General features: G+C 44.8%; 1 long non-coding RNA gene and 4 other non-coding genes across 5 annotated transcripts; 1 reads left to right on the forward strand and 4 right to left on the reverse strand.

The window, feature by feature from the left end:
* Positions 1-19,116: 19,116 nt before the first annotated feature.
* Positions 19,117-19,188, reverse strand: trnad-guc (transfer RNA aspartic acid (anticodon GUC)). The gene has a single exon. It is a non-coding gene; the product is annotated as a tRNA-Asp (tRNA).
* A 940-nt stretch (positions 19,189-20,128) lies between these two features.
* On the reverse strand, positions 20,129-20,200 carry trnae-cuc (transfer RNA glutamic acid (anticodon CUC)). The gene has a single exon. It is a non-coding gene; the product is annotated as a tRNA-Glu (tRNA).
* A 4,038-nt stretch (positions 20,201-24,238) lies between these two features.
* LOC144496970 (uncharacterized) lies at positions 24,239-54,153 on the forward strand. The gene is made up of 6 exons (XR_013498488.1): positions 24,239-24,455; positions 25,255-25,369; positions 33,813-34,087; positions 38,468-38,528; positions 41,906-42,021; positions 47,573-54,153. It is a non-coding gene; the product is annotated as an uncharacterized LOC144496970 (long non-coding RNA).
* On the reverse strand, positions 54,086-54,157 carry trnae-cuc (transfer RNA glutamic acid (anticodon CUC)). Its single transcript has one exon. It is a non-coding gene; the product is annotated as a tRNA-Glu (tRNA).
* Positions 54,158-57,999: 3,842 nt separating this feature from the next.
* Positions 58,000-58,073, reverse strand: trnan-guu (transfer RNA asparagine (anticodon GUU)). The gene has a single exon. It is a non-coding gene; the product is annotated as a tRNA-Asn (tRNA).
* Between the last annotated feature and the right edge of the window lie 8,821 nt (positions 58,074-66,894).

A 66,894-nucleotide genomic window follows, 5' to 3' on the forward strand; every position in this document is an offset into this window, starting at 1 on the left:
CCAATGGGACGAAACGAGGTGATTTGCTCATTCTGGAAATCGGTGCTGAAACGATTGACTCCAAATACACCGTAACAATGCAGTGGTTCAAAACAATATTTATTTGTTTCCTTTTCGAAAAGGCAGCCTGCAAAACATTCGACAGGATTCGCTCCGTGTCGCGGATGTCGAACAATTGCAGCTTCTTCCAATCACTGAGCAAGGCGAGTCTTTCAGATAAGGAAAAATGTTTATCGATTGAGAGAACGTTGATGAGCGCCCAAGAACACTGTCCATATGAATGTAAAGTTTCGCATTTCTTAAAATTCCTCCTTGAACAGTATTTTTAGCCATAATGTGCAGATGCCGGTGTTGGATTGGGATGGGCACAGTAAGAAGTGTTACAACAATAGGTTGAAGTCCAACCGGTTTATTTGCAATCACGAGATTTCGGAGTGCTGCTTCTTCATCAGGTAATTTTTAGCGTTATACAGAGGCAGGAGTAAAATTTGTCATCTTAAAGTGGTGACAAACTCCACATCTGGTCGTTGAATCCTCGTCTGCTTGGAAACTTTCAGGAGAGTGTTTCTTTCTCCATGAATGTTTTCGTTGAGATGTGTGAAATATCTCCGTCACAACCTGTCACTTATTTTGAATAGAAGCTCTGACAGGGAGACATTCTAAATGGGAGCAGAAATGGACTATTCGATCCCTCGAAGGTGACATTTAATAAATTCATGGCAGTTCAGTTTTAATGCTTCGAAATCGATATGTCTCTTATTTGAAATATATTTCCCCCCTTTGCGCGAATGTTTTGGAATGATGAAATGATTATTTAAATGAGTGAGCACAGAAATTTCACCATGTCGGCATTTCCATTTTGGCGATAAGAGCTCCGATGCCAGGAACTTAGGTGGTTGCAGAGCGTGGCAGCCATTAGCATCGACTTATTTTTCAAAGGTCCTGCTATAAAATTTAATAATTATGCAACAGAACGCTGCTCGTTAAAATCAAATAAACAAGTGATAAAATAAATCGAGCTCCACCACCAGAGACTATATGTAAAATGGACACAACTTCGCTGACCGGGAATCGAACCCATGGCGCGGTGGTGAAAGCACCAAATCCTAACCATGAGACCACCAGGGAGTACATAAGACTCGGCACAGCGAATGCCAAATATATCCTTATATATATATATACATACACATATTGGAATATATATAGAAACTGGCCAAATTAGCTGGAATTGTTAATTATACTACTCTCGAAGACTGTTGCCAGTACTGCTTAGAGAATCCAGGGATTTCTTTTTGTAGTTCAGTTCAGGTCGGAGCATTCTCCGAAATTTACCTGATGTTGAACAAACCTGCGGCCTTCAACTCCACCGTTTATTTGTCCTTACAAGGATCTTTTCTTTTGGACCAAATGTTCGCTATCCAATTCTGCACTTCTCTCCCGCTCCCGCCCACACTTCGCCCCACCCCCCCCCCCCCCTTTTTTTTTACGCCACGCATTTTAATTAGTACATACTCCTGTGGAATTCACTTACGAATTTGAACATTGCCACTTTCCTGCTTGTCAAGTTAACATTATTCCTGACCTCCTGTGATAACCATGGATTCTGACCCTTTCTCGTGTAATTCCTCTTTTTGATTGGGATTAACTCCTGCTCCGCATTTTGGATCACGTGTCTGAGTATCTGCCACTGCTCATCGAATCACCTGTATCTCAGCTTTTTTACTCAGTTCACGTCAGGCAACCCCTCCCTCATACGTTTATAATTGCCCTTGTTTAATTTAAATACACTGGTTGTGGACCGATGGCGTTCACCTCATATTGAAGTCATTCGCCCCCAGGGGGTCCATGACGACAAATCCCTCATTAATCGCTCTTCATTATAGAAAACCAAATATAAAGTAGCCGGTTCCCGGGGAGTTTCCAGAACACACTGCGCTAAAGAAGCAATCCCGGATACACTCCACAAATTATTCTTCCATGTCACCCTTGCCAGTTTGGTTTCTCCTGTCACTAAGCAGATCAACACCTCCCGTGATAATTGCAGTTCCCTTTGAACATGCCCTTGAAATTTCCCCATGTAAGTTCTGACTCATTGAGAGGTCACATTCCGAGGGTCTATCGACCCTGCTATTCGTGATTTAAACTAACACCAATTCCACATAACTTTTATGTCACGACTCAGAATTGGTCTGAAACTTTCCTTGATTAACCACGCTACCCTTCCTACTTTCCCCTTTGGGCTGTTCTATTGGAATATGGAATACTCTGGAATTTTGAGCACCCAGTCCATATCATCCTGTAAACACGTGTCCGTAATAGCTTATAAATAATACAAATATGCTGCAACGTGCGTTACCAACTCATCTTTTTTGTTGCAAATGATTCGAGTAGTCAAATAAAGTACATTAAGCTTTGATTTTTTCACAATAGATCATATTCCTATTATCTATAAAATAGATCTATACAATAGATCTATTTGCTGCGCGTTGCATATTTTTATTTACGTTTCTTGCACTGCCTGTCACAGTATGACGGTCCCGATCACAATCCTGTGCCACCGCTGCCTCATATAATTCGGCTTTTTTTACACTTGCCGTTCTTGAAACACTCCACCTCCTAGTTAGCGTCATTGTCTTAGTCCTTTTTATAATTTAATTTTCAAATAAACTGTCCCTTCCTGTAGTTTTCTGTTGACACTCAAACTGACGGTTAACCTGTATTCCTAACTTTAACGTTGAATTCCCCATTTTCCAAGCAACTTAAACCTCAACCGCACTCCTCAGTTAAAAGCCCCCTCTACCTCCTTATTTATATCCCACAAGAACACTGATCTGGCATGACTCCAATGAAAGCCATCCCAAGGTGCAGCCTTAAGTTTCTCCAGTCGTGATGCCAATACGTCACGAACCAATACCCACTTCATTGAATCATAGCATTCCTACAGGCAGAAGGAGGCCATTCGGCCCATCGAACCTGCAATAACAACAATCCCAACCAAGCCCTATCCTCTTAACCCCACGAATTTACCCCACCAATATCCCAAACACTAAGGGGCAATTTTCCAAGTCCACTTAACCTAACCTGCATACCTTCTGAGTGTGGGAGAAAGCAGGAGCACGCAGAGGGAAAAAAACCGAATCTTCTCCCACACCAGACTTTCAGACACGCATTGATCTCTCTAATTCTGTCTACTTTTTTGCCAACTTGCACGTCGGGCGATACAGAGATTATAACCTTGGTTGTTCTGTTCTTTAACTTAATGCCTACCTCCTCAAACTGCCTTCACGGATTCTCCTTCCTCGATCTAACCACATTGTTAATGCCTGCAAGGACCTTTCTTTCCCTGTTCCCCAGAATATACTGTCCCCAACGACGATCATATTATCTTCTCTCCCTCAACTGGAACAGCTCCCAGGCCTAGCTGCCATGGTCAGTTTGCGCCTCCTTCTCCACAGCCCACTCTCCCTCAAAAAAGGAGAGCCTATTGGACAAGGTCTGAGGCTTCTGCAATTCTATCCTTTGGATCATTCTATCTGTCACATTTTCGGTCACACGCTCCTCTCCCTGGCAACTGTCCGAATTCAAGGTTTATCTAAGGGGCATGATTGAAACACAGCGTCCAGGTACCTCACCCCCTCCCTGAATACTTCGGCAACTGACGATGTGACATCTAACTCTTCAACTCTTAAACGCAGTTCCTCGAGCAACCAATACTTACTACTGCTGTGTTCACGAGGCTGAACAATGGGGACCAGTAGCTCCAACATCATACAGGTACAACACATCACCAGGCCCTCCATCCCTTTTTTCATTAAATTAGATTTTAATTTGGTTTCTAAAATAAAATTTCAACTGCTTTTCAGCTGTTAAATCTGAAATGTTTATCCTTATAACCGTTAATCTGAACGCAAATGAGAATAGGTAATTCAAATTATCAATTACATAAAGCCAATGAAATTCCCCTTTTCCTGTGATGTCGCAATATTTCCCTCGGAGGTCCGGCTGTCTCTGTTCCCAGAAGGTGAGGGCCGCGATCTTTATTGAATTCGCCCCTTCTCTCTCCCGGCGCTCTTTATTGAATTCTCCCCCTTCTCTCTCCCGGCGCTCTTTATTGAATTTTACCCTTTTCTCTCCATGCGCCCTTTATAGAAATCGGCCCCTTCTTTCTGCCCGGGCTCCTTGTTTATTTCTCCCCTTCACTCTTCCTGCGTTCTTTATTGTATTTTTTACTTCTCTCTCCAAGCGCTCTTCATTGAATTCTCCCCCATCTTTCTCCCCGGGCTCCTTATTTATTTCTCCCCTTCAGCCTTCCCGCGCTCTTTTTTGAAGACTCGTTGCCTTCCCCGCGTGGAAGTCTCACCTCTCTCCGCGCTCTTCACTGAAGTCGCGCCTCTCTTTCCTCGCGCATTTTTTGAGCTCTCGCCTCTCTTTCCACGTGGTATTTGTTGTCCATTTAATGGTTCAGGTACCTGTGAATATTTCGTGCGAAATTCAGCAATAATTTTATCGCAACAAATATTGATAGCATTAAACCTATTCCAACATAATTCGCATCAAATGTTTTCCAACCGGACAAATTATCACTTCATCACTTTGCGAAGAAGAATCAGGCACTCTGACAGTTGTTTCCCAGAAAATGATTACAAACACGGCAACGTTCAGGAGCCCCCTTTTCATCTGATGTGAATAGCCAACCGCAAAAAAATTCTGCTCAAAGCATCTCCGTGAACACAATTAAAAGATGGCCAAATCAAACTGAAGGTCTGTGGCGGAAAGCCCTGTCTGACTGTTTGTACTTTCAGACAATATTACATGTGACTATAAATTACAGAGCCGGCCACCTAACCGAGCATGTAGGGATTGCTTGAACCATAGATTTCTGATAAAGTCACAATTGACGTCCATTCTTGCTAAATTGTCTTCGTTCAAACCACCTGTGCCCCGATGGAATACTGTTGCTCTGTCCGTTTTTCTTCTCAACGTTAACACTGATAAATCAATCATATATTGCGCAACGCAAGGAATTTTTAAAAAGGGAATAGTAACGCAAAAGGCTGTTTGTTCATAATGATCTATGGCAACTTTCGCTTTGCTGCCACCAATGAAGATCAGCCATTTTATCAGACATCGACAGCAAACAAAATGGAAAACCTTCAGGAATGAAGTTCCGAAATCACAAGCTGTGGCGAAACTAAAGGGCTTTTTTTGGAATTTGAACCGCGGCACTCTCGCAAGTTTGGTGATTTTGAACGACAAGCGAGAATTACTTCCCTGCACAAAAGAGCCAAATCAGTAACCCAGACCATCTTTTTCAGCTGAAGGGGTAAATGCTTCTCTCCACAGATTTAGCCACACTTAATTGCTTTAGAACGTAGAACAGTACAGCACAGAACAGGCCCTTCGGCCCACGATGTTGAGCCGAGCTTTATCGGAAACCAAGATCAAGCTATCCCACTCCCTATCATCCTGGTGTGCTCCATGTGCCTATCCAATAACCGCTTAAATGTTCCTAAAGTGTCTGACTCCACTATCACTGCAGGCAGTCCATTCCACACCCCAACCACTCTCTGCGTAAAGAATCTACCTCTGATATCCTTCCTATATCTCCCACCATGAACCCTATAGTTATGCCCCCTTGTAACAGCTCCATCCACCCGAGGAAATAGTCTTCTCAACCTTTCCTCATAAGACGTGCCCTCCAAACCAGGCAGCATCCTGGTAAATCTCCTCTGCACTCTTTCCAGCGCTTCTACATCCTTCTTATAGTGAGGTGACAGAACTGCACACAATATTTCAAATGTGGTCTCACAAAGGTCCTGTACAGTTGCAGCATAACCCCACGGCTCTTAAACTCCAACCCCCTGTTAATAAAAGCTAAGACACTATCGGCCTTCTTCACAGCACTAACCACTTGAGTGGCAACCTTTAGAGATCTGTGGATATGGACCCCAAGATCTCTCTGTTCCTCCACAGTCTTCAGAACCCTGCCTTTGACCCTGTAATCCACATTTAAATTAGATCTACCAAAATGAATCACCTCACATTTATCAGGGTTAAACTCCATTTGCCATTTTTCAGCCCAGCTTTGCATCCTATCTATATCTCTTTGCAGCCTACAACAGCCCTCCACCTCATCCACTACTCCACCAATCTTGGTGTCATCAGCAAATTTACTGATCCACCCTTCAGCCCCCTCCTCTAAGTCAAGCTTTATCCAGATTATTCATTTTTATTTCAGATTTTCGGAATACGCAGTATTCTAATTTTATTTATCAAAAGACACTTTGACATTCAATAAACATATACTATAATTTGCAATCTTAATGCAATCGCGCGTTCTTTCACATTGCAAAGGTAAAAGAATAAACCGCTAGGCAAATCAACAGTTTAGGCAGCATCCGTGGACAGGCAACATATCGAAATATGGTATGTTGAAAACATATAGAAGCCAAACAGGAGGGGCAAGACCCGTGCGAAAAGTTGGGAGATTGTGCTCCAGTTACTAAGAAACAGCCTCGGATTATGACAGGGAGAGTCAAGTCCAGGATATACATGGATGGCCAAAACTAAATTCTTCCGAATATTATCTTGTCCATCGTGAGTCATCAAGGAGCACGAGAAATACTGACGTCGACTGGAAATAGCGCGGACAGTCCCCACTGGTTGTCTTACTCCTGGCAGAAAGGAACATGGTTATGGTTGTTGTCGGTCAACCATCTCAGTCGCGTGACATATTTTTGATTAGTGTCCTAGGTCCAAACATCTTCAGTTGTCACACGGATGAAATTGCGGCAGCATGAAATCAGATGTGGGAATGTGTCTGGACGCGACCATCTAGTCACTCCGCAATCGGGACTGCTGAGACTCTTCATCTTTCCCTGTAGCTGTGCAACTGACATGTTGATATGCTGGACAGTATTGACATTTCAGGAGTGAAATGGCATTAACATTTGTCAGTACGAGGCAACAATTATCTCGGGACAGGGTGGTTCTGGAACGGAGTGGCAAGTAAGAGGCAGATGGAATTTAACACCGAAAAGTGTGAAGTGATACACTTTGGAAGGAAAAATCTGACAAGGAAGTATTCAATTAACGGTATGAAACTGGGAAGTTCTGTCGAACACAGGGAATTTGGTGTGTTTGTCCATAGATCTCTGAAGGCGGAAGGGCATGTTAATCGGATGGTTAAAAATGCATCGGGGATACTTGTCTTTTTCAATCAAGGCACAGATTACATAAGCAGGGAAGTCATGTTGGGGTTCAATATAACGTTAGTGAGGCCACAGCTAGAGTACTGTGCAGTGCTGGTCGCCTCATTGTTGAAAGGTTGTGATTGCACTGGAGGGCGTTCACAGGAGTTTCACCAAGCTGCTGTCTTGGATGGAAAATAAAGTTATGAAGCTGATTTCCTTAGTTGAAGAGTCAATCACGAGGGGGCATAGGATCAACGTGAGGAGTAGGAGGTTCGGGGGGGGGGGGGGGGGGGAGTGATAGAAAATGTTTTTACCCAGCGTTGGTGACAGTCTGGAATGCACTGCCTGGGACGATGGTGGAGCTGGGTTGCATCGCTTTCTTTAAAAATTACCTGGATGAGCACTTGGACGTCATAAAATTCAAAGGTATGGGCAAAGTGCTGGTAAATGGGATTCGGTGGGAGTTTTGTTGTTTCTCGCGTGCCGGTGCAGACTCGATGGGCCGAAGTACCTCGGCTGCACGTGTGACTCTCAGATTCTATGAATGTAGATAATAAGACTTCAGTTACAATACAGGAGCTGACGTGCGAGGGAGGAGCGGGGCAGAGCAGAGCACTCCCTTACACACTTGTAAGGTTGTGGGTAATTTGTTTTCTCCACTTTAAAGCTGCATTAAGTGAGTAGTTCCCGCTTTTCTTTTACATAAAATGGCCCTTAAATAAATATCTACTGTGCATCTATATAACGTAAGCGTCTTTAGACTAAATTTATGGCAGGGAGCTCAATCCTGCGTGTTGACGGCCAGTTGCATGTGGGAATTCGTGGGCGCTCCCAGAAGTTTTGGCAAAAAGTGGGAAGGTTGGGAGGTGAAATGCACACGATTGGGGAGGCTGCTATGTTTTGCACATGATTGGCTATTTGGAGCATTCAGCGATGAATTCATACTGACAAGTGTGTAAAACACTGAAGGTCGCCGATGCAAATTACTCAGAGTTGTTGTGAGCTAGAACAGTCTGCCAGAAAACAGTAGGAAGCTCATTCCATAAATTTGGAAGGCATTTACAAAGGAACATACAAGGAAGCAAAGACTGAAAATGTTGGTTACATTCAGCAGTGCGGGATCGCATCCACGCAGAGGGAAAATTACACAACGTTTCAGTCCTGAAACTGTTACCAGTGACATAGACATCGAGAAAGTGATGGAGGGATGAAGAAAGAGAGAAAAGGGAAAGAGATGGAAAAATGCTTCTCTCACTTGTTTGCTTTGAGTGTGTATCACAGAATCACAGAATACTACTGTGCAGAAGAGACCCTTCAGCCCATCGTGCCCGCACCGACCCATAAAAGGCCCTGGCCTGTTCATCTAATCCCACTTGCTAGCACTTGGCGCATAACTTTTGAATGTTATGGCGTTCCAAGTACGCATCCAGGTAATTTTTAAAGGATGCAAGGCCTCCACCAGCATCCCAAGCAGTGCATTCTGGACGGTCACCACCCTCTGGGTAAAAAAACGTTTTTCTTCAAATCCCCCCGATACTAAACAACCCTTACTTTTAACTTGTATCCCCTCGTAACTGGCCCTTCAACTTCGGGGAACATCTGCTCCCTATCCACCCTGTCCATGCCACTCACAATCTTGAACACCTCAACCAGCTCGTCCCTCAGTCTTCTCTGCTTAAGATAAAATAACCCAAGCCGATCCAACCTCTCTTTATAACTTAAATGTTCCATCCCAGGCAACATTCTGCTGAACCTCCTCCGCCTCCCTTGCAGTGCGATCATGTCCTTCCTATAATATGGCCACAAGAAATGCACACAGTACTCCAGCTGCGGACTCACCAAAGATCTATATAATTCCATCATGTCCTCTCTGCTTTTGTAATCTATACCCCGACTGAGAAGGGCGAGTGTGCCATATGGCTTTTTCTCCACACTAGTAATCTGCCTTCCCACCTTCAGAGATTTATGGACAAACACGCCAAGGCCCCTTTGTTCTTTGGTGCTTCCCAGCATAGTACACATCCTTGTCAGATTACGCCCTCCAAAGTGTATCACCTCACACCATCTGCCACTTATCCGCCCATTTGACCAGCTCGCCTATATCTTCCTGTAACCCAAGACACTCAACCTCACTGCTAGCCACCCGGCCAATCTTTGTGTCATCGGCAAACTTGCTGATCCTACCCGCCACATAGTCATCTATGTCATTTATATAGATGACGAACAATAGGGTGCCAGCACACATCCCTATGGTACGGCACTGGTCATTGGCCTCCAGTCAGAAAAGCAGCCGTCTGTCATCACCCTCTGTCTCCTACCGCTAAGCCACCTTATCGTATAAATCCACCTTATCATATCACCCTGCATCCCATGTGCATTTGCCTCCCACGTGGGAATTTGTCAAAGTCTTTCTTAAATTTCGTAAGCACATATAGGTAAATAAGATGAAGAAATCAAAATTCATGGCATTGACGGGGAGATAGAGAGATTTTTCTCTCTATTAAATGGCAAATTCCAAAACAATTAGTGAAACAATTCCAAAACAATTAGAGCAAAAGCGATATGACGAAAATTATTTCACGGAGCGAGTGGCTGCAGTATGGTTAGCTTCTCTCCCGATCGGGGCGGCACGGTAGCACAGTGGTTAGCACTGCTGCTTCACAGCTCCAAGGACCTGGGTTTGATTCCCGGCTTGGGTCACTGTCTGTGTGGAGTTTGCACATCTCCTCGTGTTTGCGTGGGTTTCCTCCAGGTACTCTGGTTTCCTCTCACAGTCCAAAGATGTGCGGGTTAGGTTGATTGGCCATGCTAACATTGCCCCTTAGTGTCCTGAGATGCGTAGGTTAGAGGGATTAGCGGGTAAATATGTTGGGATATGGGCGTAGGGCCTGGGTGGGATTGTGGTCCGCACAGACTCGATGGGCTGAATGGCCTCTTGCTTCACTGTAGGGTTTCTATGAATTCTATTGTTTCATGGAACATGGTTACCATGTGCAAAAGCAAATGAGATAGTTGGTTGACCAGTGTTTTTATGATGTGGAGATGCCGGCGTTGGACTGGGGTAAACACAGTAAGAAGTTAACAACACCAGGTTAAAGTCCAACAGGTTTATTTGGTAGCAAAAGCCACACAAGCTTTCGGAGCTCTAAGCCCCTTCTTCAGGTGAGTGGGAATTCTGTTCACAAACAGAGCTTATAAAGACACAGACTCAATTTACATGAATAATGGTTGGAATGCGAATACTTACAACTAATCAAGTCTTTAAGAAACGAAACAATGTGAGTGGAGAGAGCATCAAGACAGGCTAAAAAGATGTGTATTGTCTCCAGACAAGACAGCCAGTGAAACGACAGCGCAGAGTCGCTGAGCAGAAATTGATAGCCAAGTTCCGCACACACGAGGACGGCCTCAACCGGGATATTGGGTTCATGTCACACTATTTGTAACTCCCACAGTTGCGTGGACCTGCAGAGTTTCACTGGCTGTCTTGTCTGGAGACAATACACATCTTTTTAGCCTGTCTTGATGCTCTCTCCACTCACATTGTTTCGTTTCTTAAAGACTTGATTAGTTGTAAGTATTCGCATTCCAACCATTATTCAAGTAAATTGAGTCTGTGTCTTTATAAGCTCTGTTTGCGAACAGAATTCCCACTCACCTGAAGAAGGGGCTGAGAGCTCCGAAAGCTTGTGTGGCTTTTGCTACCAAATAAACCTGTTGGACTTTAACCTGGTGTTGTTAAACTTCTTACTGTGTTTACCCCAATCCAACGCCGACATCTCCACATCATGACTACCATCGACACCGCAAACTGCCGGCTCCAAGTGGAGAGGATCGCCAAGAAGATCGCGCATATCGACACAGACATCAAGTTTCTACAAAGATGCAAGAAAGCAGACAAGATACCGAAAGGACGACAGATCACGAACCCACTCAGGTCAACCTATATCACAGACTACGCTGAGAGACTTTGCCGTCGCACCTCTCTCACCCTCCTCAACCACCTCATACACCAACTCTACAGCAAACGCCACAGCCTGGAAACCAAGATCGAATCCATATTCTCAACTTGCGCTCAGGACGCAGACCAGCTGCGAAACTCTGCCAAGCAGACGAGACAAAGGAACTACACCATCTACATGCACACCAAGAACAGGAAACTTGAGAAACTCGGCATCACCACCAGCAGCAACCAAGCCTCCCCCGGTATCACAGTAGAAAACAGTACCACTGCAGGGAAGTCCATTGTCAACTTGTCCGACTACACACTTCAACCAGATGAAATCGAAGTTCTCAGCCGAGGGCTCAATTTTTGCCCCACCACCAAAATAGACCCCATCAGTCTCGCAGCAGACACAGAGGAATTCATCAGGCGAATGAGGCTGAGGGAGTTCTTCCACAAACCCCAAGAGGCCAACAACGAACACAATGAGACAGCCAATGAACCGGAACCGCCGACAGAGAGATCCGCAGTGCATCCGAAGAGGAAAGAGTCGAATTGGACTCCTCCGGAAGGCCGCTGCCCTCGACTTGACATGTATGCCCAAGCCGTCAGGAGGTGCGTCAACACCAAATTCATGAGCCGCACTCACAAGACAGCCCCGAACATCACCCAAGCACAACGTAATGCCATCCACGCTCTCAAGACCAACCGCAACATTGTCATCAAACCAGCAGAGAAAGGAGGGGCCATCGTCATACTGAACAGAACGGATTACTGCAAAGAAGTGTACTGACAACTCAACAACGAGGAACACTACAGACAGTTACCTGCAGATCCGACCAAAGAACACACCCGTCAACTCAACACTCTGATCAAGACCTTTGATCCGGACCTTCAGAACACCCTCCGTGCTCTCATCCCACGTACTCCCCGCGTTGGAGATCTCTACTGCCTCCCGAAGATACACAAGGCAAACACACCCGGCCGTCCCATCGTATCGGGCAATGGGACCCTGTGCGAGAACCTCTCCGGCTATGTCGAGGGCATCCTGAAACCCATTGTACAAAGAACCCCCAGCTTTTGTCGCGACACTACGGACTTCCTACAGAAACTCGGCACACATGGAGCAGTTGAACCAGGAGCGCTCCTCGTCACAATGGATGTCTCGGCACTCTACACCAGCATCCCCCATGACGATGGCATTGCTGCAACGGCCTCAGTGCTCAGCGCCAACAACTGCCAGTTTCCAGATGCAATTTTACATCTCATCCGCTTCATCCTGGACCACAATATCTTCACCTTCAACAACCAGTTCTTCATCCAGACACACGGAACAGCCATGGGGACCAAATTCGCACCTCAATATGCCAACATCTTCATGCACAGGTTCGAACAAGACTTCTTCACTGCACAGGACTTTCAACCGATGCTATACACTAGATACATCGATGACATTTTCTTCCTTTGGACTCATGGTGAACAATCACTGAAACAACTCTATAATGACATCAACAAGTTCCATCCCACCATCAGGCTCACCATAGACTACTCTCCGGAATCGGTTGCATTCTTGGACACACGCATCTCCATTAAGGACAGTCACCTCAGCACCTCACTGTACCGCAAGCCCACGGATAACCTCACAATGCTCCACTTCTCCAGCTTCCACCCTAAACACGTTAAAGAAGCCATCCCCTACGGACAAGCCCTCCGTATACACAGGATCTGCTCAGATGAGGAGGATCGCAACAGACACCTCCAGACGCTGAAAGATGCCCTCATAAGAACAGAATATGGCGCTAGACTCATTGATCAACAGTTCCAACGCGCCACAGCGAAAAACCGCACCGACCTCCTCAGAAGACAAACACGGGACACAGTGGACAGAGTACCCTTCGTTGTCCAGTACTTCCCCGGAGTGGAGAAGCTACGGCATCTCCTCCGGAGCCTTCAACATGTCATTGATGAAGACGAACATCTCGCCAAGGCCATCCCCACACCCCCACTTCTTGCCTTCAAACAACCGCACAACCTCAAACAGACCATTGTCCGCAGCAAACTACCCAGCCTTCAGGAGAACAGTGACCATGACACCACACAACCCTGCCACAGCAACCTCTGCAAGACGTGCCGGATCATCGACACAGATGCCATCATCTCACGTGAGAACACCATCCACCAGGTACACGGTACATGCTCTTGCAATTCGGCCAACGTTGTCTACCTGATACGCTGCAAGAAAGGATGTCCCGAGGCATGGTACATTGGGGAAACTATGCAGACGCTGCGACAACGGATGAATGAACACCGCTCAACAATCACCAGGCAAGACTGTTCTCTTCCTGTTGGGGAGCACTTCAGCGGTCATGGGCATTCGGCCTCTGATATTCGGGTAAGCGTTCTCCAAGGCGGCCTTCACGACACACGACAGCGCAGAGTCGCTGAGCAGAAACTGATAGCCAAGTTCCGCACACACGAGGACGGCCTCAACCGGGATATTGGGTTCATGTCACACTATTTGTAACTCCCACAGTTGCGTGGACCTGCAGAGTTTCACTGGCTGTCTTGTCTGGAGACAATACACATCTTTTTAGCCTGTCTTGATGCTCTCTCCACTCACATTGTTTCGTTTCTTAAAGACTTGATTAGTTGTAAGTATTCGCATTCCAACCATTATTCATGTAAATTGAGTCTGTGTCTTTATAAGCTCTGTTTGCGAACAGAATTCCCACTCACCTGAAGAAGGGGCTTAGAGCTCCGAAAGCTTGTGTGGCTTTTGCTACCAAATAAACCTGTTGGACTTTAACCTGGTGTTGTTAAACTTCTTACAGTATTTTTATGACATACATTATGATACAAGATGCGAATTAGGAGCTTGAGTAAGCGAATCGATCCATCGGCCCTGCTCCACCAGTCAATATAGCTGATATTCTTGGTACTTCTAAAACACATTCTTAACTACTGATAACCTATATCTGCCTTAAAAACATTTAAATACTCTTTCCCCCTGTCTTTTGTGGAAGAGAACTCCAGATATTCATCACTATCAAGGCTGATCGTCCAACTCAATAGCTTAATCCTGCTTTCTCCCCATAACCTTTGGTCACATTCGCCCCATTTGTTATAGCTAGCCACCTCCTGAATACATTCAATCTGTTGGCATCAACTACTTCCTGTGGTAATGAATTCGACAGGCACGCCACACTTTGGGTGAAGAAATGACTCCTCATCTCCTTCCTAAATAGTCTACCCCGAACCCTCAGGCTCTGACCCCTGGTTCTGGACAGCCCAACCATCGGGAACATCCTCTCTGCATCTACCCTGTCTAGTCCTGTTGGAATTTTATAAGTTTCTATGAGGTCCACCCTCATTCGTCTGAACTCCTGCGAAAACAAACCTAACCTAATTTATCCTCATGCATCCTTCCCACGATCACCGAAATTAGCCAGGTAAACCTTCACTGCGCTCTCTCGAGAGCAAGAACATCCTTCCTCAGAAATGGAGACCAAAATTGCACACAATATTCTACGTGTGGCCTCACCAAGGCCCTGTGTAATTGCAACAACACACCCCTGCTCCCATATCCGAAATATCTCGCTATCCAGGCCAACTTACCATTTGCCTTCTCTACCGCCTGCTGCTTCAGCGACTGGCGCACACGGACATTCATGTCTCGCTACACACTATCTTCTCCCATTTTACAGCCATTCAGGTAGTAATCTGGCTTCTTGTTTTTGCTTCCAAACTGAATAACCTCACACCTTAGGTCATTTTATGTTTTGGTCAGGTCGCCTGTTACTCTTCTAATCTCTAATGGAAACAAAACATAATCTCTGCAACGTTTCGTCAGAAGACCGTTTCCCATTCCTAGTATTACTGCAGTAAAACATCATCGAACTGCTTCTGATACACTTACATCCCTCCTTAAATAAGTGGACTAACGCTGTACACAATACTCCAAATGTGGTGTCATAAATGAACTGAAGTCTAACCTACTTTCTTTTGTAATGAATCCTCCTCACAATGAACGATAGCACTCTATCAGCTTTCCTAATTGATTTAAATGTACACCAGCCTTCTGTGATTCATCCGCTAGGCCATCCAATCCCTCTGTACATTTGAGCTCTGAGAACTCTCAATATTTAGAAAAAAAGTACTTTTTATTCTTCCTGGCAAAAAGGATTACAGATTTGGCCACATAACATGCCATTTGGCATATTTTTGCCCTCTCACTTAACCTATTCATGTCCTTTCGTAGCCTCCTCGCGTCCTCTTTACAATGTACTTTCCTACCTATCTCTATGTGGTCATCTTATTTATTTTTACCTATTCTTTCAGTCCCTTCATCCAAGTTATTGATGTGAATTGTAAAAGAATGAGTCCTCAACTCTGCTCTGTGGGGCACAACAATGGTCACATCTGCCAACGAGAAAAGCCCATTTATACCAATTGTCTATTTCCTCTAATGTAGCTAGTCTTAGGAGGTCATGAGCAGCCTCCATGAACCAATGCAGACCACTTGGTGTGGGTACACCTGTAGTGCTGTTAGCACGGGTCTTCCACTATGTTCACCCAACAACAGTAAATCAACAGCGAGAGAGTTCCAAGTCAGGAGAGCATTGTGGCTTTCAGGGAATCTTGCAGATGGTGGTATTGTCATTTATCCGTGTTCTTGTTCATGGAATGCACTGCCTGAAAGTGTGCTGAGACTGCTTGAAATGAAGCTTTGAAAGAGGAACTGACAAAAGAAGTTACCATAAGACCATAAGACATAGGAGCAGAATTAGGCCACTCAGCCCATCGAGTGTGCTCTGCCATTCATGCATGGCTATTTTTGTCATCCCCATTCTCCTGCCTTTTCCCCATAACCCCTGATCCCTTTATTAATCAAGAACCTATCTATCTCTGTCTTAAAGACGCTCAATGACCTGGCTTCCACAGCCTTCTGGGACAAAGAGTTATATAGATTCATAACTTTTTGGCTGAAGAAATGTCTCCTCATCTCTGTTTTAAAGGATCGTCACTTTAGCTTGTGCCCTCTGCTTCTACTTTTTTCCCACGAGTGGAAACATCCTCTGCACATCCACTCTGTCCAGGCCTCATTGTATCCTCTCTAAGTTTCAATAAGGTCCCCCTTCATCCTTCTGAACTCCAAGGAGTGCAGACCCAAAGTCCTCAACCATTCCTCATACGACAAGCTCTGCATTCCAGGAATCATTCTTGTAAACATCCTCTGGACCCTTTCCAAGGACAGTACATCCTTCCTTAGATACGGGGCCCAAAACTGCTCACAATACTCCAAAAGGGTCTGACCAGAGCCTTATACACCTCAGAAGTACATCCCTGCTCTTGTATTCTAGCCCTCTCGACATGAATGCTAACATTTTATTCCTAACTACTGACTGAACCTGCACGCTAACCTTAAGAGAACGTTGAACACGGATTCCCAAGCCCCTTTCTAACTTCATAAACATTTACCCATTTAGAAAATAGTCTATGCCTCCATTACTCCTTCCAAAGTGCATAACCTCACACTTTTCCACATTGAATTCCATGTGCCACTTCTTTGCCCATTCTCTTAACCTGTCTCAGTCCTTTTGCAGCCCCCCTGCTTCCTCATTACTACCTGTCTCTGTACATACCTTTGTATCATCTGCAAACGTAACAATAGTGCCTTCAGTTTCTTCTTCCAAATTGTTAATGCATATTGTGAAACGTTGTGGTCCCAGCACCGACACCTGAGGCACATCACTAGTCACAAGGCTGCCATCCTGAAAAAGACCCCTTTATCCTCACTCACTGCCTCCTGCCAGTCAGACAATCCACTATCCATGCCAGGATCTTACCATTAACACCATGGGCTCTTACCTTATTTAACAGTCTCCTAAGCGGCACCTTTCCAAAGGCCTTTTGGAAATCTAAATAAATCGTGTCCACACTGGTTCTCCTTTATCTAACTTCCTTGTCACCTCCTCAAAGAACTCCAACAGATTTGTCAGACATGACCTCCCTTTGACAAAGTCATGCTGACTCAGTCCTATTTTATTATGCACTTCCAAGTACTCCGTGACCTCATCTCTAATAATGGACTCTAAAATCTTGCCATGCTGACTCAGTCCTGTTTTATCATGCACTTCCAAGCACTCCACGATCTCCCTGACTTAAGTTAGGCTAACCAACCCATAATTTCCCTCCCTCTCTTGTTAAGCAGCTATGTTACATTAGCTACTTTCCAGTCCTCTGGGACCCTCCCTGCCTCCAGTGATTCCTGAAAGATCACCGTCAATGCCTCCACAATTTCCTCACCTATCTCCTTCCGAACCCTGGGGTGTGTTCCATCCAGTTCAGGTGACGTGTTCACCTTCAGACCTTTCCGTTTCCCCAGAATCTTCTCCTTAGTGATGACCACTGCACTCACCTGTGCCTCCAGGTTCTCCTGGTGCTCTGGCTCCCACTGGTGTCTTCCACCATGAAGACTGATGCAAAGTAACGATTCAGTTCCTCTGCCATTTCTTTGTTTCCTATTATTATTTCTCCAGCCTCATTTTCCAGTGGTCCAATGTCTATTTTTGCCTCTCTCTTATGTTTTATATAATGAAAAAAATTCTTCCTATCGTCTTTTCTGTTACTAGCTGGCTTACACTCAAGTTTCATTTTCTCCCCCTTATTGCTTATTTAGTTGTCCTGTGCTCGCTTTTAATGACTTCCCAATCCTCTGGCTTCCCACTAATCCTCGCTACTTTGAATGCATTTTCTTTTGCTTTTATGCTGTCCTTGACGTCCCTCGTCTGCCATGGATGCCTCGTCCTCCCCTTAGCATGTTTCCTACTCCTTGGGATGAATTTCTGTTGTGCCTTCCGAATAACCCCCCAAAACTCCTGCCATTGCTGTTCCACTGTCTTCCCTGCTAAGCTCCCTTTCCAATCAGCTCTGGCCAGCTCCTCCCTCATGTCTTTGTAGTTACCTTTATTTAACTGTAACGCCATTACATCTGATTCCAGCTTCTCCCTCTCAAACTGCAAGGTAAATTCTATTATATTGTGGTCGCTGCTCCCTCATTGTTCTGTCACCTTAAGTTCCCGAATCAAATCTGCCACAAATCACTAAATCCAGAATTGCCTGTTCCCTGGAAGGCTCTGTCACACGCTGTTCCAAAAAAATCATCTCTTAGACATTCCAGAAATTCCTTTCCTTGGGATCCACTAACTACCTGATCTTCCCAGTCCACCTGCATATTGAAGTCCCCCATGATTATTGTAATATTGCCTTTTTTATATGCCTTTTCTATCTCCTGATTTATTTTCTGCCTCACATCCTGACTACTGCTAGGGGGCCTGCACACAACTCCCATCGGGGTCTTTTTACCTTTGCGATTCCTCAACTCGAGCCACAGAGATTCTCTGCCTTCTGATCCAATATCACTTCTTGCTATCGATTTAACTTCATTCCTTGCTGACAATGCAACCTCGCCCACTTTGCTCATCTGCCTGGCCTTTGGATAAGGACACATATCCTTGGATATTTGGATCCCAGCCCTGATCCCCTTGCAGCCACGTCTCTGTGCTGCCGACAACATCGTACCGGCCAATTTCAATGTGCGCAACAAGCGCAGCATTATGTGGAGAAGGCAATTGAATCAAACTTGAGTTGTTTATTCTGAGAGTTGGTACTGACGGACAACCAGCCTTTTTCTTCTCAGTAACAGTTCTGCGATTCAAGGGTGCGTAATCTTACTTTTTAATTTTGGAAAGAGAGGAAGCAGCATGTTTTCTGGAATCGCAATGGGGCGACGCGCATCATAAGATCGCCTTATCACTGACTGCTCTAGGTTAGCTACAATGTTGATCCATTGAAATAACATTGATCTGCCTCCATGAAGACCGTCCGTTCAAATGTAAAGATTCACATTTTTAAAAAGCTTCTGTCTTGATCAGTGTTTTTTGACGTTCCTCAACATCAGCAGGATAAAAATGTAGTAAACTCCCCGTCGGGGAATTGAACCCCGGTCTCCCGCGTGACAGGCGGGGATACTAACCACTATACTAACGAGGAAGCGATACGGCGAGTTAATGCGTTGTGCATTTGCTGCGGACACCTTCAGAGCAACAACTCAACTGTGACGAAGTGTGTTGTTCTTTTATCTCCAACACGTACAATTGAATGGAGCAAACAGCGGCTTTAACCAACGAAGCATCAGCAGTATTTTGCTTTTGTCTTATGTCTGGAAATTTGTTTTTGTTTTACTCGAAACCGCTTGAAATCCCAAAGTGCTTTTCAGCTGATCTGTGTTGTTTTTTTTATATTTTCTCTTTTGTATTTCCGGAGTTAAAGTTGAAAATTCAGCAAAAACCAAAATATCATACCCAATCAGATGTAAATATGGAGAGTTTATTTCTGCAGCTATTTCCATTTCATTAATAGTTTGATATAGATTCAGCAGTTGTCAATCTACTCTTTTTATAACTGCTGCCTCAGTTAAAATCTGAATCGGGCACAGCTCTGTCGCCCACTGGAAAATGAACCAAGTTTCCAAACCGTTTCTAAAGTCTGGAAGTTAAAGTTTTTCTATTCTGTGCCTCCGATGATAATTTTTAGAAGCTCAATTAAAGGTCTACTTTCCATGGTCCTATCACGGCTTCGAAAAATAATCAGTTTCTAAGCTGTTTTTGAAACATAGAACGACACGATCCCTACAAAATGAAGCATTTCACTCAATCGAATAAGGGCAGAACTTTCATCATTTTACCATGTACTTTTAAACTGCCTCTGACCTGAGGACAATAAAATAGACGCTGGCAGCATTTTACAATTATTAGCTTCGCCTGATATCCCAAATACTCTTGGTAACTTAGCAAACATTTGAATTAGTGCATCGTTAAATAAATAAATAAATTACATTTACCCCAGTCCAACGCCGGCATCTCCACATCATAAATAAATTAGCCAGAGCTTGCTGTTTTCTGATCGCTTGTTTGGAGATATAAAACTTAGCTTCCCTAACCGGGAATCGAACCCGGGCCGCGGCGGTGAGAGCGCCGAATCCTAACCACTAGACCACCAGGGAACACTAGCGGTAAGCGTCAAGAGTCGCAGCTCAAAATGCAGAAATGCTACGTAAGTAAACAAGCAACTTAACGTAACTTGTATTTACGTTGCTTCTTTGACTTTTCTGACCGTTCATGGATTTCAAAGACTCTGCTCCTTACAGATCTTGTTTCATGGATCTATTTATTTGTTCTACTGAATCTGCTTTAATTCGTAAACTCTGTCCTCTTATTTGTCAATATTTCTCAATCCAGTTGTGCACAATACAAACCCACACAACTGCATTGAAACACAAAGGCTGCTTTCACCGTTTGTGGCAACCGTGAACCCAACAAAACAGAATGATGAGAAAAAAAATCACCGGTTTTACTTATACCAAACACAACAGAAGATGTTACGGTTGTTCACGACCTTGCACTTCAGTCCGAGGACTCCGTGCAAGTGTTGTTCCGCTTGGTGTGCTCTACATTCAGCTATTTTCAACAGTTTGTCCATCATCTTCCCGCCATCATACCATTCGCACTCGTCCGACACTGAAACAATGCGTGTCATAAACACGCCATCATACCATTCGCACTCGTCCGACACTGAAACGATGCGTGTCGTAAATGGATAACATGCTCATAAATGGCAGTAACATGTATTCCAATATCCCCATAATCTATTTGTAAATTTCGCAATATTAACCATAAATATTTACGTATTTAATGCCTGTTGTCATCCAATTGCTTGAAGTCAGAGGGGAGAGATACAAATGGTCCAGAGAGGTAGTTGTTTTTCACTCAGAGTGTAGTGCGTGTCTGGAACAAGCTGCCAGAGTTAGTAGTAGAGGCGGGTAAAATTTTGTCCTTTAAAAAGCATTTAGACAGTTACATGGGCAAGATGGGTATAGTGGGATATGGGCCAAACGCAGGCAATTGGGACTAGTTTAGTGGTTAAAGAAAGGGCGGCATGGGCAAGTTGGGCATAAGGGCCTGTTTCCATACTGTAAACCTCTATGACTCTATGACTCTAATCACCAGTTGCCACAAGAGCTGTATTAAAAGCGCTGTATATCTGAAGGTTTTGTTTTTTTTAGAAATATCAAGATAAGTCAATCTATTGTCTTCCGTACTTATTTGATTTTGGAGATTACCGACAAAAAAAGTTGAAGGATTCATTAGGAGGCAAACAACGACTCCCTAAGACAATGTGCACAGGCCACAGCAGACAGAATGTGAAGGACTGTGAATGGTGGAAGCAGAACCAGACAGTAACGACATGGGGATTTGCCCAATGTTCTGCAGGCATCAGTTGAGAAATGTAGAATGACAGAACACAAGATATCATGAGGCACATGGTGCCCAAAATGGCTCGCTGAAAAAGCAACACACCGATTTCCACTCCTCCTCCTTCCTCACATTTCCCTGCAATATGTCTGATTTCACTTTTTCAGATATTAACACAATTTCTTTTGAATTACATATTTGAATGCCTCCTCTGCACTTTCTGACAAGGTATTCCAAGACCATTCGCTGCATAAACATAGTTTTTATTGCCCTCATGTCAGCAGTGTTTTTGCATATGCAAACATTCATAATTGTGAAATGATTCATTATTTTGTACCAGACTTTATTTTAATGATCGTCGATAATGATGCTATGATTTATGATTACTTGTTTTATTTATGTCATCATCATGATTCGGTTTCTGCTGCCATTATGCTTTTCTCAGTTAGTTAGTCTACGTGTCGTCTGACAGATCCACCAACCTTGGTGAACATGCATTAAAAAATCTTAAAATCTCAATTTCGAAACTGTCATATCCAAAAACATCACTCATTCCTGCTGCTTAATACACATATAAGCTGGTGTTGTGACACTTCTTACTATATATACACAGGATTGTGGGTTTGCGGGGGGAGGCAGCACAGCAAAGTTCAGTTGAGACAACGAGATCATAGAATCACAGAATACTACAGTGCAGAAGAGGTCCCTCGTCCCATCGACTCTGCACCAATGCATGAAAGGCCCTGACCTGCCCACCTAATCTCATTTGCTAGCACTTGGCTCATAGCCATGAATGTCATGACATGCCAAGTTTTCATCCAGATATTTTTTTAAGGATGTGAGGCATTGTGCCTCCGCCACTCTCCCAGGCAGTGCATTCCAGACTGTCACCACGCTGAGTAAAAATGTTTTTCTCAAATGTCCCCAAAACATCCCACCCTTCACTTTTAACTTGTGTCCCCTCATTACTGACACTTCAACGAAGAGGAATAGCTGCTCCCTATCCACCCTGTCCATGCCATAATCTTGAACACCTCAATCTGGTCACCCCTCAGTCTTCTCTGCTGCAACAAAAACAACCCAAGCCGATCCAACTTCTCTTCATAACTCAAATGTTCCATCCTGGGCAGCATCCTGGTAAATCTCCTCTGCACCCCTTTCAGTGCGTTCAACTCCTTCCTATAATGTGGCGTCCAGAACTGCACACAGTACTCCAGCTGGGCCTCACCAAAGTTCTATGCAAGTCCATCATGAACTCTCTGTTTTTGTAATCCAGACTCCGATTGATAAAGGTGCGTGTGCCATATGCCTTTTTGACCACACTGTTAACCTGCCTTTTCACCTTCAGAGATCAATGGACAAACACACCAATGTCCCTTTGTTCTTTGGAACTTCCCAGTATCAGACCTTTCATAATACACTTCCTTGTCAAATTACTCCTTCCAAAATGCATCACCTCACACTGTTCAGGGTTAAATTCCATCTACCACTTATCAGCCCATTTGACCATGTCATCTATATCTTCCTGTAACACAAGACACTCAAACTCACTGCTAACCATGTGGCCAATCTTTGTGTCATCGACAAGCTTACTGATCCTACCCCCACATAGTCATCTATGTCATTTGTATAAATGATGAACAATTGGGGGCCCAGCACAGATCCCTGTGGTACACCACTGGCCACTGGCCTCCAGTCACTAAAGCAGCCGTCTGTCACCACCCTGTCTCCTACCGCTAAGACAATTATGAATCCACCTTGTCAGATCACCCTGTATCCCATGTATATTAACCTTCTTAATGTCCCATGTGGGACTTTGTCAAAGGCTTTGCTGAAATCCATGTAAACTACATCAACTGCACTACCCTCAGCCACACACTTGGTTACATGCTCAAAAAATTCAATCAAATTTGTTCGGCTTGACCTCCCTCTGACAAAACCTTGCCTGTCCAAATGTAGATAGATTCTCTCCTTCAGAATCTTCTCCAGTAGTTTCCCAATCGCATACGTGAGACTCACTGGTCTGCAGTTCCCTGGCTTGTCTCTACAAACTTTCTTAAATATTGTGACAACATTAGCTATTCTCCAGTCCCCTGGCACCTAAATCCGGACGAAGAGATATGTCCACTTTTAAGCCCGCCAATACCACTAAAATCATGTCACTCCCCATGATAATTTTTTCTAGAATCTCATAGTCCCTGGTCCCGAGCTCCATAACTACCTCCTCATTCTCATGGGTGGTCAGCCATGATCCTATCAATAGCGAGGGCGCGAGGAGGGCTGAATGGCCAAAGCATGCTCCCAAGCCATCTGATCCCAGGTTTCTGTGTCGAATTTGCTGTCCCTAACGGACCTATTGACTCCCATGCTGGTCAATTCCATCCATAAGAATGCATTTTAATCAAAATCTTAAATTCAGTCAGTTTGCACATTCCCAAGTGGAGAAGATCATAGGCCCCCGAAGGCGGCAGACAGGCGAACACTGAACTTGAAAATTATGTGATCTTTTATATTTTGGTGTCATTTTTCTCCAAATTTATTTATTTGCTGTTACTGCATATGCTTCCTCGATGTTTTTCCTTATATTTCGGAATATTGTAGATTGTGCGTTTGCGTTACATCGTTCAAAATTGTCTGCAGTTCCTGCAGCTCGTTTGATTGACATGTTCTTCGTTCCCCAGCAACAGCTTCTCACCACGTGACCAGTCAGTGACTCAGAGACGGTAACGTGCTGACGTCATGTTTTTGTCGGACGTACGGCTCTGTTTGATAGCAGCGTCACGGAAGGAACAAGCTGGGTTGTGACATCAGAGTCGTGAGTACGGAGGAGGTTTGTAGGTTTGTTGCTCGGGGGTGCTGGGTGTCCCGCTACTCTGGACCGGTTTGAAGTCTGCAGTCAGAAGGTTGACTGGTGGCCGGCAGTCGCCGGGAACTCTGGGCCTGGGATTGGCGCCGTGGTGGCTGCCGGAGCAGCAGTTTCTCAGGATGCCGATCCAGTCGGCGGAGGTAATCCCCCGGCGACCCCCCCGATCACCCCCTCCCCCCCGCGACCTCCCGCCTTCACACTCCCCTTCACCCCCCCCCGTCACGCACCCCCCCTGTCACGCACCCCCCCTGTCACGCACCCCCCCTGTCACGCACCCCCCCCGTCACGCACCCCCCCTGTCACGCACCCCCCCTGTCACGCACCCCCCCTGTCACGCACCCCCCCGTCACGCACCCCCCCCTGTCAAACACCCCCCCCCGTCACGCGCTCCCCCCGTCACGCGCCCCCCCCGTCACGCGCCCCCCCGTCACATCCTTCCTCTGTCACACGGCATCCCCCGTCACGTGATCCCCGTCACGCCCCCCCGTCACGCGCCGCCCCGTCACGCGCCGCCCTCGCCCCCCCGTCACGCGCCCCCGTCACGCCGCCCCGTCACGCGCCACCCCGTCACGTGCCCCCCCGTCACGCGCCCCCGTCACGTGCCCCCCCGTTACGCGCCGCCCCGTCGCGCAACCCCCGTCACGCGCCCCCGTCATGCGCCGCCCCCGTCACGCGCCCCCCCGTCACGCGCCCCCCCATCTCGCGCCCCCCCGTCACGCGCTGCCCCTATTTCAGGCAGTGGACTCCACGTTGTGCGAAGTAGTTTTGAAAATCAAACTCATATCCTTCCTTAAAAAGTTATCTACTTTGTTTTTGATCTGCAAATTAATTTTGGCAGATGGTGAAGTTGGAAACTGCCAGTTCATGTATGGCCACATTTCACCTTTTATAGTGTCCTTCCTCCATCGTAAGACCTTTCTCTCTCTCCTGCTTTTTCAGTGTAACCCATTTATCGCTGTGACCTGACAGAATCTGCGAACTCAACTGCTGCTGTGACCCTGAACTGCGTCCATACAAGCACCAAAGTCTTCTCTTCATTCAGCGGGCAGTGAATGTAAGTGGCTGTTAGTATGTAACTAAAGTAGCTCCAAGTTTTTTCAATACCTTAATTTTAGTGTTCTCAACCTCATGTTCTCATTCCTTCATGGACTTGCATCTCCCATATTTCTGCAAACTCCTCAAGCTTTACAACCTCCCTAAAATTTCTGCACTCCTCAAATTTTGTCTCCCTTTGTGTCCTCAGTTTCTTATGCTACACACTTTGTGGTGTTTTCAGCTATCTATCTGCCATTCACTTTGATTGCCTCCCTAGTTGTTTCTGGGCTTAAGACCATCCATACAACCTACAACTATACCTCATATTTAGGCCACCTCTTTTCATAGTAATTGCAGACATTTACAGCATGGAATGAAGCCATTCTGCCTATTCAGGTTGTACTGGCTGACATGTAACTATCCAGCTTTATCTGCCTTTCTGGCTAATGGCATGTAGCATTAGGGGTCTTTTGACATTCCCTGGGGAAACCTACAAAATTAAGAACCAAATTTGGTGCACAACTATTGAAGCAAACAATGGTCAAGACTTCACCTTATAACTACTTTAATAGTAGACTGAAATCAACTTAAACTTGCATAATAGGCAATCACAGTGAATGTGAACTATAAGCTGCATATTAAGTAACATATTTAAATCTCAGACAGTCTACTCATTATATTTGGCAACCAAAGTCAGCCACAATGTCCTTTAGGGATCTAATCCTTCTCAGGAATTGTTCCAACTCCTTTCCTCCCAGGAATTATCTACTGATTCTCATCTGAGATCAGATTCCCCTCAACCCTGATTCCATGATTACAGTGTATAACAAAGTAGCAGATTTCTCACATCACTCTTGTTTGGATAGATCCACCAGAATCACCTGTATATGTAACTATACACTATGAACTGTATGGCCGATTCTCGTCATTCAATTACCTTAAAGGAATGGAAACAATGAAGCAATTTTATATTTTCCTCTCGAAACTTGTATGCCTTTTTCTGCAACTGCACCACCACTCAGTCTACTGAAAAACTTGCTTATGTGCACACTGTTTTGTGACGGTTGAGATCACATGAAAAGAGCGGAAGTACTTGTGTGTGGATGTTCGGAGTTCTGGGGTGCATGGACATCCAATAGCCTAAGCTCTGAATTGAAGGCACCTGCACGCTGTTTCTTCACATCTGAAGGGGACCTACTCTGTTGGACTCCCAGTGCCCACAGCCCATAAGCACTATTTACTCTGACTCCAAGAATTGCAGGTTCCATTACAGTGCCTTCACAACAGAACCTTCCAGTTTAAAATGCCATGAGGGCTGCAGTGTGAATACTGAACATGCACTAGTTGAATTGCTTCTTTAAAAAGTCATGATGGCCTGAATGACCTCCTACTGTGCTGTAAAATTCTACAATTTGACAATTAACTCTCCGCCAGTAAGTAATGGGGTCTCAGAGGATCGCAGTTCCATGCTGACTCCTGGGCATTAACCTCCATCAATTGGAAATAAGGTCAGAGAGGGTCTTGGAACAGACTGGGTATTGGGACTGGATAGTATAGAATCATAGAATCATAGAAACCCTACAGTGCAGAAGGAGGCGATTCGGCCCATCGAGTCTGCACCGACCACAATCCCACCCAGGCCCTACCCCCACATATTTACCCGCTAATCCCTCTAACCTACGCATTTTAGGATTCTAAGGGTCAATTTTTAACCTGGCCAATCTACCTAACCCGCACATCTTTGGACTGTGGGAGGAAACCGGAGCACCCCGAGGAAACCCATGCAGACACGAGAAGAACGTGCAAACTCCACACAGACAGTGACCCGAGCCGGGAATCGAACCCGGGACCCTGGAGCTGTGAAGCAGCAGTGCTAACCACTGTAGGGGAAGAACATGGGGGAACTGAGCAACAATGACGTTGGGTTGCAAAGGAAAGTGCAATCCAGGTGTGTGGGGATCGGGGTAGCATAAAATCAGTGATCGGACATTGACCTCAATGGGCTTTCCTGCCAATCACATAATTCAAGGTTGATGTACATTTCAACTTCTTGGACCTATCTTTGCTCCATATCCTTTCCTATCTCATTAACATATATATATATATATAATGTTTGAGAGCTTCAATTGTTCATGACCTTCACATTCAGGGTCGCATTTCCAGATTTCCACAATACTTTGTTTTCAACCATCATCAAGATGAAAACCAAAATTCCATTACCCTCAGCTTTATTTATAGAGCCCTGTGTTGTGTTGAGCTTCATATGCAGAAGCCCTGTGTTGTGTTTTATTGTAAGAAGTTTAACAACACCAGGTTAAAGTCCAACAGGTTTATTTGGTAGCAAAAGCCACACAAGCTCTGTTTGTGAACAGAATTCCCACTCACCTGAAGAAGGGGCTTAGAGCTCCGAAAGCTTGTGTGGCTGTTGCTACCAAATAAACCTGTTGGACTTTAACCTGGTGTTGTTAAACTTCTTACTGTGTTTACCCCAGTCCAACGCCGGCATCTCCACATTGTGTTTTATTCACAGGGGGCTTTGTGTTTTGTTGGGGTTTATTTACAAGGGGCTCTGTGTTGTGTTATAGTTCACTTACAGGCAGCTGTGTTCAGATCTATTTGCAAGGGGCTCTTTTATTGTGTTGGGGTTTATTTATGGGGACTGTCTGTTGTGTTGTGGTTTATGTACAGCGGCTCTGCCTTGCATTGTGGTTTATTTACAGGAGCTTTGTGTTGTGATAGGGTTCATTTATCTCTATTGGCGTGAGGGACTCTGGGGTTCATGCCCTGATTTCTGAATTTTTAGATTTCTTGTCTTGGGTTGATGCTCTGATGCCTCTCTGTGGGGTTGTTTCTTATTTGGGTTAAAACCCTGACGTCTCTCCGTGGAATTTTTTTTTTAACCAGCTCATGCCTTGATGTCTCTTTCTCCCTCAACAGAGTTGGTGTTTTCGGGTTCATGCCATGATATCTCACTTTTACAGGCTCTCACTCGCTCTGATGTACCTACAAATCAATAACTAATACCTAATCTGCCCGAATTTATCAATACTGGTTACGTAGAAGATGTACAGATTGCTCACTATGGTAACAATTGCAGGCAGATGATCCTGCGGCAACTTTGAGTAAGGGGGTCAGAGTGCCCTAAGTATTGGACAAAGCAGACAAAGGAGCCTCAGGTCTGGGAAAATCTGGAAAAGAAGATATTTGGATTTTCGTGGATGGTGAGTCAACCCCCATTCCACAAGTCACCATCTTTGACACATTCCACTGAGCAATGGAGAGGGATATTTGCTGGAAACCAGGATCCTTGAAATTCTCTGACTAGGATTAGACTCCCATTTTGACTCAAACAGTCTCTGTTTCTCCATATTGGGGAATATATCGGATCTGGGGAGGGGTGACGGATTTTGCAAAATTGGCCCACGTGTATGATGCGTTTGAAGGAGGATTAACAGCAATTCCAAGCCTCATATAATTCCCACCTCATCCTCCATCTCCCTTAACTCTGCATCTTCTGGATTTTATTCACTGGCGCTTTTACTTTGATATGTGGCTGGGCCACTGGCATTGGCTTAACCCATTTCTTGGCACTCAAATGTGGGTCGGTTCTAAGATCTGGGTCTGATTGACTTGTCTGTGTTTGCTTGGACTGGCCATGGTCTCAGTGCGTCAAAATTGGGTATTTTGGATTGACAACAACCTGTCGGGGTGCAGTTTCTCTGTGATGATGTCTGATTGGCTGGATGTGTTTGTGATGATTTGTTGTGATGGTGATCTCGATCAGGGTTTCCCAATCATTTTGAGCCATGGTTCTTTACTTACCTCCAAAGAGCATCAGCAAACCCCAAGCATTCTCATATTGTTGACACCGCTTTATAGCCATGAAATAGGTATGAACACATAAATCAATTGTAAACTAGTCTTTTCTAGCTTTATCTTTGCATATATTGGAATGAGGAAGTGGCAAGCAGTCACAAATACATTCGCCAGCCATGTGGCCCCCTCCCATTAACCCCTCGCCAAACTAACCTCGCATGGCTCTTTAACATTAATCCTGGAGAAGAGCCTACTTTTGAGGTGGGTGACCTGGTGACAACTAAAAGATTCTGTTGTTTAAAAATAAATTCTGAATTTCTTTCATTTTAATGGGAGGAGTGATTTGGGAAGTTGATTCTCTTTTCGGACACGTGCACATCTCCCCTTCACACATATCTCAAACGCACACTCCCATCTGCTCTCAGAGAGACTCTCACCCCTCTCTCACACTCTTTGACCCTCTCTCATAGAGACATGCACACTCACTCCTGTCTCATTCATACAGACGCACACACCGCTCATACACCTCACGGATGCACACCCTCTCATATACACACACACACAGTCACCAATCCCTCATAGCCACACGTGCACTCGCCACTTTCTCACACACAACCACTCACCCCTCACTCATACACAGGCACACTCACCCCTCTCTCATGCACACACACACTCACCCCTCTCTCATGCACACACACACTCAACCCTCTCTCACATGCAGGCACATTCACCCCTTTATCAGACACAGGCACACTCAGCCCTCTATCAGACACAGGCACACTCAGCCCTCTATCAGACACAGGCACACTCAGCCCTCTAGCAGACACAGGCACACTCAGCCCTCTAGCAGACACAGGCACACTCAGCCCTCTATCAGACACAGGCACACTCAGCCCTCTATCAGACACAGGCACACTCAGCCCTCTCTCAGACACACACACACTCAGCCCTCTCTCAGACACACACACACTCACCGCTCTCTGCGACACACGCACACTCACCCCTCTCTCGTGCACACGCGCACTCACCCCTCCCTCGAACACATGCACACTGACCACTCCCTCAGACACAAGCGCACTCACTCCACTCTCAGACACATGCACACTCACCCCTCACACACTCACCCCACACACACTCATTCCTCCCTCAGACTCATGCTCACCGTTCTCGCGTGCGCGCTCACCGTCTGTCGCGCGCGCGCTCGCCCGTCTCTCGCGCGCTCGCCCATCTCTCGCGCACTCACCCGTCTCTCACGCGTGCGCCGCTCACCCGTCTCTCTCACGCGCGTGCTCACCCATCTCTCTCGCGCGCGCCCTCACCCGTCTCTCGCGCGCACTCACCCGTCTCTCGCGCGCGCGCCCTCACCGTCTCTCGCGTGCGCGCCCTCACCCGTCTCTCGCGTGCGCGCCCTCACCCGTCTCTCGCGCGCGCGCCCTCACCCGTCTCTCGCGCGCGCGCCCTCACCCGTCTCTCTCGCGCGCGCCCTCACCCGTCTCTCTCGCGCGCACCCTCACCCGTCTCTCGCGCGCGCGCCCTCACCCGTCTCTCGCGCGCGCGCCCTCACCCGTCTCTCGCGCGCGCGCCCTCACCCGTCTCTCGCGCGCGCGCCCTCACCCGTCTCTCGCGCGCGCGCCCTCCCCCGTCTCTCGTGCGCGCGCCCTCCCCCGTCTCTCGCGCGCGCCCTCCCCCGTCTCTCGCGCGCGCGCCCTCACCCGTCTCGCGCGCGCGCGCCCTCACCCGTCTCGCGCGCGCGCGCCCTCACCCGTCTCGCGCGCGCGCGCCCTCACCCGTCTCGCGCGCGCGCGCCCTCACCCGTCTCGCGCGCGCGCGCCCTCACCCGTCTCGCGCGCGCGCGCCCTCACCCGTCTCGCGCGCGCGCGCCCTCACCCGTCTCTCTCTCTCGCGCGCCCTCACTCATCTCGCGCGCGCGCGCCCTCACCCGTCTCTCGCGCGCGCGCTCACCCGTCTCTCTCGCGCGCGTGCTCTCCCGTCTCTCTCGCGCGCGCTCTCCCATATCTCTTGCGCGCGCGCTCACCCGTCCCTCACGCGCGCACCCTCACCCGTCTCTCGTGCGCGCGCACTCACCCGTCTCTCTCGCACATGCCCTCACCCGTCTCTCATGCGCGCGCGCTCTCACCCGTCTCTCGTGTGCGCGCGCTCACCCGACTCTCTCTCTCGCGTGTGCGCTCACCCGTCTCTCTCTCGCGTGCGCGCGCTCTCCCGTCTCTCACGTGCCCTCGCTCTCCCGTCTCTCTCGTGCGCGCGCTCTCCCTTCTCTCTCTCGCGCGCGCGCTCTCCCGTCTCTCTCTCGCGCGCGCGCTCTCCCGTCTCTCTCTCTCGCGTGCACGCTCTCCCGTCTCTCTCTCTCGCGCACGCTCTCCCATCTCTCTCTCTCGCGCGCGCTCTCCTGTCTCTCGCGCGTGCGCTCTCCCGTCTCTCTCTCGCGCGTGCGCTCTTCCGTCTCTCGCGCTTTCCCGTCTCTCTCTCGCGCGCGCGCTCTCCCGTCTCTCTCTCGCGCGCGCTCTCCCGTCTCTCTCGCGCGCGTGCTCACCCATCTCTCTCACGTGCGCCCTCACCCGTCTCTCGCGCGCGCGCGCTCACCCGTCTCTCGTGCGCGCGCTCTCACCTGTCTCGCGCACGCGCTCACCCGTCTCTCTCTCGCGCGCGCGCTCACCCGTCTCTCTCTCTCTCGCGCGCGCGCTCACCCGTCTCTCTCTCTCTCGCACACGGTCACCCGTCTCTCTCGCGCGCGCGCTCACCCGTCTCTCTCTCACGCGCGCGCTCACCTGTCTCTCTCTCGCGCGCGCTCTCCCATCTCTCTCGCGCGCGCGCTCACCCGAGTGAGGCAGCAGACAGGATATTATAGGCCAGTTATCCTGACTTTGCTCATTGGCAAGATTTTAGAGTCCATTATTGAAGATGAGATTGTGGAGTACTTGGAAGTGCATGATGAAATAGCACTGAGACAGCACGGCTTCGTCAAGGGGAAGTCATGTCTGACAAATCTATTAGAGTTCTTTGAGGAGGTGACCGCATATGAGACTGTTTAGTAAGTTAAGAGCCATGGTATTTAAGGTAAGGTACTGGCATGGGTCGAGGATTTGCTGACTGGCAGAATGCAGAGAGTGAGGATAAAGGAGTCTTTTTCAGGATGGCAGCCGGTGACTCATGGTGTGACTCCGGGGTCAGTGGTGGGACCACAACTTTTCACAATATACATTAACGATTTGGGAGAAGGAACTGAAGGCAATTTGAAGGCAGATGATACAAATGTATGTATAGGGACAGGTAGTATTGAAGAAGCAGGTGGGCTGCAGAAGGACTTTGGATAGATTAGGAGAGTGGGTAAAGAAATGACACATGGAATACAATGTGGAAAAGTGTGAGGTTCCGCAGTTTGGAAGGAGGAATGGAGGCATAGACTATTTTCTAAGTGGAGAAATGCTAAGGAAATCAGAAGCACAAAGGGACTTGGGAATCCTTGTTCAAGATTCTCTTAAGGTTAACATGCAGATTCAGTCGGCAGTTAGGAAGGCAAATGCAATATTAGCATTCATGTCGAGAGGGCGAGAATACAAGAGCAGGATGTACTTCTCAGGCTGTACAAGGCTCTGGTCAGACCCCATTTGGATTATTGTTGGCAGTTTTGGGCCCCGTATCTAAGGAAGGATGTGCTGCCCTTGGAAAGAGTCCAGAGGAGGTTTACAAGAATGTTCCCTGGAATAAAGAGCTTGTCGTATGAGGAACAGTTGAGGACTCTGGTCTGTACTCATTGGAGCTTAGAAGGATGATGGGCGAACTTATTGAAACTTACAGGATACTGTGAGGATGGGATGTTTCCACGAGTGGGAAAAACTAGAACCAGAGGGCACAACCTCAGGCTAAAGGGATGATCCTTTAAAACAGAGATGAAGAGGAATTTCTTCAGCCAGGAAGTGGTGAATCTCTAGAATTCTTTGCCGCAGAAGGCTATGGAGGCCAGGTCATTGAGTGTCTTTAAGACAGAGATAGATAGGTTCTTGATTGATAAGGGGATCAGGGGTTTGGGAAAAAGGGAGGAAAATATCAGCCATGCATGAATGGCGGAGCAAACTCGATGGGACGAGTGGCCTAAATCTGCTCCTATGGCTCATCGTTTTATCACATGCCTCTCTTCCAAGCCGTCTTTGCTGCTGGCAACAGGCATTACTGTCCAGCAACAGGGAGATCGATGAAATCAAATGGACCAATCAGAGCAAGACCTCTTGAGCATACAGTGCCACAAATGCCTTGTCTCTGATAGGCCTATTTGCTTTCTCTAATGCTGCTTTTTAAACATTGTCAGTTTGTACCAGCATTATCAGTCATGTGCCAGTCACCAGTTTCACGGACTTCTTGGAGACTCTTTGCAATGTGCTGGGAGTCGGGGACACCATTTTGTAAACCCCTGGTTGACAGAACAACTGGGTTTGATTGACAGTGATATTTACTCAGATTGAGGGGGACACCGAGAGTTGCTGAGTGAAGGTTGACTGAGACAGTGAGTGAAGGGTATGGGGGCTGATAGTCACTGAGCTGGGGAGGAATGGTGAGTTGGTTGGAGGATGTTAAGTTTAGTGAGTGTCTGTGAGACGGTCTGATTTGCAATGTGTTTCTTCGATTGACAGGTCCACATGCTGTTGCTGATGTGTGGCTATGAGGTACGGCATGACAGTTCGTGATGGTACTGGAACACTACACCAGAGATGGGAGGGAACACTTCAGCTTCAAGTCGGTCCGCATGGTTTGGGAGACAGCCAAACCATGGGCACGAGTCACAGGTCATCCAGCAGGACTGCGCGCAGGGCAAAGCTTGTAACAAGTGGAGGAAGAATTCCCTGGAGAAGGGCTGCTTCAAATAGCTGAAGAAATAACATGTCTGGAGAGTGAGAACTGAGACCAAGTGAGTGATTGGAGAAACGGTTATTCAGTGATTGAGTGTGAGTCAGTGAGACACAGTGACTGAAATTGCGGGGGTGCCATGGGTCAGGAATGAAGTGTACTAAACATAAGAGCATAAGAAGTAAGAGCAGGAGTAGGCCATCTGGCCCCTCGAGCCTGCTCCACCATTCAATAAGATCGTGGCTGATCTTTTCATGCACTTCGCTGCCCGCTCAACATAACCCTTAATTCCTTCACTGTTCAAATATCTATATTTGCCTTAAAACATTTAAAGAGGTAGCCTCAACTTCTTCATCGGGCAGGGAATCCCACAGATTCACAATCCTCTTGGTGAGGAACTTCTTCCTCATCTCAGTCCTAAATCTGCTCCTCCTTATTTTGAGGCTGTGCCCCTTAGTTCTAGTTTCATTGGAAACAACTTCCCAGTCTCTATTTTATCTATTCCCTTCATAATCTTGCATGTTTCTTTCAGAATCCCCTCAGTCTTCTGAATTCCCATCAATATTGTCCCAGTCTACTCAGTCTCGCCTCATAAGCATACCCTCTTCACTCGAGAATCAATCTAGTGAATCTCCTCTGCACCCCCTCCAGTGCCAGTTTATCCTTTCTCAGGTAAGGAGACCAAAACTGTACACAGCACAACAGGTGTGGCCTAACCAGCACCTTATACAGCTGTACCATAACTGCCCTGATTTTTAACTCCATCGCTCTGGCAATGAAAGGCACAATTCCATTTGCCGTCTTAATTACTTGCTGCACCTGAAAACCAACTTTTTGTGAATAATGCACAAGGACACCCAGGTCCCTCTGCATAACAGCATGCATCTACTATTTTCCCATTTAGATAATAGTCCATTTTGCTGTTTTTCCTACCAACATGGATGATCTCACATTTACCAACATGGTATTCCATTTTGTCCACTCACTCAGACTATTGGTATCTCTTTGCAGATTTTCAGTGTCCTCTGCACACTTGGCTCTAAAGCTCATCTTAGTGTCAGCTGCGAACTTGGACACACTACACTCAGTCCCCAACTCTAAATCATCTATGTAAATTGTAAACAATTGTGGTCCTGTCACTGATCGCCAACCAGAAAAACACCCATTTAGCTCCACTCTTTGTTTTCTGTTAGTTAACCAATCCTCTATTCATGCTAAAACATTACCCATAACAACATGCATCTTTTTTTTTATGCAGCAGTCTTGGGTGTGGCACATTGTCAAATGCCTTCTAGAAATCATAGAAACCCTACAGTGCAGAAGGAGGCCATTCGGCCCATCGAGTCTGCACCGACCACAATCCCATCCAGGCCCTACCCCCACATATTTTACCCGCTAATCCCTCTAACCTACACATCCCAGGACTCTAAGGGGCAATTTTTTTAACCTGGCCAATCAACCTAACCCGCACATCTTTGGACTGTGGGAGGAAACCGGAGCACCCGGAGGAAACCCACGCAGACACGAGGAGAATGTGCAAACTCCACACAGCCAGGGACCCGAGCCGGGAATCGAACCCGGGACCCTGGAGCTGTTAAGCAGCAGTGCTAACCACTGTGCTACCATGCCGCCCAGAAAACCCAGATACGCCACATCCACCAGTTCTACATTGTCCACCCAACTCGTAATGTCCTTGATGAATTCCAGAAAATTAGTTAAACATGACCTGCTTTCCATGAACCAATGTTGTGTCTTCCGAATGGGACAATTACTATCCAGGTGTCTCGCTATTTCTTTATTGATGGTAAGTTCAAGCATTTTGCCCACTACAGAAGTTAAGCTAACCAGCCTCTAGTTATCCGCCTTTTGTCTACCTCCTTGAGTCACATTTGCTGCCTTCCAATCTGCTGGAACCACCCCAGATTCCAGTGAATTTTGGGAAATTATCACTAATGTATTTGCTATTTCCCTTGCCATTTCTTTTGGTACCCTGGGATGCAGTCCATCATGGTCAGGAGACTTGTCTACCTTTAGCCCCATTAGCTTGCCCAACACTGCTTCTTTCATGATAATGATTGTTTCTTGGTCCTCGCCTCCCTCGAACTTCTTGTCATCAATATTTGGCATTTTTTTATTCCAGTCTTCCAGTATAAAGACTGACCCAAAATATCTGTTCAATGCCTTGGCCATTCCTTCATTTCCCATTTTTAAATCCCCCTTTTTATCCTCTAAAGGACCAATGTTTACCTTTGCCACTCTTTTTCGTTATATATATTTGTAAAAATGTTTGCTATCTGTTTTTATATTCTGAGTTGGTTTACTTTCATAATCTATCTTACTATTCTTTTTAGCTTGTTTCGTGCTTTCTGTTGACCTTCAAAGTTTTCCCAATCCCTTGAGTTTCCCACTAATCTTGCCACTTTGTATGCCTTTCCTTGCAATTTGATACTCTCCTTTATCTCCTTAGATATCCATGGCTGATTATCACTTTTTCTACATTGTTTCCTTATCACTGATATATGCTTTTTCTAAGCACTGTGAAAAATCGCTTTGAAATTACTCCACTGTTCCTCAATTGTCCCACCATCAAGTTTTTTCTCCCATTCTACCTTGGTCAACTCCCTCATCCCACTGTAGTCTCCTTTGTTTAAGCACAAGACATTGGATTTTACCTTCTCACGCTCCATATCTACTTGAAATCCAACCATACTTGATCACTCCTGAGAGGACCCCTAACTGTGAGATCATTAATTATTCCTGTTTTATTACGCAGAACCAGAACTAGAACAGCTTGCTCCCTCATAGATGCCACTGCATGCTTCACGAGGAAACTATCATGGATACTTTCTATGAACTCCTCCTCAAGGCTACTTTGAATGACCTGGTTTGACCAATCGACAGATAGATTAAAATCCACCGTGATAATTGCCGTACCATTTTTACATGCATCAGTTATTTCTTTGATTATTACTCGCCCCACCATGATATTATTTTGCGGCCTATAGACTACACCTATCAGTGACTTTTTCTCCTGACTATTTTTAATTTCCATCCAAATGGATTCAAAATTTTTCTCCATAGATAGTGTATCATCTCTCACTACCAACCTGATGTCATTCTTAAATATCAGAGCTACACTACCTCCCTTAACTTCCTGTCTATCCTTCCAAATAGTCCGATATCCCTGGACATTTAATTCCCAGTCATGACCACAATGCAACCATGTCTCTGTAATGGCCGCTAAATCACGCTCATTTGCGATGATTGGTGCCGTCAACTCATCTACCTTGTTTCGATTGCTACGAGCATTCTGATAAAGTGCCCTTATGCGTGTTGTTGTACCTTCTTTTTGAATGCTAACACCTCCATTCATAACATTTCCTGAGTTCCCGTTCCTTTTACCTTTTTTCTAAATTTTCGAAGTAGTTGAAACTTCCTCCTCAAATACTAACCTGCTGCATTGCTTTCCATTAACCATTATACTTCCTGTAGTTTCAATCTCCCGTTCTCCCCCGCCCCCCCCCTCCCCCACTTGTTCAAGTCAGCGAGTAATGGGGGGACTGACAGTGAATGACGTGCAAAGAAAAGAGTGGATGGGTTAGGATGAGGGACTGAGAGTCAATGAGTGAGGCGAGGGGGGAATGAGGGTCACTGGGTCAGGGGAACTGAGAGAAAATCATGAGGAGAGAACAGAGTGAGTCAGTTCAGGTGTTGGATGGGGTGGAAACAGAACTGAGAGTCCCTTGTTTAACCCCGAGTTTGAAGGGGTATATACAATTCCCTGGGGTCAGGGTTTAATCCCCTGTTGGAGGGATTAAATGAACTGAGTCTCCGAGATCGTACAGGGCTTCAACAAAAATGGCTTTATTCAAAATGCTTGAGGGAGAGTACTCGAAGCTGTAATTCCAGCTTGTTTCCAAACTACCCTGTTAATCATGGGTTCTTAAACATTCATATACTTTTTCTCGTTGCAATGTGTTGCATACAAGATTTCGATTAGGTCATCATCTTGTTACATTAAACTTGTTAAAGTTCTGTTCGTATCACATTGTGCTGCTGCATTATCCTTTGTGCTTTTATCTTTAATTGTTCTATTGCACATATCCTGTCTACCTTGTTGTAATATCAAAGCACTGCAGATACCTTCTAGCATGCTAATTTCAACTGTGTATGTCAATTGTCACCATCTCCCCAATATTTGATACATTTTCCGGAGGCATAATGGATCCTATGCATCCTCTCTGGACATTGTGGGTTCATGATGAGTGGTATTGACTCTTTATTGCTGTTGTAATCTCTGAAGTGTATCACCTGGGGTGTGCCTGTCTAGTGCAGTCTGGGAGGGAGTTATTTGTAATTTGTCATGTGTCTACCTGTGAGTTTGGATATTACAGCCAGGCTGCCTACTTAACCCTTTCCGTTCTTTCCTATTTTGCTGCAGCCCAAGCTTCCTGGGAGCCCTCGACAAAAACCTAAAGTCAGAGTCTAACCCAGTTTGAAAGGTATGTACCATTTCCTATGTTCAGGGTCTAATCCCCAGTTTAAAAGGATATGTAACATGAACTCGGGTCTTGGTCTAACCCCCAGTTTGAAGCGGTATGTACCATTCCCTAGGGTCAGGGTCTTACCTCCAGTTTACAAGGTATGTAGATTTCCCCATCGCAGACTGACTTGACTCTGATCTGTTTCAGTCTCTCTCAGTCACTCCTCAGATGTTTCAAACTGAGGACTAAACCAACTAAACTCTCATCTCGTCACTGGATTTTACCCTGGTCACATTGAAGTTAAACTCCTGAGAAATGTTGAGCCATGTTGGCACATTTTCCACTGGCATCTTGCGCAAATATAATGTCACCTACCTGCTCAGGAGATGGACTCAGGTACACCCGATGGACAGAGCCAACAACTCATGAAGATATGAGCACAGCAACAAACAAGTAGTGAAAACCAGAGCTTGGGTAAGAGGAACAGTGACTGCAGGGATAGTGACTGGCTTTAAGGTTAAAAGATATTTGTAATCAATTATTCTTATTTGCCTTCCAAATTTAATAAGTAACGTTCTTCAATATTTCTGCTATTTGCTTGAACATTTGCTCCACTGTCTCCTTGTCATTATTTGGTAGCCTGCAGTAATTCCAAGCATTCCCACTTTTCATCTCTGTGCCTTCAACATTCTAGGCACTAACCACTGGGATTGTTTCCCTTCGCCTCTCAACTGCCTACCTCACTTTACTCCTTTAAAATACCTCTTAAAACCCATTTCTATCAGAACACTTTTGGCCAACTGCTTGACTATCTTTGCATAACTTGGTGTCATACTCGGTTTCATCATGCTTCAATTAAATTTTCTTTTCTTCATTCCTAGGAAATGGGCTTTTTATTGTCCATCCCTAGATGCCCTTGAGAAGGTTGTGGTGAACTGCCTTATGGAATCGCAGCAGCCCAGAGTCTGTGTGTTCAACCACAATGCTGTTAGGCAGGGAATTCCAGGATTTTCACCCAGCACAAATGAAGAAACGGCAATACATTTTCTAATCAGAATGGAGGGTGTCATGGAGGGCAACTTGCAGGTGGTGGTGTTCTCATGTATCTACTCCCCTTGTCCTTCTGGATTGAAGTCGTCGTGAGTTTGGAGGGTGATTTCTAAGGATCTTTGGTGAATTTCTGCAGTGCTACAGTAAAGGCACAATACAAATAAAAGTTGCTATGGTATACATCAAGCAGTGTAATGGCTCTTGGATTGTGCCTTAACAATAGCTAATTAATTTATAAAAGTGAATTAAAATGGATGCTGGAATCTGAAACCAAAAGAGAAAATGCTGGAAAATCTCAGCAGGTCTGGCAGCATCTGTAAGGAGAGAAAAGAGCTGATGTTTTGCGTCCAGATGATCCTTTGTCAAAGCTAAAAGGCACAGAAAGTGGGAGATATTTATACTGCAGGGTGAGGGAACGAAAGCTGAGTTATACTTTGCTTCCAGTTTCCACACCTCCAACACCTTCACCTGGTCCATCTCAGACACTTCCCTTCCCTTTCTTGACCTTTCTGTCTCCATTTCCAGCAATAGACTATCCACCAATATCCATTACAAGCCCACTGACTCCGACAGCTAGCTGTATGAAAGCTCTTTATACTCCATCCCTTTCTCTCAGTTCCTTCCCCCTCCCCCCCCCTCCCCCCGTCACATTTGTTCCAATGATGCCACTTTCCAAAGTGATGCTTCTAATATGTGCTCCTTTTTCCTCAACTATGGATTCCCATCTACTGTTGTTGACAGGGCCCTCAACAGTGTGCAGTCAATCTCCCGCACCACGACTCTCACCCGCTCCCCCCCTCCCAGAACAAGAATAGAGTCCTCTTCTTCTCACATTTTACCCCACCAGCCTCCACGTGCAAAGCATAATCTTCCGCCATTTTCACCAACTCCAGCGTGATGCCACCACCAAACACATCTTCCCTTCACCCCCTCTGAAGGCACTCTGCAGAGACTGTTCCCACCAGGATAACCTAGTCTGCTCCTCCACTATACCCAACACCTCTTCCATCATCATGGCATCTTCCCATAGAATCGCAGAAGGTGTAACACCTGTCCCTTTACCTCTTCTATGTTTACCATCCAAGGTCGAAAACATTCATTCCAGGTTAAGAACCGTTTCACTTGCACTTCTTTCAATTTGGTGTATTGCAGTCGCTGCTCCCAATGTGGTCTCCTCTATATCAGAGAGACCAAGCATAGACTGGGTGATCGCTTTGCTGAGTACCTTCGGTCTGTGCGCAATCAGGATCCTGACCTTCTGGTTGCTTGCCATTTTAACACACGATCTTGCTCCTATGTCCACATGTCTGTCCTTGGCCTGCTGCAATGTTCCAGTGAAGCTCAACGCCAACTGGAGGAACAACATCTCATCTTACGACGAGGCACTTCACAGCCTTTCAGTCTCAACATCAAATTCAACAACTTCAGTTGATTTGCTCTATTTGTTTTCATTTTATTTTATTTTATTTTTTACTGTTCTCTAACTTTTATTTCTTTATTGTTTTTCTTCATTTTTCTTCTCCCCCCACATAATCCCCCTTCCCTGACCTTTTTTCCCCCTTTGCTTCGGGTTTTCTAAATGTTACCTCTGTCCCATCCATTTCCCCCCCGCCCCCCAACATCTTCATCTGTCATAGCTTACCCTCTCATTTTAGCTTCTCTGCCGTTTGGCCATTCATACCCTTTATTCTCTCTGTGGACAACCATTAGCCGTCTTTTCCCCTAGTTTCTGTGGCTATGACTCATCTTCCGTTCCCTCACCCTGCAATATAAATATCTCCCACTTTCTATGCCTTTTAGCTTTGACAAAGGGTCATCTGCAGTCGAAACATCAGCTCTTTTTTCTCCTTACAGATGCTGCCAGGCCTGCTGAGATTTTCCATCATTTTCTCTTTTGGCGAATTAATTTATGTCTGAATTCTCCAGACCATCTTTTCTTTCCAGTGCTGTGATAGTATCTTTCATCCACACTGTCACGATCTTTCCTTTCTCGAACAACCTTCTACCTCCCATCACTCTGATTCCATTAATCCAATCTGAAACTGGTCTAGGGATTAACTTTCTGTGGGTGACCAGAAATTATTTTGGAAGGATGTATAATTTCAGCGTCTTCAGTCAAGCAATAACTTGCATTTATTGAGCTCTTTTTAATTTCAACATCCAAAAATGCTTCAGAGGAATGTAGCAAAGTCACATTAATCCTGCCGAAACTACAAAATGTTCTGTTAAAACTGCCCATTGCATCACATACTCAAACCAAATTCAATCTTGCGTCCATTTTGGTACAATTCCTTGGAATGAACAGCAACAGTGGTTATTCATTTATCTCCTTGTTTCTCCCACAGACAGGACATTCCTAGTTACTCCTTCATCTCAAGAGGGAACAGATTGGGGTTTGATTGTTATTGAACCCACCATCACTTTGATTATTCTTGGTGCAGTTGTGTGGAAGAAGAAAGAGGTAAGAAATGAGAACACAGACTGCCGCTCCCAGTTACGAGCAGCTTAAATTGTTGCAGCACTCACCATAGAACCACAGAAAAGTTACAGCACGGAATCCCATCGACAATGACAGCCGGAATACACACAGGTGCCCTTTCTAATCCCGCACAGCCCATATCCCTATAGTTTACAAGTTAAATTGCAGATTAGGTACTTTTTAAAGCATTTAGGGTCTTTGCCTCCATCATTACCTTGGGCAGCAAATTCCCTTTGAGTAAAAAAAGTTCTTCCTCATCTCGCCTCTACACATACAGCCACTTATCATGAATCGTTCTAGAATTGTCCACCAAGGGGGGAAAAATATCCTGTCCACTCCTATCTCTTCCCCTCATAACTTTGTACACCTCTATCAAGTCACCTCTCAACCTTCTTTGTTCGAAACAAAATAACCCCAACCTATCCAATCTCTCCTCATTCCTGCACTTTTCTTGCCCTGGCAACATTCTTGTAAACCTCCTCTGAACTCTCTCCAGAGTAATTCCATCCTTCCTTTAATATGGTGACTAGAACTGCACACAATATTCCAATTGCTGCCTCACTAGTGTTTTATACAATTCCAACATTATATCCACACTTTTATATTCTATCCCTTTGCCGATGCCGTAGCAGTCCATATATTTTCTTTATAAACTTGTCTACTTGAATGTCTGCCTTTAACAAGCTGTGTTATTTGGATGCAAAGATCTCTCAGTTCATTGACCTCCCTTCATAGTATATTCTCATTAATTGTGTAATCCCTATTCCTGTTTGACCTTGCTAAATGAAGTAACACACATTTCTCCATGTTAAAATTCATTGCCACTTTACTGCCCACTCCACCAACCTATCAATATTGTTAAGTAGATTATAGCTATCCTCCATACTATCTATTACTTGGCCAATCTTTGTCATCTGCAAATTTCCAATCTTGCACACCCCCACCCCAAGTTCATGTCTAATTCATTAAAATGTAACACAAACAGCAAAGCTCCATGCCGAACCCTGTGGAACACCACTTGAAACAACTTTTCACTTTAAAGACATCCATTGACCATTACCCATTATTTTCTGTTACTAAGCCAACTTTTGATTTTGTTTGCCATATTACCCTGTATTCCATCAGCTTTTACTTTTTTGACCAATCTGCCATGTGCAACCTTGTCAAATGCCTTGCTAAAGTCCATGTACACATCGTCCACTATGCTATCTTCAACAATCCTCTCTTGGCACTTCCTCAAATTATTCAATCAAACTTGTGAGCCCAGACCTTCTTTTGACAAATCCACATTGACCATACCTGACATGTCCGTGCTTTTCTACTTGAAAATTAAGCATACCTCACAGGATTGATTCTACTATTCTGCCCACCAATGCTATAAGACTAACTGGCCTATAGTTTTTTGGCATTTTGTTCAATCCCTTTTTAAAGAATGGAACTACTTTTGCATTCTCCAGTCCTCTGTACCTCCCCTGTATCCAGTGAGCATTGAAAATCACCCTCAGACAATCTGCTAACTCCACTTTAACCTCCTCCAGCAACATTGGAAACCGTCCAACTAGACCTGGTGACTTATCAACTTCCAAGGATTCAAACCCTTTGATACCTCCTCTCTCTTAATGATTGTCCCATCCAGTATCTCACTATGTTCCTCCTGGACTAGAAAATCTGCATCATCCCTCTCCTTTGTAAACATGGGAGATAAATATGCATTTAAAACCCTTCCCACTGACTGCATCTCCACACAAGTTCCTTTCTTCATTTCTGATAGGTGCCACTTTTTCATTAACTAACCTTTTACCATTAATATATTGGTAAAACATTTTTGGGTTTTCTTTAATTTAACTTGCTAATCTTCTTTTATATCTTCTCTTTAATTTACTTATTTCTTTTTTTACTTCCTCTCTGCACTTCCTATATTCATCTAGGCTCTCTGCAATGCTTAGTTCTTTGTCCTTACCATACACATTATTTTTCTGTTTGACTTTCTCCTGTATTCTTCTCGGCATCCTGGGGGTTTGGATTTGGCAATACCACTCTTATTTTCAGAGGGGACATGTCTACATTGTACATTTAGGATCTCACTTTCTAGTGCGTCCAACTGGTTTTTCAGTGTTTTGTCCCCGAGCAGTGCTGTTCAGTCCAACTCAGCCCAGTTCCATCTCATTCCTGAAAACTTTGCCTTTCCCCAGTTCAAAACTTTTGTTCCTGTTTTATCTTTGTCCTTTTACATGGTAATGCCAAATCTAACTGAATTGTGATCATTATCACCGATATGGCTCGCCAACTATCACTTAACGCATTTGTCCTTATTCTTTCCCAAGGCTATGTCTAGAATTGCATCTCCTCTTATTGGATTTGTCACTAATTGGTTGAAAAGGTTTTCGTGGACACACTGCAAAAACTTTTCTCCCTCAGTGACCCTTGTATGGTTTGAATCACAGTTTCTATAGGAGTAGGTAAAGTCTCATGCGATTCTTGCCCTCTTCTTCTTGCGGGCACAAATTTGCCTAAGTATTTATGATTGATTCTCCCTTTCCCTATTTGGGGGTCTGTAATATACTCAAAGAAGAAAGAAAAAAACGTACAGGATAGGAACAGTCCCTTCGACCCTCCAAGTCTGCACCGATCATGATGCCTGCCTGAACTAAAAGCATATGCACTTATGGAATCCATATCCTTCCATTCACATCCTATTCATGTAGTTGTTTAGTTGGTTCTTAAATGCCACTATTGTACCTGCTCCCATCACAGGCAGCGCGTTCCAGACATTCACCATCCTCTGTGTAAAAAACACTTGCCTCGCATATCTCCTCTAAACTTTTCCCCACACATCTTAAACCTATGTCCCTTAGCACTTGATATTTCTGCCCTAGGAAGGAGCATCTGACTATCCACTCTGTTCATGCCACTCAATCGTGAAAAGCTCTATCAGGTCGCCCCTCAACCTCTGTTGGTCCAGTGAGAACAATCTGAGTTTATGCAACCTCTTCTCCTAGCTAATGTCCTCCAGACCAGGCAACATCCTGGTAAACCTCTTCTGTATGCTCTCCAAAGCCTCCACATCCTTCTGGTAGCATGGCAACCAGAATTGTGCACAATATTCTAAATAGGCCGAACTAAGTTTCTGTACAGCTGCAGTATTACCTTCGAATTTCTATACTCAGTGCCCTGACCAATGAAAGCAAGCATGCCATATGCCTTCTTGACTACCGTATCTATATGCATGGCCACTTTCAGTGATCAGTGGACAAGTACGCCCAGATCTCTCTGCCTGTCAATACTCCTGAGGTTTCTACCATTTACTGTATAATTCCGACATGCATTGTACCTGCCAAAATGCATTATCTCACACTTGTCTGGATTAAACTGCATCTGCCATTTATCCGCCCAAGTCTCCAACCAGTCTATATCTTGCTGTATCCTCTGGCAATCCTCTTCATTATCCCCAACTCCACCAGTTTTGTGTCATCTGTGAACCTACTAATTACACCAGCTACATTTGCCTCCAAATCATTTATATATATGACGAACAACAAAGATCAAAGAACTGATCCCTGTGGAACACCGTTAGTCATGATGTGGAGATGCCGACGTTGGACTGGGGTGAACACAGTAAGAAGTCTCACAACACCAGGTTAAAGTCCAACAGGTTTATTTGGTAGTAAATACCATAAGCTTTCGGAGCGCTGCTCCTTCGTCAGACGGAGTGGAAATGTGCTCTCATTTCTACTCTTCTATGGCCAAGCCACTTCTGTATCCATCATGCCAGCTGTCCTCTGATCCGGTAAGAAGTCTCACAACACCAGGCTTATGTCCAACGGGTTTATTTGGTAGCACGAGGTTTCAGAGCACAGCTCCTTCATGATGAAGGAGCAGTGCTCCAAAAGCTCATGCTAGCAAACAAACCTGTTGGACTTTAACCTGGTGTTGTGAGACTTCTTACTGTGCCCACACTAGTCCAATGCTGGCATCTCCACATCATGGCTTCCAGTACATGGTGTGACTTCACCTTTCATACCAGTAGTGTGTGTTAAATCTATCAGTTGTGGTCCAGCAAGAAAATATGATGCATGTCCAGCTTCTTCGCAAACTCATTTTATTCTCTTTAACAACTCCATATACACACAACCAACACAATGTCACCTGTAACCTCTTTATATATCCAAGTAACTTCCTTTAAATGATTAACATCCATTTTATGGCTTAAGTAGAAGGTGACTGTTAACCCATTCCTAACAGTGTGACTGCCACTTTTTTTTTATTTCTAAGCTCAACCAATAGAGCCTTTGATTTAATTTGATTTCTTATTGTCACACGTATTAACATACAGTGAAAAGTATCGTTTCTTGTGCGCTGGACAGACAAAACATACCGTTCATAGAGAAGGAAACGAGAGAGTGCAGAATGTAGTGTTACAGTCATAGCTAGGGTGTAGAGAAAAATCAACTTAATGCAAGGTAAGTCCATTCAAAAGTCTGACAGCAGCAGGGAAGAAGTTGTTCTTGAGTCAGTTGGTATGTGACCTCAGAATTTTGTATCTTTTTCACGATGGAAGAGTGGGGTGCGTGGGGTCCTTAATTATGCTGGCTGCTTTGCTGAGGCAGCGGGATGTGTAGACAGAGTCAATGGATGGGAGGCTGGTTCGCGTGATGGATTGGCTACATTCACGACCTTTTGTAATTCCTTGTGGTCTTGGGCAGAGCAGGACCCATACTAAGCTGTGATACAACCAGAAAGAATGCTTTCTCTGGTGCATCTGTAAAAGTTGGTGAGAGTTGCAGCTGACATGCCAAATTTCCTTAGTCTTCTGAGAAAGTGGACACATTGGTGGGCTTTCTTAACTATAGTGTTGGCATGGGGGCCTTGTTTGTTGAACATTTCAGTATGTCATCCCATCTCACAATGAGAATTGATCTTTAACCATTCGTGCTACTCCACCTCCTTTTTTTTCTCCCACTCTATCTGAAGACTCTATAACCAGAAATATTGAGCTGGCAATTTTGCACCTCATTTAATCAAGTTAAATGAGTTGCAAAATTAAGGAAGTTGAGCAATGACTTCCTACTGCCATGTGTCAACCTGTGCCCTTAACTCATCTTTTTTGTAATGCTCCTCACATTGATATATTAACAGTTTTTAACCCTGCCAATTTCCCTTACTGGACACTTGTTAAACTTTCCATCTCCTGTGATGCCAAGTTTATCTACTTCACGAGCTAATGTTTTACCTCCATTTTACTGATCTCTAAATGCCCTATCTGATCCTATTCCTTGGATCCCATCTCCATTGCACGCCAGTTTAAATACACCCCCAACAGAACCAGCAAAAGTCCCAAATGGACAAACAACATTCCCCAGTCATATGAGAGGTGTGGGGGAGGAGGGGGGTGGAGGAGGGGAAGAAGAAGGAGAGATTAACAGCAGCTGAACTCTCACTAAACCAGGATATAAACAGCAATTACTGCATGCTTAAAGTGTCAAGTGGTACATCTACTGAGTTTCATTGATAACTTGCTGCTTCTTCACTTCAGATTTATGCAGGTTTCTCACTCAGTGAAAGCTGGTTGTTAATCTGTGAAGGACACAAGCCTCAGTGGTAAAGTAAGGAGCAGGAGCAGACCATCCAACATTCAAGCCTACTCTGCTATTCAATGTGACCATGGCTAATCTTCTGCCTGAACTATATTTTCCCATCTCCTCCCAATATCCCCTCATTCTGTGTGATCAAAAACCTGTTTATCTCATCTTTGAGTATATTCAAGATGGAGAATTCACAACCCTGAGTCCGAAATGAATGCCCACTTTCTCTGAGCATGTGACCTTGCATTCTAGGTTTCCCAGCCAAGGGAAGCTACCCTAAAGTGTCTACCCTGTCCGGCCACTATCAGAATCATGATTTTTAAAAAATTCATTCATGGGACATGGGCATCGCTGGCTGACCAGCATTTATTGTGCTTCCCTCGTTGCGCTTGAGAAGATGATGGTTAGCTGCCTTCTTGATTCATTGCAGTACATTTTCTGTGGGCTGACCCACAATGCCTTTATGGAGGTAATTCCAGGACTTTGACCCAGCGAATGCAATGGAACGGCGATATATTTCCAAATCAGGATGGTGAGTGCCTTGGAGGGGAACCTGCAGGTGGTGGTGTTCCCATTTATCTGCTGCACTTGTCCTTCCAGATGGATCTGGTCGTGGGTTTGAAAGGTGCTGTCTAAGGATCTTTGGTGAATTGCTGCAGTGCATCTTGTAGATAGTATACACTGCTGCTACTGAGCGTCAGTGGTGGAGGGATTGAATGTTTGTAGATGTGGTGCCAATCAAGTAGGCTGCTTTGTCCTGGATGGTGTCAAGCTTCTTCAGTGTTGTTGGAGCTGCACACATCCAGGCAAGTCCATCACACTCCTGACTTGTGCCTTGTCGATGGTGGATAGGCTCTGGGGAGTCAGGAGGTGAGTTACTCGCCACAGTATTCCTAGCCTCTGACCTGCTCTTGTAGCCACTGTGTTTATGTGGTGAGTCCAGTTGAGTTTCTGGTCAATAGTAATCCCAAAGCTGTTGATAATGGGGGATTCAGTGATGGTTACACCATTGAATATAAAGGGGCGGTGGTGAGAGTTTCTCTTATTGGTGATGGTCAATGCCTGGCATTTATGTGGCGTGAATGTTACTTGCTACTTGTCAGCCCAAGCCTGGATATTGTTCAGATCTTGTTGCATTTGAACATGGACTGCTTCAGTATCTGAGGAGTCACAAATGGTGCTGAACGTTTTGCACTCATCAGTAAACAACCCCACTTCTGACCTTATGATGGAGGGAAAGTCATTGATGAAGCAGATGAAGATTGTTGGGCCTAGGACACTACCGTGAGGGACTCCTGCAGAGATGTCGTGGAACTGAGATGACTGACCCTCCACAACCACAACCATCTTCCTATGTACCAGGTATGATTCCAACCAGCGGAGAGTTTGCCCCCTGATACCCATTGATTCCAGTTTTGCTTGGCCTCCTTGATGCCACACTCTGTCGAATGCGGCTTTGATGTCAAGGGCTGACACTCTCACCTCACCTCTGGAATTCAGCTCTTTCGTCCATGTTTGAACCAAGGCTGTAATGAGGTCAGCAGCTGATTCATGTATGTTTCAATGGAATCACTTCTCATTCTTTTATACCCCAGAGAGCTTAGAGCAAATTTACGAACCATCTTATAGGACAACCATATCATGTTTGGATGTAATCTAGAGTACTTTCGATGCATCACCTCCAAGGCAAGGTTTTTCTTTCTTCAACAGTGGAAACTAAAACTATGCAAATTATTTCATGTGTGTTCTCATCAAAGCAATTGTCCTGTATTCTGTTACTTGATTCCTCTTGTGATAAAGACCAGTACACCGTTTATCTTTCTCATTGATTGCTGGACCTGCATGATAACTTTGTTTCACTTGTATGAGCACACTCAGGTCCCTCTGAATATCACTATTTACATGTTTCATGCCTCTTAAAATGTATTCTGCTTTTCCATTCTCACAACCAAAGGGAATCACTTCAGGCTTCTTCAAATTCCCCTCTGGGTGACACCTTTTCTCCACTGACGTAATCTTTCTCGACATTTTTGTAGCCTCTGTGTCTTCCTCACAGTTTACGTTCCCACCTAGCTTTGCAGAGCACACTTGGATTCACCACTTTCAGAGTCTTTATCCAAGTCATCAGTATGGATTGTGCATAGCTTGGATCCTAACACCGATCCTTGTGAGTCTGCAATAGTTACAGCCTGCTGACATAAATTCTGTTTATCCCTAAGCTTTGTTTACTCTCCATTAACCCATCCTCAATTCAGGCTCATACATTTCCCCAAGTTTATGGGCACTTATGTTGCACGTTTATGGCCAAGAAGAGAAGGCCATCCAGCATATCCATTCCATGCCAGCACTCCGACTGAGTAAGTCCCATTCCTTCAATCTGGGTTAATTTGTCTGCAAGTTTATTTTGTTCAACTGCACAACAAATGTCCTTTTGAAATCATTGTTTCTGTTTCCTCAACTGTTGAGGGCAGAAATTTCCAAGCCATTGCCACTCACTGCTTCAAAGCATTGCTCCCCTCATCCACCTGCACGTCTTTCCCCAAATCTTAAATCTGTGCCCAAGTCACAAGCCAATGGGAAGAGCATGTTCCTTGTCTACCTGCTCCAGGCCAATCATTAATCTTGTGCACCTCTATTAAATCTTCCCCTGATCTCCATTGCTCCATGTAGAACACCACCAGACTCTCCAACTTCATATCGAAAGTGGAAACCCCCTTAGCCGCCCATCCTTGCCATTCCTGGAATCATTCTGAACCCTCTCAGTGAACTTCACAATTTTCCTAAAGACCAGAACTGGACACAAGATCCCGGCTGGGGCCTAACCAGAACTTTATGCAGGTCCTGCAGCAACTGGTTCAGAAGCATTGGGGTAGGCTATCAGGCGCTGAGCGTTTGTCCAAATTTAGATCTTCAATTTCCCTATTGACATTAATCATCTGAAGTTACTCAAGTTTATTATCCCTAGGTTTTTCTCTATTGATATGTAATTTGTGTCTCCTAATATTAAAAACAATGTATTTCTTCAATGTCTCTGCTGTTTCCTCGTTTCGTCTATCTCTGCCTCAAAGGGCCAATGTTTATTTCAGCTACGCTGTTTCTGTTTGTATATTTGAAGAAATACATTATTTCAATTGTGTTACAGTAGTATACAAAATATATTCCTGGAATATTGCCATATTCGTTTTCCCATTTTATCAAATTTTCTTTGCTGTTTAAAAGGTACTTTATTTTTTGCAGCATGCTAAGTCTTTTACATTAATATTCATAATTTACCTAATAGGCCTGGGATCCTTTGCTTCTCATTTTTGTTAGAACAATTTTGCCACTGTTTATTGCCAGAAAATTGAGTCTATTTACCCTATTAATTCTAGGCAGCTCTCCCCTCGTAGTTAAGTATTTGATAACTTGATAATTATTGCTTGGATTGAGTATGTAACTTTCAAACTTTATTGTCTTATGATCACTTTTTCCAATAGATCTTTACTGTGAAATTAGTACTTTTTCCTCTTTATTTGCACAATTTTAGATATAAACTAATGTCATCCTCAGTTTTTTTTCACAACTTGTTGTGCCAGGAAACTGCAATGAAAGCATTTTACAAACTAATTTGCCAGACCACCTTTGCCACTTGTTTCAACCAAAACGAAGAATAAACTTTCCTGCAGTCGTATTTCCTTCATTACAACCTTGAATTATTTCTTTCTTAATACGCTGTCTATTGGTTACAATTTGAGGGGTTGTAAACTCTTCCCTCCAGCATTTTTGGACTCTTGCTGTCCCACCATCCACAATTCTACATTCCCTACTGTGTTCAAAACTCAGAGACTGAAACATAAACGCTGTTTTTTTTCGCTCTCTCTCCACAGATGCTGCCATACTTGCTGAGTATATAAAACAGTATTTTCGTAGTAGATAACTTGAGTGTTGCTCAAAAGGAATACTGTGAAAGCTTTTCGTCTAACACGGTTCAGGAAAATTCACATGAATACCAAACTGTAAAGTGAAGAGCAATCAATACTGCACGAGAACAGACGTGATGATGCATTTCAGAAAGACAGACAACAGAGAAAATGAGTATCCCTGATACCAAAGGTTGATGTGAGGGCATATTGTTTTTATTTAAAATTTTCAACTTTTGATTATCTGATAGATGGGTGATGTTATGAAGGTGAAAACGGGCTGCAGGAATTAGCTCAAATTACTGAAGTAAAATCTGCTGACAAAACCTTGGGCAACCAGCTGAAAAACTCAATGGGGAAAGACCAAAGTCTATACTTCATTACACCAAGACTCATTTCGAGGATGGTAGGATTGTCATATGGGGAGATGTTAGGTCAACAAGAACTATTCTACTGGAGTTTAGAAGAATGATAGGGGATCACACTGAAACATTGCAAATTTTGACAGGACTCAATGCATGGATGTTGTTACCTCTGCCTGTGGGCTTTGAACCAATGGGCACAGTCTCAGTGTAGGGCGATTGGGATGAGGAGAAACGCCTTCACTCAGATGGTGGTGATCCTGTGGAATTCTCTAGCACAGAAGGCTGGAGGCCAAATCAATGAATATATCTGGGAAGGAAGCAGATAGATTCCTGTACTCAAGAAGGTTTATGCACAATCTGAATATATGGGTAGGCCACAGGGCACTAAGATGAAGACAAACATCTTTACTAAGTGGGTTCCAAATCTGTGGAGTTCTCTACAATAGGAGGTGAAATCACTGAAATAGCTGAGAAAGAAAAATAGATTTCTAAACACTAGAAGGGCTAGAATACAAAGCATAGGAGCTTGACACTGAGATAGATGATGAGCCGTGATTATATTGAATTTTGGAGCAATTTCACAGGACTTAATAACCTACTCCTGCTCCAATTTTCTCTCTCGGTTTCCACAAGATCCTGACAGATCTGATGTTGGCCTTAACTCTCTATTCTTAGCTGCCTCTCATTGCATTTCACTCAGCCATCAGTGTACAATCTATGTAATAATGTTGAATACAATAATGACCCAGCCTCCTCTACCCTCTGGGGGAAGATAATTCCAAAGGTTAACAATGTTTGATATGCCTTCTTAACTGTGGCATCAATGGGAGACCCCTTATGTTCAAACTAAAGTACCCCGCGATGGGAAATATCCCACCAGCATCTAGCTTGCCAAGCCCCCTCAAACTTCCTGTTTCAAGAAGAAACTTTCCATATTATGTAGAACAGTTATTTGTTGCTTTAGTTTGGCAAGCTGAATCACGGCATTCTCTTTGTCTCAATCGTTATTTTGTAAGGCCAGTGGTTCAATGCTAATTCGAGACAAAGTCCTTTTTTTTAACCTCTTCTTGCGCCTTTATCTTTGTCTTGTGTCTTCTGGCTCACATAAAACATTCCCAAACGTTGTCAGCTCTCGCATTATATACTAAGGTCCCATGCAGTTATTTTATGAATATTAATTTCAAAGCAAAGGAGAAAAAAACTCATCTAAAATTCCATCCTGTCATCCAAGAAACCATCCCAATAGTACGTCGAATTAACTTTAACATATATATCTCGATTGGGTACAACAGAATTAGTGTAAATTATAATCTACACGTCTATATATGGCTGTCTATCAATATATGAGATTCGAACACGGTATTTATGTGGCTGTGGTAAAAGTGATTTAGAGAAGGGCACTATTATGAAAAAGTTCAAACATTTTAGTGATTTTTCTTTTGTTACCTGCAACTAAATACTTCTGTGTGCTGATTGAAAATCAGAATGTCTGGCTATCTTTCTCCAGCTATGCTAGTCCCTGCATATAGGTGTCCAGCTGTGCATATCTGTCCATCGATGCAACTTCTTGCATACACCAGAACAGTTTCGCTTGTTAGAGCTGAAAGATGTTGGATTTGGCTCTGAACGTCTCACCATGGAAAACCGATTTTGAGACTCGGTGTTCGTGACAGCACGAAGCACTCCAAACAAAACTCGCACAATTAGATCCTCGTGAGAGTGAGCTGATTCTGTATATTCACGGATGAAAATTGAAAGGTTCCTGCAGGATTTTAGTGATTTTGTAATGGTTATTTTCCCTTGTCACTTGCGTGGTTCTGAATGGTGAAATATTTGTAAAAGTAAGTGAATGTATTTAATCTCTTTAACAGTTTCTCCAACCTGAGGCCAGGGTTTTAGATGTTTCTCTCCTGTAAGTTTTAAGTCTTTGTGACGAATCACGAGTTTCTTTCAACGAACTCCGAAATGTGATAATTTCTCTCTCTGTCGAAGGAGAAATGCCAATGGCAATTGATAATGAGTTTCTCCAACACCTTCTGATTATAGCAGTTACCAGCTACATCTGATGTGCAAAATGTCCTGTATCACATAATAAACTTTAGTGTGCTTCATAATGCTGTTTTTTAAAAAGTGATGAAAATAAGGGTTTCTCAGACAGTCAGTCCGGGAAAATGCGGCGTGCTCGAATGTAAAAATAAAGTTCCCTGACCGGGAATCGAACCCGGGCCGCGGCGGTGAGAGCGCCGAATCCTAACCACTAGACCACCAGGGAGAATTCAAACAGACAGTGGCCAGTGTGCACCAGGAGAACTGATCATATCTTGAAAAAGTAAATCGGCATTTGCATCCACTGAAGCGACGTTTCATGGTTTTTAACAATTACATAATCATTTGATGAATAAAAAATCGTTCAGATGTATGAAACCTCACTTTCATTTTTTGTGCCTGAACACGTGTTTTATGCACCATATGCCTGCCTTTGGGTATGTGTCTTTGTTTTATGCGTCTCTCTGCATGTACATATTTCGACACGTAGGTCTGTGTATTGAACTGTCCATGCTCATGTTTCTGCGCCTCATATGCTCGGCATTTTTAGATATCGGTTTTTAACGCTACCATTTTCTCCCGATCACCGCGTCTGATTTCTCTGGGCATAAAGGAATCATCCCAGCTTCCCGTTTTATGAATCCACACGTGTTTTTCTGCATGATATGTCTGCCTTTGGGTATATGTTGCTCCGTATCTGTCTGTGTGTCAATGTGTCTGCACTGATGCCTGTCTATTTAGCTGTTTATATTTCTACACCTTCCATGTTCTGCAGTTTTCGGGTTCCGATTTTATCCCTCGCATTCTCCCGATCGCAGTGACATGGACATATGAAGTTTACATTCAAACGTGACCGACAGAATGTTAAACAGATTGACAGCAAATAAATGTTTTCAAAGCTTTAAGCTTTACTGGAAAAAAATGCGATTTCCACCACGACGGAGCAGAGAACGAGTTCCTTATCGGTCTATTATTCCTTATCAGTCTCAATTAACACAGACAACTTGTGAAATATTTCTAATCTCCATCTCTCGCTCTCTCTCTCTCTCTCTTTGTCTCTTTGTCTGTCTCTGCCTTTAGTTTTCCTCTCCCTGTTTGGTTCCTCGTTCATTCATCTGGCATTCTCAACAAACATTCTCCCTATTTGCAGCTGAAATATGATGTCTGTTGTACGAAATACAGAGTAAGGCAACGCACCGTTTCTTTGTTAGTGCAGTGGTTAGTATCCCCATCTGGCACGCGGGAGACCGGGGTTCAATTCCCCCACGGGGAATTTTTACTGAAAGTCCCTATTCTTGTGATCACGTTGAAGCAGTTGACAAAAAGAAGAGGATTGAAAAAGTTGCAGAAGACGAGAGGCTTTCGAGGTGTGAAATGTGAGATGGTTTTCATGGACGCTCACGTGAAAGGAGAATAAGACTGCAGTAGCGGCCCAGGGCTTAAGGCGACGGGATGAAAATCTGTCACTGTTACCTCTTTTCATAACTAACTTAAACATTTAAATAATCATGCACAGAGATGAATGATATGCCGCTCTTCAACAACGTGGGTTGTTTTGCTCAATTCAGCTGCACGAACTGGCCAAATTTTTATTGGAAATAAAATAAAAGCACAGCCAAGAGAGGCTTCCTTCTTCAAGTTCTCGTTCTCACTTAATGTTTTCCACTCTGTGTGTTGGTTTTATTTTTCGGCCAGAAACTCAGAATAAAGATCACGCAGACACGGGGAAAACGTACGAACTCCACATAGGCTGTGAGCCAAATCGGCGATCGAATCTGAGTCCCTAGCACTGAGCCACAGCACTAACCACTATGATACCGTAATCGCCCCTCAACCTTCTAACTCTATAGAATTTAGAGCCAGAGTACTCAAAATGTCCTCATACGTCAACTTTTCCTTTCTCAGGATCATTCTCGTAAACCTCCACTGGGCCCTCTCCAAGACCAGCACTTCCTTCTTAGACACGAAGTCCAAAATTGCTCACAATACTCCCATGTGGTCTGATCAGAGACTTATAATGCCTCAATAGCACATCCCTGCTTTTGTATTCTAGTCCTCTCGAAATGAATGATATCGTTGCATTTGCCTTCCTCACTACCAACTCAACCTGCAAGTAAACCGTGAAAGAATCACGAACTAGCCCTCCCAAGTCCCGTTGTACCTTCGACATTTGAATTCTCTCCCCATTTGGAAAACAGTCTACACCTATATTCTTCCGACCAAGGTGCATAACTTCTGCATTCCATCTGCAACTACTATGCCACTCACCTATCCTGTCTCAGATCTTCTGCAGCTTCTGCAACTCCTCAAAACTACATGCCCCTCCACTTATCCTTGTATCATCTGCAATGCCTTCAGTTCTTTCATTTAGATCATTGATGTATTAAGTGAAAAGTTGTGTTCACAACACTCACTTGTTACTAGCTGCCATCCTGAAAAGCACCTCTTTATTCCCATTCTCTGCCGTCTGATAGTCAGCCAATCTTAAGTCCAGGCCAGTAACTTGCATGTAACCCAATGGTTTGTTAGCTCATGCAGCTGCCTCCTGTGCGACACCTTAACAAAGGCTTCCTGGAAAGCCAAAGAGACAACGTCCTTTCCTTTGTCCTACCTGCTCGTCACCTGCTCAAAGAATTCTCAAATCTCCACCCCTTGACAAAACCATGCTGGCTTCGCCCAATTTGCTGTGCACATCCAAGTACTCGGAAAGCTCATTCTGAATAATGGACACAAAAATCTTACCAACCACCGAGGTCAGGCTAACTGGCCTGCCATTTCCTGTTTTTCGCCTCCCCCTCTTAAACTGGAATGTTACACAAGCGAATTTCCAGTCCTCTGTGACACTGCCTGACTCCAGTGATTCCAGAAAGATCACCACTAATACCTTCACAATCTCTTTAGCTAACTCCCTTCCAATTCTGGGTTGTAGTCCATCTGCTTCATGTGATTTATCCACCTTCAGAGCTTTCAGCTTCCCGAGCTCATTCTCCTTAGTAATGACAACCACACTCACCTCTGCCCCTTGACTCTCTTGAATTTTTGAGCTGGTACTGTTTTCTTCGAACATGAAGACCGATGCAAAGTAGGTATTCGGTTGCTCCACCATTTCTTCCGCATTACTACTCCTCCAGCGTAATTTTCCGGCGGCACAATGCCGACTCCTGCCTCTCTCTCTTCGCCTCTATATATATCCAAGAAAATCTCTTGCACTTCTCTTTCATATGACTGCCTAGCTTAACGTGAAATTGAATCTTCTGCACCTTGTTGCTTTTTTTAGTTGTTCTCAGTTGGGTTTTAAAGGCTTTACAGTTCATTGGCTTCCCACGATTTTTCACCACGCTGTATGCTCTTCATTTTGCTATTATGCTGTCCCCGTCTTCACTTATCAGTCGTGGTTTCCTCGTCCTCACATTAGTATGCTCCTTCTTCCGTGGGATGAAATTAAATTGTGTTTCCAGATTTTCTCCCAGAAACACCTGCTATTGATATTCCACCAACGTTCCTGATAGGCTCTGTTTCCAATCATCTCTGGCCACCTCCAAAATCATCCCTCCTTAGTTACCTTAAGTCAACTCTAATACCGTTGGATCTGATGTCAGATTCTCCCTCTCAAACTACAGAGTGCATTCTATTATAATGCCAACCCGATTTTTCCAGTCCATTGCATCGTGAAGCCACCCATGATCACTGTAACATTGCCTTTCTTGCACGACTTTCGATCTCCTGCTGTATTTTGTGCCCCACGTCCCGACTACTCCTTGAAGGCCTGTACATAGCATCATCAAGGACTTTTTAACTTTTACCTCTCCTCTCCCCTCCAGATACACGTGCACACCGTCGAGGTTAAAGCCCACCTGTTGCTGATCTACGCATCGAGACATATAATCATCTTGCATCAGCTTATTAGAATCAAGTGACTGAATAAAATTTGAATGGATGGGTACAGGAGCAATTTTTAAATGATTTATTTTAAATGATTCTTCTTCAAGCATTCAGTTGCGGGATTACTGGACGGCAGCTGAGTACGTGGAATACAGTCGGAAAACTTTGGGGCTCAGTCCAAAAGTTCGTCCCTGGGTGGGCTCGAACCACCAACCTTTCGGTTAACAGCCGAACGCGCTAACCGATTGCGCCACAGAGACTTGAAACGCAGCGGCAATAACGTGCAAATAAAGGTTTCCATAAAGACAGATACTCTCGACTGCAGATACATTCACTTGGACTGCCGAAGTTCTCCGCGAACCGCGGCTGTGTCCCTTAAGCATTTTTTTGCCTTGTCTGTCACCACATATTCGACATGAAAAAGCGAAATACTGACGATAACTGAAATTTTATCCTGACCTGCAACATCCAATTTACTTTTCTCCATATTACCTGCCTCGTTTGCAAATATTTGCAATTTTCTTTTTTCGATTTATCACAAATATTAGGATTGTCTTGAAGCCAATAATATGTTGTACCTACTAATGCGCACAATTAAATTCGCAAAATACACCAAGCTTGACACTTTTTGATTTGTTTTGCGGTCAATTTTTTCCGACCGTCAAATGGCAACACTTTTTCAAGCGAAATTTGTCTTCCTTCATGTCTGCGAATGATGAACTTCTGACATGCAGGAAAGGACAGAGGCCGTTTATTAGAATCAAGGGTGACTTCTCTTTGCAGGTGGACTGGGAAAATAGGATTGGTATTATGATAGAATGCACCCTGAAGTTTGAGAGGGCAAATCTACAATCTAAAATGCAGAAGAGAACAGATCACGAACCCACTGCCGAACATCAAGCCATTGTTTCCAGGACTGTCAATGCCCTTATCTCCCCTGGACATCTTCCGTCCACAGCTTCGAACCCCAAGTCTCCCAACCCCGGACAGCCCGCTTCTAACATCTTCCACAAATCCACAAACAGGACTGCCATCGTGTCAGCCTGTTCCTGCCCCACTGAACTAATTTCCTTCTATCTTGAATCCATTTTCTCTCCTCGTGTCCAGTCCCTTCCCACCGACACCCATGATTCCTCCAATGCCCGACATCAATAATTCCAGTTCCCCGGCACAAACCGCCTCTCTTCACCATGGATGTCCAATCCCTCTAAAGCTCCATTCTCCACCGGGATAGCTTCAATGCTCTTCCCTCCTTGCTCGAAAAGATGTCTGAACAATCCCCATCCACCACCACTCCACCGTCTGGCTCAATTGATTCTCTCACTCAAGAATTTCTCCTTGAACTCGTCTCACTTCTTCCAAATAAAAGGTGTGGCAATGGGCACCCGCATGGCTGCCAGTTATGCCTGTCTCTTTATGGGTTTTGTGGAGCGCTCCATGTTCCATTCCTGCTCTGGCCCCCTCCCACAACTCCTTTATCGGCACACCAACGACTGTTTAAGTGCCACTTCATGCTCTCGTCTGCAGCTGGAAAAAATTACCAATTTTGATTCCAATTTCCAACCCTCTATCGCTTTCAAATGGTCCATCTCTGATACTTCTCTTCCCTTACTTGACCTCTGTCTCAATTTCTGAAGATAAACTGTCCACTAGTGTAGATTACAAGCCCATTGACTCCCACAAATACCCTGGACGACAGCTCTTCACAACCCACACCCTGCACGGACTCCATTCTTTCAGTTCCTTCACCTCCGCTGCATCTATTCTGATGATGCCAATTTTCTAAATAGTGCTGCTGATATGTCTTTTTACTCAATCGTAGTATTGGACCCACTGTGGGTGAAAAGGCTCTCAAACGCATACAATCCATCCCCCGGGCCGCTGCTCTCACATCCCCTCCCCTCACTCCCAAGAAAAAGGATAGGGTCTTCCTTCTCCTCACATTTCACCCCACCAGTCCCCACAGTCAAAGGATCATCTTACGTCAACTCCAACATGATACCACTACTCAACACATCTTCCTCTCACCCCTCCTGTCAGCATTCCACAGGGACTGTTCTCTCCGGGACTCCCTGGTCCACTCCTCCACCACACCCATCACCTGACCCCCTGCCCAGGGCACCTTCACTTGCAATCGTAGAAAGTTCAACACCTGCACATTTGCCTCCTCCCTGATCACCGTCCCAGGTACTAAACACCCCTTTCAGGTGACGCAGACTTCACATGTACCTCCTTCAATCTGGTCTATTGCATTCGCTGTTCTCAGTGCAGTTTACTCTACATCGGAGAGACCAAAAGTAGACTTGGTGAACACCTGGCTGAACACCTTTGGTTCATCTGCAAGCAGGACCGTGAACTTACTGTCACTTGCCACTTCAACACACCACACTGATCTCCTGTCCACATGTCAGTCCTTGGCCTTTTGCAATGTTCGAGAGGAGCCAACGCAAACTGGAGGAACAGCAACCCCTCTTCCGATTGGGCAATTTACAGTTGTTGAAATTGTGTTCAACAACTCCAGCACATGAACTCTCTCCTCGACCTTCACCCTTTTTTCATTTATTTTATTTCATTTTGTTTCATCCTATTCATCCATTTTATCATACACGTTCTCACCTCCATTTTCCACTTTCCATTCCACCTCTCCTTCTTGCACCGCACCCCCCCCCCCCTCCCCCAACCCCCCACTCTCTTTCAGGGCAACTGCCACATTCCTCAGGCAGTTATTTTACAATCCACAGCTCTGTTCTGCCATTCACGCATTCTGATCAATTAATGGACACTTTTAAACACCTTCGCAGCAGTCTTTGTCCTCATTTACATTATCTTTATCCCTCCCCCACTTTTAAGCACCTTCGCAGCAGTCTTTGGCCTCATTTACATTATCTTTAGCCCTCCCCCACTCCCTCCTCCACCCTCAGAGTATAGATCTCTGTGGATTCGCTTTGTTCTCAGCTCTGATGAATAGTCATCTTGACTTGAAACTTTGCCTCTCTACTCTCCCCATAGAGGCTGTCAGACCTTCCGAGATTATCCAGCATTTTCTGTTTTTGTTTGAGAACAGAGCCGGGTTCACAATGATGGTGAGGAGTAAGTTCAGTACCTTGATCGGAGAAATAGGGATAGAATGTTTTCACTGAGGATGGAAAAAGGGCACACGTTCTCATGGCTAGAGATGAGCCAAATGGGCAGAGCTGATGACGCGTTCATTCAGACGGTGGCGAACCTGTGGAATTCAGTACCACAGATGAAGGAATGACTGAATATTCTTGAGAAGGAAACATAAAGATTTCTAAAATTCTAAGGGATAGAATTCAACGCGCAAGAACATGGTGCACAGAAGATGAGCCATGATTATATTCAATGGCGGACCAGTTTTAAAGATCTTAATGACCTGCTCCTAGTGCAATTTTTTATGTCTCTGGGATTCGACAAGATCCTGGCTGATCTGTCTCTGGCCTTATCTGTATATACTTACCTGCCTCCCATCACTTTGCACTCCGATGTCAATCAAAAATCTATGTTATGATCTTGAATATAAAAAAACACAGCCTTTCTTTCATTCCCGAAAACTTCAGCAGGTCTGGTGGCCTGTAGGCAAAGAACTGACACTTTGAGTCCTCACCACGCTTCGCCAGAGAGACAGGTAATGAAGGTTAACTGGATGAGAGGCGCAGGAAGAACAATGTCAAACTTTCAGGATATTGTTATTGTTTCATGGGACCTAGGTGTCGCTCGCTGGACCAGTCCATTTATTCCACTTGCCTTATTAAAGGAATGTCCGAATATAGGAAGTTGGAGAACGCCAAGGCAACTTGAGCCCTCGCGCCTTCTCCGCCATTCAGTCAGATTGTGACTGATCTGCTTTCAAGTTCCAACCCGCATTTCCGTTTACTAATAAACTATAACCCATGTAATCACCTTGTACGAAAAGCTGTCCAGCTCTGTCAGAAAGTCCACTCACCTGATGAAAGAGCAGCGCTCTGAAAGTTCGTGATTCCAAATAAACCTGTTGGACTTTAACCTAGTGTTGTGAGACTTCATCCTGTGTCCACCCCGGTCCAACGCCGGCATTACCACATTATAAAATTATCCAAGGCTCTCCTTAACGTGTCTTAAACGAACTCAGTCCCAGGGTTTCACTACCCACCGGGAGAAGTAGTGCCTTCTCATCTCTGTTTTAAATAACCGATCACGTGTTTTTTTGAAACAGTGAACACTAGGTACCGGTAATTTTTACTAATTTTGTAAAGTTATAACCCAATGCTCAGAGTGGGCTTGGCAGACCCAGATTAATCTCCTTGCTTGCGCCAAAAGCCAAATTCAAATTCAACTTGAATTCAATTCATGGTCCCCACAAGAAAGTCAAACAAGATCCAAGCTGATCAGATAAGGCATTGTGCGCATTTTGGACTTGTTGAAATGGCTGAAAAGCAATGAACCTCAAATGTTTTCTCCTTGTCGCCCCTTCCTGTTCCATGCTCCAGTGGCGACAATCCTAAATCTCTAAAAAAAAATCTCCTCGGAAGGAAACTGGCCACTTCCTGCAATTTATCAAGTGACCCTTCTCTGAAATGCTTTTAACAGGTTCATACTCCAGATATGCTCTCAACAATGGACTGTAGAACTAAAGTATTGTCTATAAATAGTCAATTCCCCTAACAGGAAAAGACAACTTTCAGTCACATTGCAACCCCCATTACCGCATAACGACAAACTCTCATCCCCTTAAAAAAAACTATCCATCTCGGTCTTAAAAACAGTCAAAATCTCGTCTTCCACTGCCTTTTGTCGACGAGAGTTCAGCAGTGTCAAGAAATCTGAGAGACGTTTTTATTCTCATTTTGTCGTAAATGAGCGACCATTGTTCTCACCAATCCGCTGCAGAACTGAAGCATAAACTATCAATTTTATAAACACTTACCCGCACAGTAAATGATAAAATTAATTACCTTTCCTAATTGGTTAGTTTATCTGGAAACCAGCCTTTTGCGTTTCGTGCATAAGGGCAAGACATCATTTTACGACTCAGATCACCATTTAGACAACAGGCTTCGTTTTCATTCTTCAGGCAAAAAAGGACAATTTCACATTTTCCCAAACTTGCCGGATCTTTTGCCACTCACTTGTCCTAGCTATATCGTTTTGTAGCCCCTTTACGTCCTCTTTACGGTTTAGTCTTTTACCTAACTTTATGTCGAATGCAAATTTAGCAAACATACCCCCAGTCCCTTCTTGTAAGTTACAAGGAGCAAAGCGCAGCATTATGGGGAGAAACCAATGGGACGAAACGATGTGAGTTGCTCATTCTGAAAATCAGCGCTGAAACGATTGGCTCCTTATACATAGTGATCCAGATATATATCGTTCCATGTCCCGGATGTCGAAGTATTGTACCTTTCTCGAATCACTGAGCCAAGCCGAGCCTTTCAGGCTCGGGAAAAAGTTCATCGATCGGGAGAAATTTGATCAGCGCCCAAGGAAACTGCCCATCAGAATGTTAACGCTCTCATTCCTTAAAATTCCTCCCTCAACAGTATTTTTAACCATTACGTGGAGATGCCGGCATTGGACTGGGGTGGGCACATAGGAAGTCCCACAACACCAGGTTAAAGTCCAACAGGTTCATTTGGAATCACGAGCTTTTGGAGCGCTGCTCCTTCATCATGTAATTTTTAAACGTTAAACTAAGGCAGGAGTAAAATTTCCCATCTTAAAGTTGTCACAAACTCCATATCAGGTAGATGAACACCCGTCGACTGAGATACTTCTAGGAGAGTGTGACATTCTCCAGAGATGTTTCTGATGAGATGTGTGAAATATCTCCCTCACAGTCCGTCACTTATTCTGAACATAAGTGTGGACTGGGAGACATTCCAAATAGGAGCGGAAATGGGCTATTCGATCCCTCGAGGATGGCATTGAATGAATTCATGGCAGATAATCTTAATGCTTCGAAATCAATACTCCTCTTACTTGAAATATATTTTCCCCTTATACCCTGATGGTTTGGAATAATGAAATGTTTGCTTAAATGAGTGAGCGAGGAAATGTCACCATATCGGCTTCTCCATTTTGGCGATAAGAGTTCTAATGCCAGGAACATAGATGGTGACAGAGCGTGGTAGCCATTAGCTTCGCCTTAAGAGAGAAAATGTAAGGAGAGAAAAGAGTTGACGTTTCGAGTCCGAAAGCTTTGACAAAGGTCATCTGGACTCGAAACGTCAGCTCTTTTCCCTCCTAACAGATGGTGCAAGACCTGATGAGATTTTCCAGCGTTTTCTCTCTTGGTTTCAGATTCCAGCATCCGCAGGAATTTGCTTTCATCCATTAGCTTCGCCTTATTTTCCAAAGGCCCTGCTCATTTGTCATAATATTCAATCATTATGCAACGGAACGCTGCTCGTTAAAACCAAATAAACAAGTGAGAAAATAAATCGAGCTCCATCGCCAGAAGCGATTTGTAAAACGAACACAACTTCTACGACCGGGAACCGAACCCGGGCCGGGGTAGTGAAAGCGCCAAACTCTAACCATAGACCACCAGGGAGAATATGCGACATAAACCAACGAATTCCATATATATGCAATAGTTATAGAACTGGTCATATGGACTGGAAACGTTCATCTTCTCTCTCCACACTGATGTCAATACTGCTTGGAGAATCCAAGGGTTTCTGTTTGTAGCTCAGTTCCGTTTAGTTCGCAGCATTCTCCGAATTTTGTGTGATATTAAAAACAAACCTGCGGTCGTCAAAGCTGCCGCCTGTATACACTTACAAGGATCTTTTCTTTTGGACCAAAAGTTAGCTATCCAATTCCGCGGTGTCTCTCCCGCTCCCTCTCACGGCCACCCCACCAGCCCACCCCGTCCCACGGTCACCCCGACTTCCCCCCTTCCCGAGGCAGTCCGTAACCACAGGATCCCTCATTAATCCATCTTCATGATAGAACACCAAATATAAAGTCGCCCGTTTCGGGTAGCTTCCACAACACTGCGCTAAAAATCAATCCTTGATACTCTCCACAAATTCTTCTTCTGTGCTGCCCTTGCCAGTTTGGTTTCTCCGATGAATATGCAAATCAAAACCACCCATGATAATTGCAGCTCCATTTGAACATGCTCTAGATATTTCCCCCATGTAAGCTCTGACTCTTTGAGAGGTCACATTTCGTGGGTCTATAGACCCTGCTACTCGCGATTTCGACTGAAACCAATTATACATAATCATCCACTGCTTTTATATCACAGCTCAGCACTCGTCTGAAACTTTCCTTGATTAATCACGCTACCTCTCTTACTTTCCCCTTTGGCCTGTTCTAATGGAATATGGAATACTCTGGAACTTTGAGTACCCAGTCCAGATCATTCTGCGAATACGTGTCAGTAATAGCTTAAATACAATACTCATATGTTGCAACATGTGTTATCAACTCATCTATCGTGTTGCAAATGATTCGAGTATTCAGATAAAGTAAATTAAGCTTTGATTTTTTACAATTCTGGATTTGCTGTGTGTTGAATATTTTTATTAACGTTTCCTGCACTGCCTGTCACAGTATGACAGTTCTGATCACAATCCTGTGCCACCGCTCCCTCGTATATTTCTGATTTTTTTAAACTTTCCATTCTTGAAATGCTCCCCCTCCGAGTTAGCCTTATTCTCTGAGTCCTTGCTGTGATATAATTTTCAAATTATCTGTCCCTACCTGTAGTTTTCTGTTGACACTCAGACTGACAATTAATCTGAGTAAAGCCCCAATCTTTAACGTTGAATTCCCAATTTTCCAAGCAACTTAAAATTCACCCCCACTCGTTAGTTAAAATCCCTCTTTGCCTCCTTAGTTCTGTGTCCACAGGAACACTGTCCCAGCATGACTCTGACGAGGGCCATCCCAACGGTGCAACCTGAGCTTTCCCCAGCAGTGATGTCAATAACCCATGAACCAATACCCACTTCATAGAATCATAGAATCCCTACAGTGCAGAAAAAGTTCATTCGGCCCATCAGACCTGCAATGACAACAATCACACCCAGGCCTTATTCTGGTATCCCCACCTATTTACCCCGCCAATACTCTTGCCAATAACGGGCAATTTTCCAAGGCCAATCAACCTAACCTGCACATTTTTGGAGTGTGGGAGAAACAGGAGCACGCAGGGAACACCTCCGCAGACTTCTCCCAGGCCAGTCTTTGTGCCACGCATTCATCTCCCTAATTAGATGTACTCTTTGCCAATTTGCACATTGGATCATACAGAGATTATAACCTTGGTTGTTCTGCTCTTTAAGTTGATGCCTAAATTATCAAACTGCCTACGCAGACCCTCCTTCCTCCTTCTGCCTACGTTGTTGATGCCTACGTGGATCATGACCACTGGACCTTCCGGTTGTTCCCGTGAATATACTATCCCCAACTACGACTATATTTCGCTTCTCCACCGCAACTTGAACAGCTCCCTTGCCAAACTGCCATGGTCTGTTTGCTCATTCTTCTCCACAGTCTAATCCACACAAGGAGAAAAAAAAAATCTCGGACATATTGAACAAGGTCTGATTCTCCTGCAATGCTATCCCTTGGATCGTTCTACCCGTCACACTCACGGTCACACGCTCCTCTCCCTGACAACTGTCAGAATTCAAGGTAGTTTTTCTAAGGGGTGTGACTGAAACACAGCACCCAAGTACCTCATCCCCTCCCTGATGTGTCGCAGCAACCGACGTTCGGACATCCAGCTCTTCAACTGTGAACCGGAGTTCCTCGAGCAACCAACACTTACTACAGATGTGTTCACTCGGCTGAAACATGGAGATCAGGTGCTCCAACATCATGCAGGTACAACATGTCACCAGGCCCGCTATCCCTTTTTTCATTTAATTAGTTTTAAATTTGCTTTCTAACATTAAATTCCATCTGCTTTTCAGATGCTTAATCTGATTGTGCTTAAAACCGTTATTCTGAAACAAATGAACATAGGTAATTTAAATTGTCAATTATTCACCAGCCAATAAAATTACTATTTTGCTGTGATGTCACAATGTTTCCCCTCAGGTCCGACTGTCTCTGCTCCCGGAAGAT

The sequence above is a fragment of the Mustelus asterias genome, chromosome 8 (genome assembly GCF_964213995.1).
Source record: "Mustelus asterias chromosome 8, sMusAst1.hap1.1, whole genome shotgun sequence".
Taxonomy (NCBI): Eukaryota; Metazoa; Chordata; class Chondrichthyes; order Carcharhiniformes; family Triakidae; genus Mustelus; species Mustelus asterias.